The 60,195-nt window shown below is 41.8% G+C and overlaps 1 protein-coding gene across 1 annotated transcript; it reads right to left on the bottom strand.

The window, feature by feature from the left end:
• Positions 1-24,077: 24,077 nt before the first annotated feature.
• On the bottom strand, positions 24,078-58,862 carry LOC145359752 (A disintegrin and metalloproteinase with thrombospondin motifs 8-like). Its single transcript, XM_080214511.1, has 8 exons — positions 57,690-58,862; positions 52,912-53,044; positions 44,043-44,210; positions 39,756-40,048; positions 35,965-36,151; positions 33,682-33,854; positions 26,766-26,941; positions 24,078-25,666 (listed from the first exon to the last, which is right to left on the bottom strand). Exons 1-8 carry the CDS (start codon positions 58,599-58,601, stop codon positions 24,928-24,930), a joined length of 2,781 nt encoding a protein of 926 aa, XP_080070637.1. The 5' UTR covers positions 58,602-58,862; the 3' UTR covers positions 24,078-24,927.
• Between the last annotated feature and the right edge of the window lie 1,333 nt (positions 58,863-60,195).

The raw sequence follows: 60,195 nt of genomic DNA, 5'->3' as shown, positions 1-60,195 counted from the left end.
GGGCCTGAAGTTGCTCTTTCAGAGAGTCAGTACAGGCTTGATGGGCTGAATAACCTCCTTCTGCACTGTACAGATTCTATGGTTGAACAACTGTCAATCAGACATGGCTATGGTCTGATGTTTTCCAATGCCACCGGTCGACCATAAGTGATTGGGGCAAGGAACTGTCTATCAGAGTAGAGTGCACATGGGTAGAGCCTGGTTGAGCACTTAACATCTTTTTACATTTATAATGTACATACTATATATGTATGAGTACTTTCCTCTTCTTAAAGCAATTAATGCAAGATCGAAAAGAAAGATTTGGATTATTGTATTTATTTGCAGCCAATGAAATATCGCCACTGTTGTAATATTGGAAAAAGCAACCAATTTGCACACAGGAAGTTCTCACAGATAACAATGTGGTAAAGACCAAATAAATTGTTTTTCTGGTGATGCTGACTGAGGGAAAATACGACTAGGGGTAATGCTCCTGTTCTTCATAATATTGCCATTGGATCTTTCACACGCACACTAGCAGCCAAATGGAATCTCAGTCAACATCTCATTCGGTAGACCACACTTCTGCCACTGCAGTGCTCCCTTAATACTGCAGCCTTGAACCTCGTGTCTCAGGGATGAAAGTTCTACTAACTGAGCCAAGTATATGCGTGTGTGTGTATACTTTCCTTTCTAGCTAGATAAATAAACTTTGTTTTAATTTGAAGTCATTTTGAATGTTGTATGCATCTTATGAAAGTTTCCGACCTGAAGTTTAGCTCAGTTTTTGCCTCTGCAATGATGCTGACAGGTCTGTTGAATGTTGCCTGCATTTTCTGTTCTCTTTCTCTGTCTTGTTCATCCCATTTTTCTCCATTTCTATTGTGGTCTTACCTCGCATTTCAATTGACTCCACCATCTCATGCCTAACTGGCCATTTTACCTCAGTACATGACATGTTACAAGCTTCAAAAGAAGATTCTATTTTTAAATTTTGCAAGTAGTTTTGCTGTAATATATATTAAATCTTGCATTTAGCAGGCACTTGTCATCTATGTTACCCTTACTTTGAGTCTCGTGCTTTTTACTAATGTTGTATGTCAACAAGTTGACATTATAAATGTTTATGTAAGTGACAAAGCGGTTTGTACTGCTGCCTCACAGCTCCAGGAACCTGTGTTCGATTCCCAGCTTGGATCACTGTCTGTGCAGAGTTTGCACATTCCCCCCCATGTCTGCACAGGTTTCCTCTCACAGTCCAAAGATGTGCAGGCTATGTGTATTGGCCATGCTAAATTGCCCTTTAGCGTCCCGTCATACGTAGGTTAGAGGGATTAGTGGGGTGACGCGGATAGGGCCTGGGTGGGATTGTGGTTAGTGCAGACTCAATGTGCCAAATGGCCTCCTTCTGCACGATAGGATTTCTATGATTCTATGAAAATTCCAGTGATAAAAATTGAAAGATGAGACAGCAAACCATAGCTCTACACATCCCTTCAAATGGATGTAAAATATGGCATGGCATTATTCAAAGAATAGCTAGGAAGTTCTTTTGATATCCTGGCCAATATTATTTAGCGAACATCACAAATAAAAAATTACCTCAACAATAATCTCACTGCTGCATGGATTAACTGCCGCATTTCTCTACATTACAAAAGTGACTACAATTCATTGTTTATAAAAACGATTTGGGGTCTCATAAGATGCAAGTTCTTTTCTTTGTAACAATGCCCTGCAATAATCACCTGTCACGTAACAAATGCACCATCCAGCTACTGAAGCTCTGCTAGCCAGGGCCAGAATTTTTTTAAAGTTTATTCATTAGTGCCATAAGTAGGCTTACGTTAACATTGCAATGAAGTTAATGTGAAAATCCTCTACTTGCCACAGTCTGGCACCTGTTTGGGGACAGTGAGGGAGAATTTAGCATGGTCAAGAACAGCTTCTTCCCTGCTGCTATCAGACTTTTTAATGGACCTACCTTGCATTAAATTGATCTTTTTCAACACCCTAGCTATGATTGTAACACTACATTCTGCAATCTATTGTTTCCTTCTCTATGAACAGTATGCTTTTTCTTATTGCATGCAAGAAACAATACTTTTCACTGTACACTAATATATGTGACAATAATAAATCAAATCAAATTAAAAAAAAATTTAAATCCTAATTAAAAAACTCACAGACAAATTGGCTATTTCAATTCTAAAAACATTAATCTTAAAAATTATAAGTTTAAGCATTTTGTCAGTGGTGATAGGTACAATTAATAAATTCAATTCAGTGCAATTTAGGCAGGAGCCTCTGTTAATTCATAACTGATTGTTCAGCATAGTATGGAAGCATGAATTTTAAATAAATTAAAGCGCATGGAATTTGTATTACGATTGTTCCTGAGTTTTGTGGATGATAAAGAATCTTTGTGATTAATAAAAAACTATTTTCTGCTTATGAACAACAACAATTTATCCATTAGAATCACTGGACATTGTATATTTATTAAAATAATATGTAATATGTTGGCTTATTTTATGATTATACTGAAATAAATCATTTTACTTAGCCTTTAAGGAAATTTCATTCAAATTTAATATTCCTACTTAAAAGACAAAATACAATATTATGCAGAGACATTACCAATTCATGTAGATACTGGAGCGAACAATTCTGTATAATATCATTTACACTATACATGCTCCAACTTTAGTATTGCCAGAGTAATATGACACTGAAAACGAATCAGTTGTTTGTGTTTCAAAGTTAATAACTCATTGCTGTATAAAGAATTTCTGTCTCATCCCTGGGAGGACATGTAAGAAACCTTTGAGTGCGAAATAAACTCCCCTTACTCTTCTCCCATCTCAACTCCTAGATCAGCAGAGTAAAGAAATCATGGTGTGGCGCAATACAACTAAAATAACTAACCACGTGGGCCAAACCTTCTTCCCTTTTTTGTATTCTTGATAATGGACTTGAATCAAAGACTGATTATACTTGATGGAATTTTATCTTCTAGGAACATCACACATGCTAGCCAAAAGTCCCTGACACAGAAGATTAGATAATTCCCTTTGTGACAAGGTATCATTGCTGTACAGCCACAATTAGGTAACAATCCTGATCTCAGGCCAAGAGGGAAAACAACACCTCTGATAAGAGCTCTGAAAGAAAACTCGTACAAATGAATTAAGCATTCTTTAGTGAATAGTGTCAACAGTAGCTTCCAGTGCAGTGGGTCAAAATGTTTTGGAAGTTTATTTGCTGGTGTCACAAGTAGGCTTACATTAACAGTGCAATGAAGTTACTGTGAAAGTCCCCTAGTTGCCACACTCCAGTGCCTGTTTGGGTACACTGAGGGAGAATTTAGCATGGCCAATGCACCTAACCAGTACTTCTTTCGGACCGTGGGAGGAAACTAGAGCACCCAGAGGAAACCCACGCAGAATCAGGAAGAAACTGTGCAAACTCCGCGCAGTGACCCGAGCCAGGAATCCAACCTGGTCCCAGGCGCTGTAAGCGCTAACCATTGTGCCACAATGCCACCCCCATGTTACTTCAGTGCTATCAGAAAAGACATTTACCTGGTCAACACCTTTTGATTTTCTATTGTCAGATTTGTTAACACTACTTTAGGAAATGTTTATTGCATCTATGTAGGGGAATAGTTTCTGTGATACTAATGAATTAACCAGTATCATCAGTCCTCTGTCTTTCCATTCTGTCAGCTGTACAGTGTTGTGTACTTAGACTTATTTTTAGTATTTAGTGGGACGTGGGCGTTGCTGACAAGGCCAGCATTTGTTACCCATCCCTAATCACACTTGAATTGACTGTCTTGCTAGACCATTTCAGAGGACAGTAAAGAGTCAACCACATTGCTGTGTCTCTGGAGTCACATGTAGGCCAGACTGGGTGAGGATGACAGATTTCCTTCCCTAAAGGCTATTGAATGGGTTTTTACAACAATCAATGATAGTTTCATGGTCAGCATTTCTGAAACTAGCTTTCAATTCCAGATTTTATTAATTCAATTTAAATTCCACCTGCTGCCATGGTGAGATTTGAACTCATGTCCTGAGACATAGGTTTATTAATTAATATTTACTGATGGAGACCATTATCTAGATAAAATCAGTAGAAGTATTTACAGAAAATATAAGCTAGAGTACATGGATGAAGATGAACTACAGACACAGAGTTATTTTAAACAGAAATATCAATTGACTGCTTTATTCACTACAGATCTCACCTTGGACTTTGCCTTCTTAAAAACCAAGTTTTTACAACAGGAACTGGGTTGCATTTATACTTTACAGTATTTTCTTTGTTCGGAGCAGTTGTATTTTTATGTTCTGATTACAACATTGTGTACTACTTGACTTTTACATTTTTGATTTTCAGTTTGATTTCCTAATTGTTTTGCTGTTAGGGTAAAAATAGCCACAAACTCCACACATTATCACAATGACTGCGATAATGATAGTAAAACAATCATGATATGAATCATAAAACATAGCTAGGCACCAGATATACAACTAAAAATACTTCCATACTCTGACCCCCGTATCATTGAAATACCAGTAAATACCAACAGTAAAGGAAGGGGCACTGGGGCTCAGCTGTGACGAGAAGGCTATTCCGCTGCCTATTGTTGGCACACTGTCTCCTATGAGGTTTAACTCTGTCATATGGAACATTGGATGGTTGAGTAGGAGACAGCTGCTGCTGGTGTTGTTGATGCTGCTACTCTTTTCCCACGGGGAGGCAACGGCAAGACTGTTTAATCCAGAAACTCAGCTGATGTTCTGGAGGCCTGGGTTTGAATCCCGCCACGGCAGACGGTGGAATTTGAATTCAAGATAAAAAAATCCGAAATTAAGAATTTACTGATGACCAGGAAACTATTGTTGATTGTCAGAAAAACCCATCTGGTTCACTAATGTTCTTGAGGGAAAGAAATCTGCCATCTGTACCTGGTCTGGCCTACATGTCACTCCAGAGCTACAGCAATGTGGTTGACTCTAACTGCCCTCTGACAATGACCTAGAAAGCCACTCAGTGCAAGGGCAATTAGGGATGAGCAATTAGTGCTGAGCCAGTCAGTGACTCCCATGTCCTATGAATAAAGAAATCCTTCTGCTATTCCATCTGAGCCTTGACATGGAGCTGAATAAGTGGCTCCCATACTGCTAAGAAGGCTGATAGTTAGGAAATCCAGATCAAAGATTTAAAACTAAACTGAGGTCGCAAAAATAAACTCCAAAGTATTGGCTCACGTATGTCTTTTAGAGAAGGAAATCTGCTGCCCTTACCTGATCTGACCTACATGTTTAAAGATTATTAGTGTCACAAGTAGGCTTACATTAACACTGCAATGAAGTTTGTATGAAAATCCACTAGCCGCCACACTCTAATACCTGTTCAGCTACACTGAGGGAGAATTTCAGCATGGCCAATGCACCTAACCAGTACAACTTTCAGACGGTGGGAGGACACCAGAGTACCTGGAGGAAATCCATGCAGAAATGGAGAGAACATGGGGACTCTGCACAGACCGTCACCCAAGAACAAAATTGAATCTGGGTCCCTGGCACTATGAGCAGCAGTGCTAACCACTATGCCACCATGCCACCCATATGACTCCAGAGCCACAGCAATGTGGTTGACTGTCAACTGTGTGCTGAACAATGGCAACTGGGGTTGGGCAATAAATGCTGGCCATTGATACCCATGTCCCATGAATGGATTAAAGAAACAAAAAATGGAAATCATCTTCTCAGCAGAGAAAGCACATTCTCAGGACAAATCCTGTAACAGAAAGCCTTTTACTTAGATAAAGAATTAATAGTTAAAGACTTCCCAACCTGTCATTGCTATCAATTCCTTTTGTCATTTCCCCGTGTTCAACTTGACGAGTCCCATAAAACCTGGGAAGCCTATCTGGTGCCAGTTAAAGGCAGAATCCAGAGTTAAAAACACACTTAATTATCTTTTACCAAATAGTTATAGCAGACCCACTTGTCCCAAGTTCTAGTCTGGAAAGTCATTTGATGAACAAGGTGTAGCACCTTTAATGAGCTTAGGACTCACCAAATCACTGCCAAACCATATCCACTTAAGTAGTCTTGAAATACAGTAATTGTTGTAATGCACAGAACCAGGACAATCAATTTCTATGCAGCAATGTCCCACAGACAGCAAGATAAGTGGCAAGATCATTTGTTTATGACAGTATCAGTTGAGTGTTAAGTATTAGCCAGGACACAGAAAAACTCCTATGCCTTTTTGAAAATGTCATAGGTTCACCATATTCACCTGAGATATAAGGCCGAGTCTCAGTCATATTCACTCAGTCGTACACTTAAGCAGTCTCCAAATTCTGTACTCAAACCTCAAGACCGAGGCAGGAAGCTATGGTCTTCTTGTTGCAAGGAAAGATTGCTACAACCAAGTCAAGGCTGAGTCCATCATTAAAGAGGTTAGGGAGGGAACATGAAGAAACATTTACAAATAGTAGAGCAGCCAAGGATAATGTGGGAAATGATAAACAGATACAGAGAGCCTCCTTCTGTAAATTCTATAGCAACCTTTATATATAAAAAGGAAGAAAGGTGGAAGTGAGAGAAAGAGAGATTAATTTTCTCTTGAAGAAATTTCAATTTGAAGGCCTAAAATGTAGCTCCCTATTAACCAAAGTGTAACATGACACACACAAAATGTGAATTGCAGTTAGCCCAACGAGGAATGATTCCCTGGGTTTTAGAAAGCAGTGAAATAAACACTGTAACCAATCATGACTTAAATTGTAAACCGCACACAAAATAAAGATAAGCTTTTATTGATGAAAGCATCAGATAGTTGGGTTATTATAGCAGATATTTTTTGGGATTCAGCATCCCCATAAGCAGACCTCTTGTCACTTGTGAATTAAAAGGAACATTTTTTTTACCCAATATCGAGGTAGGTAATTGCGAGAACACTTATTCTGTACTTTAACTATTAGAATGTGTCAAATGATTCAAAATGATTGTCATCTCTTTGAAAGGCGTCACACAAATCACACATTCAAGAACTGCTCTCTGAAAGCCTGGGCACAGAATGGCTGAATGACTTATTTTGAAACTAAATAATTCACTAGACTTACACTCAGGCATGGAACTAACACGTTTACAGATTCAAACCTCACACCTTCTGTGCTTATTTGTTTGGTGAGGTTTGATTATTTTCTCTCTCTTTTTGGTGAATGAACAAGGTAAACAATGTGGTCAGTTTTGTGGTAGAATAAAGGTCAGACAGGTTCGCCCTACTTGCACAATAACCTCAGAGAGAGACCTGGTCAAATTTGATGGTCTAACATTACCTAACAGGCCAGTGCTAATCCTGTTATCCTGCATCTTGCCAGTTGGAGTGGGAAGGAAATCCAGCAGCAATTCCTTAAATGGGAGGGTGGGATTGTTGGGATTAAAAGGTGCAGTAGACTTCAATGGTAGGGAAATTTTATCAGCGCACATGGCACCAAAAAAGTGAATGTGTGGAAGCCTTTAAGATTTAAAATGCTGAAGAACAAAATGAATGCTAGTTCCCAATTCCAGGTGGCGTAGTGGTATTGGCACTGGGCTAGTATTCAAGAAACCCATAGTAATGCTTTGGAGACCAGGGTTCAAACCCTGCCACCAAGTTGATGGTAAAATGTGAATTCAATAAAAATCAGGAATTAAAAGTCTAATGATAACCTCAGAGCCATTGCCAATTTTTGGGGAAAACCTATCCATAATCACTGATCTCCTTTTAGGGAAGGAAAACTGCCATCCTTACCTACTTGTGTGACTCCAGACCCACAGCAATGTGATTGACTCTTAAAGCGAAATTAGGGATGGGCAAGAAGTTTTACCCAGCCAGTGCTGTCCATGTCCCATGATTGAAAAAAAGAAGATAAATAGTCACTGGCCAACAGATGGTCTATGGGAAGATTGTGGAAACAGTAGTGGCAGCATTGATTGACATGAGAAATTGACATTAGAAGATCAGTTAACCACTGACTAATTTAGTTAGGCTCCCTGTATTTTGCCAATGGGACCCCTAAAATGTGGACCTCCAGCAGTGAATTGTTTTACTCAATTTTATTTCATTATTAGACTGTTTACAGGCAAAATGAGGGTAATAACATACTAAAAATATCAGTCACGGTGAATCATAACATTTCTTGCTCCAGTAAGCAAAGCAATAAAAGTTTCAGTTTCTTTAAACATAAACTCATTTTATGTGCTGTGGAATTTAAAGGCTCACGTCTGTTCTGTTGACAGCCATATTCATAGCTTCCTACAAGAAAACCCAATCCCAAATCTTTTGGAATTACACAGAAACAAAAAGGTGAGGATAATTACAAATTCTACTCTCTCTATTCTACCCATCACCACTGCCAACTAAAAACCTCCCGTGAACACATGGAAATTTAATTCACACATCACTTTTCTGAGATTGACTGGCGTGACAAGACACGGGCACAATGCACAGCTTCAACTATCTGTTCAGTGGTGATGGACACCTCTCTTCCAAACCATGAAATGGGGTGGCACGGTGACATAGTGAAGGGCGGCATGCTGGCATATAGGTTAGCACGACTGCCTCACAGTGCAGGGACCTGGATTCGATTCCAGCCTTGGGTAACAGTCTATGCAGAGTTTGCGCATTCACCACTTGTCTGTGTGGGTTTCCTTCGGGTGCCCCGGTTCCTTCCCAAATTCCAAAGATGTGAAGGTTCGGTGGATTGGCCATGCTAAATTGCCCCTTAGTGTCCAAAACTAGGTTAGGGGAATCACTCGGGTGCATACATGGGGATTCAGTGATAAGGACACAAGTTCAATTCCCAGCTTGGGTCACTGTGTGGAGTCTGTACATTCCCTTCATGTCTGTGTGGGCTTCCTCCAGGTGCTACGGTTTCCTCCCATACTCCAAACATGTGTAGATTAGGTTGATTGGACATGCCCTGTCAGAGACTCAGTGCAGACTCAATGGGATGAATGGCCTCCTTCTGCACTGTATGGATACTATGAAGTCTTGCAAGAGTACAAAAATTTTCTGTCACCTTGAGTTTTGAATATGTGGTCTTGCAACCGCATACATAAATCCTCTGGAACAATTGCTGAAGTTTAGATAACTGACATAAACTCATTTATTCCTTCAGCCAATATTACTCATACCATATTTTTTTTAAATACTGTGCATCTCAAGAACTAATTTTTTTGCATTACAATGAGGTTCTTTGCATACCATCCTAAACTCTCCCCTAAATCTTCAGAGATTGAAAAAAAAGTAAAAATTACACAGCTCACAAAATTATAGACTGTGTGGAATTCAGCTTCTACGAAGATGCACTGGAATCCTTCCTGCAAAGTGATGGCACAAGTCTCTCTATGCAAGTGCCACCATGCATTTGTGCTGTCCGATAAAAACACTGTCTCCATTGTTCCATGTTGGAATCAGCTTGGGGCCGGAATTCTCCAAGCCCACCCGCAGCTGGGATTCTCCAGCCTTGTTGCAGTGAATGGAGATTTGGCTGAGCGCCAAATCCTCCACTCTCACTGGTAGTGGCAGCAGGATGTGTGAAACTGGAGAATTCCAGCCTAGTTTTACTAAGTCGACCATGTATCAAATCATGGATGATGCAGTGCCTCTTTCTTCTTTCACTTGAATAAATTTTTTGCAAAATATCCAGTCATTGTCATCTCTTATTTCTGATGCTTCTGCTTTTTTTTCCACCCCGTGTCTTCAAAATTCCCTCGAACATTTCTAGTACCTGAATAAAGATATTTTACACGCTGAAGTTGCTTCTCCGTCACTCTTCCTTGATCTGGTGCTGACACTGCTTTTCATCTGATTCCTTGAGTCAGTGGTGTTCTATTTTTTCCTCAACTTTTTATGCAGCCTTTCTTGCTTCGTCCTGCCTTATAATTTAACCACTTCTAATTGGCAATCCAATCTGTTCCTCATCCTGACTACTGCCGTTTAACTATAATTACTCTTAATTGAAGAGTTTTGCTTGTTTTTGGTCTGTTAGTAACATTCTAGTCATATCTGACATGAAGACAGCCTTTGATAAAATTGGTATTGCCTTATGTTGTCACTGGTAAACCATTAACTATTTGCAACTACAACCATAAAACAATTTTAGAAGCATATAAATACCTACCATCTTCCTTCATATTTCTCAAATTCATTCAATCTTATTCCATCTCTGCATTAGATCAGAGTTTCTTTACATTTTGGATCAAAAGGAAGTATTCAGAATTTTATAACTACTTTTAGGGTCTGGATCATCGCTTCAATTTTCGCTTTTTGCAAAAGATCAACAGCACCAGGAAATCCAAAGATAAAATACTTGTTATATGAGCCAGGGAGGCATTAAATGTCAAAAGTGAATCCACAGTGGCAGCTGATACTCTCCAGGATATCCCTCAGAATCCATGGGTGAACCACCATCAATGAGGCAGCTGCAACAAGCAATCAAATGGATGAAAAAACAATAAAGCCTTCAGTCCCTGTGGTATTCCAGCTAAAGAATTTAAAGGGCATTTACTCACGTCAAAATTCACTCATTCTACAAAATTGGGAGGCAAAGTAACTCCCCCTTCCTAGCCCCATCACCACCCTCCCCAGTTCAGGAATGCAGCGATTCTGATTATCTTCAAGAAGGGAGATGAATCATGCTGTGGAAAGTACCAAGGTGCTTTCTCTTCTGTCTATAGCAAGTGTTATAATTCAGGTCAGAAATTTCAAAATGTTTTATGAAGTCTGCCTGGATCATAAGTTTTGCACTTTTGATTTTGCTTACGGTAAAAATGATATGTTTCACTTCAGGTCTGATTCAAATTACCCACCAGGGAGCTTTTATCAAAGAAAGTTCATTTAAGAATATAGTTAGCATGTATAGAAAGAAAATTAGCAGTAACTTTTATCAATTACAAACAAAACAACCATGAAAATGTTTAATCCTTAACAAATATATCTAAAATGTTCTAATCAAACAAATCTTTCCATAGACAAAACCTTTTCTACAGGTCTAAAACAGTAAGGACTAATGCTCAGGTGATACTGGAACTGAGTCTTTTGGTTGGAGGGTTCAAACCCTGACTTCTCAACCTTGTAACTTCTAGCAGCCCTCTGGATGCACCCAGCACGATTTGAAGTCAGAACAGCTTCCTAGAGCACCAGGAAAACACTCTTGCCAAGCCACTGACGACAGAATTTCTTCTCCAGGAAGAGAAAAGGCCTTGCTTTCAGCTAACCAGCAGAACTTCCAAAATCAGGGTACGAGAACAAACACTTCTTCTCAGCTCGATATCCCTTTTAAAACTAAAATTGTAGCCAGCCAAACAGAAAAATGAAATCTTAAATTCAATCGGAAGAAAATAAAACAAGCAAAAACACATGGCCTGCCAACCAGCTCTCCTCCAAACAATGCAAGGTCTTAAAAAAAAACAGTAAAAATAAACAATCCTATTTAAGCCATTGAAGTCGCAATAAAAAGTACTTCTGCAGACAGCTCAGCAGCAATGAGAGCTGAAACTGTGAGAGCTGCAGAGAACATGATTTTTTAAAAAAACTCAAGGAAATTTCCTGAATTATCTATTTCCTGAGGGTGAGAAAATTCTCCCAGAGACCGTGTGGAATTAGACCTTTCAGAAAAACCTCTGACGTGGCCTTTGCTGTCAGGCAAATGCAAGCAAATTCTTGAGAAGAACGTCACAGCCTCTTTTTAATCAGCACGTCCGAAAGAATTGAGATTCTGTGGATTGTGTTCCAAAGATTTGGACGTCCAAGAAACTTCCTCACAATCCTGCAGGTGGTTCATGATGATATGATTGCAACTGTCTTGAGTGGGAAATCTGCAACAAGCACCTGCAAAATCTGAACCAGGGTCAAGTGAAGCTGTGTGATAGCCTCCAAATGACTTACAATCTCCCTGACAGTGGCTATTCACCTCACCATAGATCAACTGCCCTCTGGTGTCAGTATTAAATACCGCTGAGGTGGAAAATTCTTTAACCTTAGTTGCTTCTGTGACAAAACTACACTGACTACCATGAATGTGTACTTTCTATAGTTTGCAGATGACTGCAATATTGTTGCCCACTCTACACCAGATTTTCATGCCACTCTCCATTTCTTCAGTTCCACATACAAGATGTTGAACGTTGCCAAAATAAAAATTATATATTAACCAACAACTGGTCCACCTCCCACATCTGTTGAAGGAGAGGTGCTGGAATATGTTCCCATACATTGGCAGCCACCTCTCTCAAAAGGCCACTATTGACCGGGAGAGATCTAACACTGGAGCAGCTATGCCAGCTCAGCCCTCGACAAGCTATGGCAACAAATGATTGACAACAAAGACCTTCGCAAATGTCGTAACGTACATGTCAGTTGCCATCACTGCACTTCTCTACTGAAGGGACACCTAGATTGTGCATCAGTGATGCATAACATGCTGAGGAATCCTCAGCCACATCTCCAGATTCAATGAGAGGACTATTGAACAAGCTCCAGAAGCATTCAGGCAAAACTCATGCAAAATCAATTTTGATGAGCTGGGCACGGTGATTTGAGTGGCCGGAAAACATATCTTCACCATCAGGTCCTATTTTCTAAACTCTCAAATGGCCAACATTCCGGGAGAGGAGAAAAATATGCTTCAAAGACAGCCTGAAGCTCTCCTTGATGCATGGCAGCATTGACGTTAACGAGTGGGAGGAGCTTGCTACCAATTGTTCAAAATGGCGACAACTTATCCATTAAGTTGCATCCCTCTTCGAGTCACAACATCTTGATGATGAGGCAGAGTGGCGACAGAGAAGGAAAGGAAAGGAAACAAATCCTGGAATTCTGGATTCCACTACCTTGTGGTATATCCTTCCCCATTTGTCCAAAGACCTGTGGTTTGAGAATCGGTTCCTTAGTCACGTGAAGATCCTTAGCAGAAAATTGCGACCTGGAGCAAACATATTCAAACCAAGAGACAGCCAACGCCAATGATGATGAAATGTCAATGTTTAACTGAGGCTATGGGGCGATTTGAGCTAATGCTTGCCGTCCATGGGAATGATGGAGGGGGCTCAAAATTTGGGAAAACCTCGAACTCATGGATCTTGTGGCAAGATTGCAATTTTTCATTTTCACCGCCCCTCGCCAGTGAGATGCTCCAATATAATTAAAGTCATCCCCACCAGATATTGACCTCCTGCTGTAGCCAGCTCAGCTTACAACAGGCTCAGTCAGACGTGAACCCATTGTGCGTCTCCCCAGGGGGCATAAAAGTGAATATGGCCCCTGGGTACAGAGACATAGCCAGGCAGTGCCCTGATAATGCCCCTTGGTACTACCCTTTGACATAGGGTATGTTTCAACTGAAACATTTCTAAAATCATATATCGCTTATTAAGAAGGTATTGTGGCACAGTGGGTTAGCATGGCTACCTCACAGTGACAGGGATCTGGGTTCAACTCCTGGCTTGGGTCACTGTGTGGAGTTTGCACGTTCTCCCCATGTCTGCAGGGTTTCCTCTGGGTGCTCTGGTTTCCTCCCACAGTCCAAAAGGCAAGCTGGTTAGGTGCATTGACCATGCTAAATTTTCCCACAGTGTACCCAAACATGAGCTGGAATGTGGCGATTAGGAGCTTTTCACAGTAAATTTGTTGCGGTGTAAACATATGCCTACTTGTGACACTAATAAATAAACTTAAAAAAAAGGATAGATTAAGTGTAGGTATATATTTTGGAGAGGAGCAGGGTTCAAAATTTACAAAAATTTTCTCAATTTCACTTTTGGATGTGAATATGGTGCCTATAAAACCTTTCATTCCTTTCAATACTAGCATGAAATTTAGAACCAAAACAGATGTGAGGTAATTAAAAAATAGTACCATATGTACCAGCCTGTTTTACAATCATTTTGTTGATAACTTAGTTTTTTTAATTGAAATTAATTCAATTCCTGACCTTTTACATTTTCATAAATTCTGTGCTTATCCTTGTTTGGTTACTATAACATTATCTCACTGTGGCATTCATCTAGTGTCACATGCTCTGTTTTATATTACATACAGTGTTTTTTAACTTCTTCAAACTTTTGGATCCTTCCTTTCCCTGAGTCATAATTATTACCCTCATCCCACATTTTGGTTCCCTTAACTGCACAGTGCAACACAGAATTCCCTTACAAAGAGGATTGGCATGTATCCTGTTTCAGTTCTCTGCCAGCGGAGTTCTGTAACCAGCTGTTGAGAACAGTGAAAATGCAGCATGGATTGATTCACTCTGAAATGTCTCTTAAATTGTATGACAGATGTCTTCCATTGAGCAATGTCAGAATAGTGTGGAGTTTCCAAAGGATTAAGTAAACCTGAAACGATTGCATCAAATGTACTTCCAGAATGTCTAAAATGAACTACAAGGTTATGGTTATTGGAAGACAGATTAGAGAGCAGATTAGACTGTTCTGTTCTGGGGCAGCGTGGTGGCACTGTGGTTAGCACTGCTGCTTCACAGTGCCAGGGACCCACATTCAATTCCAGCCTTGGGTGACTGTCTTTGTGGGATTTGCATGTTCTCCCTGTGTCTAAGTGGGTCTCCTTCAGGTGCTCTTGGTTTCCTCCCACACTCCAAAGATGTGTGGGTTAGGTTAATTGGCCATGCAAAAATGCCCCTTGGTGTCAGGGGGATTAGCAGGGTGAATGTGTGGGATTATGGGCATAGGGCCTGGGTGGGATTATTATGGTGCAGGCTCAATGGGCTGAATGGCCTTATTCTGTACTGTAGGGACTCTATCACTCTGTTGTGTTGAGCTAGACACCACTTAAAGGAAAAAGTCTGACAATGAGCATGTGTAGGTAAGTGCTGCAGTAGATGAAGTGGGAGCTTCAGGTTTTTAATCCCTGTATAGGTGTCACAGACTTTGGGTTATTATAGTGTTCAGTAAAAGTCTATTAGAAGACACAGGGTTGGCGAAGGGGTGAATTTGACTACTGTCCCAAATGGGCATGGAGCATCTGATCAAAGTCAGTGTCAGGAGGCCTGAACCATTTTTGGATTCAGGTTCCATGTAGCTGTAGCCTGTGAGATGCTACAGCTTTTCATATTTCCACATAGATTTCCCACTTAACCTTTGACAAAGCATGTTGGATCCTATAATGACTCTAGGAGTCAGCTGTAAATGAGCAATGCTTTATTCCACAAAATAAAGCAAAACCACAAACCTGTTTTGAATGCAAACAGGTTCCAACTAGGACAATGGAATAATGGACTCACTCAGAGTCTTGCTGTATAAACAGCTCATTATATGAGTTCCACCTGGTAAGGTAATTACTAATCACCAGGGAGCTTGTAGTTTACAAGGATGTCAATCAGGGATTCCCCATACAAGTACTGGGGGCTATCACAGATCCTGACTGAAGTGGATGCCAACAGTGTCTGGTACGAGTGCTTTTTGTCCATTTACCAGGTTGTCTGAAAATTGCATCAAGCGAGCCTTGGATGTCCATGGGGCCTCCATTCTGATGAGATGTACCTCCAATTGAAAAACACCCTGACATTATCTGTAGTTAACTGACTGAAGGCTATGATTTTGATGTCAGCGTTGGCTCGGTAAACTATTGCTCTCACCTCAGATGACTGCAGGCTCAAGTTCCACTCCAGAGACTTAAGGACATGGGCCAAAATTTTACCGCCCCCCCCCCCCCCCCCCCGCCCCCCTCCACCAGCCCCCGCCTCAGAATCAGAACAGGAGAGAGGTGGACAATGGAAGTGTCCATTGACTTTGGGCGGGACTTTACGGTTTTGGGCAAGCCAGGCCGTAAAATCCCGCCTATGATCTAGATTGATGTTGCAGTGCAGAAATGTGGGAGTGCTGCATTGTCAGATGTGCCATCTCTATTCAGGTCTCAACAAAGATTTTAGTTTCTTTTTCACCAGGATATGTCTTTTCCAAATCAGACCATATTTAACTATGTAAGCGTTTTGGACCAAATCAAGCAAAGTTTTCTTAAGTCAAAGAAAGAACAAATTTATCAGCCACCAAACCTGGGTAAAGTAATAAAAACATTCAACCCTCATGCAGTTATTTAGGACAGACAGAAAAAAGGGGAATTAAGATTCCAATACAATAAAGGGAGAAGCATATTGGTTAAGCGTCCTTTGAGTCTCTGTGAGGTGTACATTTTAAATGTTGCAGCAAAATTGGGTTGGATTGTTTCTTGGATACAGTCAAATATAGAAGATATTGTAATTGCTACAAAATTTTGGTTTGCTGATAGGTTTCTTGTAGAATTTGCTTCTCAAACCTTTGTAAAAGAAAGAGTGGAAGAAAGAGCAACCTTTCACATATGTCCTCTGCCGAAGTCTTTCTTGACACCACCTGTGTCACTTGCGATCTCCCTCACATGTCTGGGCAACATTTCCTTGAAATACTTCACACATCATATATTGCATGAGATTTTGGGTATGTCTGTCTATGGGAGCCGTCGGCCAGGGCTTTTGGACCCCCCACTCTTGCTTCCCCCCCAAGGTAGATTTTCCTACGGTGAATATGGAGAGCCATTGGTCACTGATGGGATCTTCCAGTCCTGCCAAAGTGTATGGTATTTTTCATAGCTTGCCCGCCTCACTATTGGGAATCTGCCATGGGGTGCTCAACTCCAGCAAGACTGCAAGATCTAGGGCCAGGAAATTCCACCCATTGTTGTAATATCCAGTACTTTGCATTTTTAATGTCTTCACATAGTTGTGAGTTTCAATGAGTGTATGGAACTTAGAGAATGTCTCTCTCTTTACACTCCCCTGAGGGGATTAGTTTGTTTCTCACCTTCACCTTAGAATAAGGCCTTGCATTTTTAAGCAATTTGCTCTATTTCAGTTCAAATCATAAAATTTCCAGGCAGCTGAAAGTTGAAAAGTTAAATTTACAAAACTAAAGGGCCCTAGCCTCATGACAGGGTAAAACATTAACCTGAGACCCTGACTACCTATCAGATGGACATTAATTAAGGACGTTATGGTGGCACAGTCGTTAGCATTGCTGCCTCACAGAGCCAGGGTTCAGGGTTCAATTCCCAGCACGGGTCACTGTCTGTGTGGAGTTTGCACATTCTCCCTGAGTTTGCGTGGATTTCCTCCGGGTGCTCCAGTTTCCTCCCACGGTCTAAAGATCTGTGGGTTAGGTGGTTTGGCCATGCTGAATTGCCCCTAGTGTCAGGGAGAATAGCTAGGGTAAATGCATGGGGTTGCGGGGATCAAGGTTGGGTGGGATTGTGGTTGGTGCAGACTTGATGGGTCAAATGGCCTCCTTCTGCAGTGTAGGGATTGTACGATTAATTCTGTGAGAACGAATGGGTTTTGAGTAAGATACATCTCACCCAAAAAATCCAATAATACTGTTTCAAAGAGATCAGATGAATTGTCCTAAATGTCCTGGCCGACATTCATCCCTCAAAGAAATATCCCTAAAAAAGATTTTTTAGTGTACTGATAGTCAGAGTCACAGTGAACAGTAGGTCTTTTGGCCCATCGAGTCTGTGCTGACAATGGAAGAGGATTATTTCCATGGCATTTGTTTTTATTCATCCTTAGGATATTAGCATTGTTGGAAAGCTCAGCATTTATTGTCCAGTTCTTGAGCAGGTGGCAGTTAGCGACTTCCAACTGAGTAGCTTGTTTGGAAATTTCAGACAGAAGTCAACCTACATATTGGTGTAGGTCTGGAGTCTCATGTCGGCCAGGTGATGACAGCAGATTTCCTCCTCTGAAAGAGATTTGTGAATGAGATGGGTTTTACAAGTGTTTTATGATCACTATTGCTGACTCTATAATTTTATTCTAGACTTATTTATTGAAAATAGAAGCAGGAGTGGGCCATTCAGTCCTTTGAACATGTTCTGCCATTCATTTTGATCATGGCTGATCCTGCCTGCCCCCCATATCCCTTGATCCCATTAACTTCAAGAGCTATATTTATTTTTTTCTTTAAATCATGCAACGTTTTGGCTTCAACTACTTTCTGTTTTAGTGAATTTCACAGATTCACCACTCTCTGGGTGAAAAAGTTTTCCTCACCTCAGTCCTAAAAGGCTTATCCCTTATTCTTAAACTATGACCCCCACTTCCTACAGAGTCAAGGTGGGATTTGAACTCATGTTACTGGAATATTAGTTCTGGCCTTTGGATTACAAGTCCAATGACATTACTGTGATGTGACCTTCTCCCAGTGGTATGAAAGAAAAAAGCAAATATTATCTAATGTGACATGATATGTAAAACTGTGTGTGTCTCCTCATTAATGGCTCCATTGGTTGAGACAGTGAGTATAGTCAAAGATACCAAATAGTATTCACTTGTAGGAAACAGGCCAGGGCTCCTACTCCTGGTTGCTATTCAGTACAAAGAAGCATGGTTTTGGCAAGATTGAGATCAGTCTCAACTGAAATCCCACATGATTGACTAGTCTGGTGGTATTCACGTCTGGGGCCACCCACTTATGTTCACTTAGACCAGGTAATACAAGACAATTAACAAGAAAACATATCATAATAGGACATCAATGTTTCTAGGGGGGTGGCTAAAATGATGAAAGGAAACATTGAACAATTAAAAGTTTATTTATTAGTGTCACAAGTAGGCTGACATTAACACTGCAATGAAGTTAATTTGAAAATCCCCCAGTCGTAATACTCCAGTGTTTGGGTACACTGAGAGAGAATTTAGCATAGCCAATGCACCTAACCACCACATCTTTTGGACTTTGCAAGGAAACCTGGAAGAAACCAGGCCACAGTGTGTCGTTTCTAAGCTTAGATCTCTGGGACTATTGGATAAACCGGAAATGTGTTTGGAAATAGATTAAATTGACAGGCTGCCTTAAATGCAGGCCAAAGATTCATGGGAAAAGGTTTGTGCTGTGGCATGTACCCAGATTATTGATGTTAATTTAAATTAGTGGCAGAAAACATTCTAAAGTGGAGCTGTTGAATACTAGGGAGGAGGTCCAGCATTAGGACAAATTTTCAGGATGCAGGTTTGTAATGTAAAGAGATTCGACAGTAAATCAAAGGAGTACAACCTAATTCATTGAGGGAGGAACTTAAAAATGATCAAAGCTGCATAGAAACAAGGGTTTACTTTCTGCCAAATTCCCCCTACCCAGGGAGATTTATTATTTTGAATGTAATGTATTAGCTATTACAATGATATAAATAATCAATAAGCATTAGGCATGAATAAATAACCAATTTTTCTGCTCATGTGTGCCATTAGAATTCAGGATGCCAGCCAAATGTCTACATTTTGATTGTTATAGTAACTGTGGTACATTTATTTACAGAGGTTCTATTATTAATGTGGGCATAGATATTAATAAGAAAAGTTAACGGAACTCTTTATAGGCATAAGATTTTAATTATATCGTAGATATATGTTTTTAAAATTCATTCCTCGTTGTGAGTTATGTTATAGATTTGACTTAACGTTTCAAACATGTGTTCCCTGGGAATATTATACGGTCTTATTCTATGGCACCTTGAGTCTGGACCATTGAGAGGAATGATTTATCTTTAATAATACAGATGACATTGGCTGTGCGGAGTCTGGACGTTCTCACCATGTCTGTATGGGTTTCCTGCTGGTGCTCTGGTTTCCTCCCATAGTCCGCAAGACATGCTGGTTAGGTGCATTGGCCATGCAAAATTGTCCCTCAGTGTACCTGAACAGATGTCAGAATGTGGCGACTAGGAGATTCTCAGAATAACTTCATTGCAGTGTTAATGTAAGCCTACTTCTGACACTAATAAATAAAAGTTTAAGAAAACTTTAAAGACGTTGGAGACAAATATATTCAGAAATGTTTGAAGTAAAATGTGCTCAAAAAGGATAATGTAGATCACAAATTCATTTAGACTGAAGTACCCATGTTTCTAAGATAATATGTAATAATTTGATAACATTTGGGCCAGAATTTTATTGCCACGCCAGCCACAGGAATTGGAGCAGTCAAGGGGCAGACAATGCGAAGGTCCACTGGCCTCGGTCGGGATTTTACAGTTTCTGGACAAGCACAGCTGTAAAATTCTGCTCTTGTTCTGCTTAAACCAGAATGGAGGGTTAATTAGAATTTGTATTGCCAGATCAAAAGAGATAATTTGTAAATCCTTCTACCGCATCCACCTTAATGACTTAATGCAGTCAGTGTATCCAACTAATGGTACTTAAAACATTTCATAGAAAAATGAGCAGATGCCTAAAAGGTAATGTTTTAGGCATCTTCAAGCAATGGGCCAGGTTTATTGCGTAAAACATTGGATGCCCAACTGGTATTTTTTAAAATTTGAATCAGAATTTTTGACCAAAGGATTTCATTTGGAATGATATAGAATGGAATGGAAATTGTGGGATACAATGAAATAACAAGCTGTCCAATGTACACATTCATCTTCTGCTGTAGTTATTAGGGTGGGATTTTCTGCACAATCCACTGCATGTTTCATGGCAACGGAGGCAGACTGAGTTGGCTGGCAGTGGGATCTTCTGGTCCTTCCTTCATCAATATGATTTCTTGTCGAATGCACCCCTCACTGCAAGGGTTGCGCCATCAGTGGGACTGGAAGATCCCACTGGTTTGAATGGCCACCAAGTTCTGGACATAGTGTTCTAATGCCACTCTGATGCATCCTCAGATTTAACCATGATCTCCTCAGCATAGTATCAATAGGATCACTGGAATGTCTATTACATCGTATGACTCTTTCAAAAAGTGGAAAGTAACATACAATGAAATCAACATTTACAAGCTAAAAGTTATGAGGTTAAATTTATTCAAAGATCCAATAATACACAGAATTGGTAATTCATAGGAAGATTCTTAACCAACAAATTATTAAATTAAACGTAATGAGTCCATAAGTCTTTAAAATATCCTTTTTATATTTAATTTTATATTGTATAAATCAAAGAACTCAAATCAAATATTGTATTTATTGAAGTTTAATGGGTGACATAAGTTCTGGATGATGCAATAATGTATGATCCTAATCCAATTTTCCAGATCCAGGGCAACACAGTGGTGAGCACTGCTGCCTTAGCACCAGCCTTGGGTGACTGTATGTGAAGTCTGCACATTCTCCCCGTGTCTATATGAGTTTTCATGGCTGCTCCGGTTTCCTTCCCCAGTTCAAAGATGTGCGAGTTAGATTGATTGGCCATGTTAAAATGTCCTGTAGTATCAGGGGGACTAGCTAGGGTAAATGCATGGGGTTACAGGGATAGTGCTGGGGGGGATTGTTACCATCGCAGGCTTAATGGGTTGACTGGCCACTTTCTGTACTGTAGGGAATCAATGTCCATAGATTGTGACCCTTTTACCCAAACTAAAGCTGAACAACAAGAGACATATCTTCCAGAATATATGATATTTCCCAAATGTAAAAAACCTGCAAGTTTTCAGACCACAGAACTTGTCAGGTGGCATAGTAATGCTTTTGAGCATACGATGTTCTTAGTGGTTCACTGATCCATTAGATTAAAAACATCTCTTCCACATCCTGTCATTTTACATTCATGAAAGCTTTAGTTTTTTTCAAAAGGAAACTATTGTTTTTGAACAAAGATAGTCAGGGAAAATCCTTTCAGGATTGAAAGTTATTATTGACTATAGTACCTATGCCTGGCCAATTCAGAATATTGGTTAATTCTGGAACTTTTTGAAGTTTATTTATTAGTGTCACAAATAGGCTTACATTAACACTGCAATGAAGTTATTGCGAAAATCCCCTAGTCACCACACGTTTGGGTACACTGAGGGAGAATTCAGCGTGGCTAATGCATCTAACTAGCACATCTTTTGGACTGTGGGAGGAAACTGGAGCATCCAGAGGAAACTCATGCAGACACAGGGAGAACGTGCAGACTCCACATAGCAAGAGACCCAACATGGGAATCGAATCCAGGTCCCTGGCAGTGTGAGGTAGCAGTGCTGTCCAGCTTATCAATCCCCTTTGAAGTACAGCCCATTCCACCATGGAATTTGTATGATCTGTAAAAGGAATTGTTGCAGGCATTGAATGTCTTTCATTCCAAGCTCTATCTTATTCTTGCTGAAAAATTCAGCGAAAGGTTTGAAATATTTCATATCAGTCATGGGAAGAGTATGAATTTAGAGCTGTGTTTAAAAGCTTGACTGATGGTTGCTGCACAAAATGAACAAATCCACCTTTGATATCAAAAGCTCATCCTTCACTATTCCTGAATTGGAAATTCTCTTGGAATTCAAAACTGAAAATTTGTCTCTTTTGCTCCAGTGCTTTTTAATGTTTTCTCTTTCTTCTTGCCAAGAATACATTAAACAACATATCAGAGATATGGCAATGCTCTTCTATAATAAGATGATAAAAAGATGTGTGCCTGATATTTATGTCAGCTAGGACTCTCACCAGCTTTTACAGATGCACCATAGAAAACATTCTTTCTGGTGGTATCACAGCTTGGTATGGCTCCTACCCTGCCGAAGACTGCAAGAAACTACAAAATGTAGCCCAATCCATCACGTAAACCAGCCTCCCATCCATTGACACTGTCTACACTTCCCGCTGCCTCAGAAAAGCAGCCAGCATAATTAAGGGCCACATGTACTCTGGACATTCTCTCTTCCACTTCCTTCCGTCGGGAAAAGTCTGAGGTAATCCATCAGCCGACTCAAGAACAGCTTCTTCCTTGCTAACGTCAGACTTTGGAATGGACCTACCTTGCATTAATTTGATCTTTCTCTAAATCCCAGCTATGACTGTAGCAGTACATTCTGCACTCTCTCCTTTCCTTCTCTATGAACGGTATGCTTTCTCTGTATAGCATGCAAGAAACAATGCCAATATATATGACAATAATAAATCAGATCAAATCAGTATGGCTTCAGCTAATGACAGGGTTTGCTAGTAAGCTCTTTAAATCTTAAAGAATAAAAAGATGTATGCTGTGCCTGATATTTTTCTTAGTGGAAACCACACAGCCATTTTTGATATTAAGAGATGTAAATTTGAAAATGCCTGAATAAAATCTAAAAGGTTGAGGTTTTTGACTTGTAATCCCAGGATTTTACTACATGACAATCTCATTGCATTACTATTTATTATTATAGAGTCAGCTCGAACAATTTACTGGTTCAAAATGAACTTCAAAAAAACATATGTTTTCTTTAATTGATTTTCTGCAGTCAAACATCCTCCTCTCTTGAAACAAGAGATACATAGGAACTCCGAGTGGGAGTGGGCAATTCAACCCTTCGAGCCTGCTCTGCCTGATCTTATCCTGGTCTCAACTCCATTTTCCTGCCTGCTCCTCATAGCCCTTTAGCCAGCTTTTCATCAGAAGCATAACGATCTCTTTAATTGATTCTGCCTCTACTGCACTCTGGGGCAGTGAGTTCCACAGATTCACAAATCCTCATCGCAGTTTTAAACTCATCTCCTTTTAATCTATGGGGGAGCTATCCCATCCCACCCATAGCAGGCAGTGGGGGACAAGGGAGGGGGCAGACAATGCAAAGGTCCGTTGACCTTGGACAGGATTTTTTGGCGTGAGCACAGCTGGAAAATCCCACCTTTTATCTGTGGCCTTTTGTTGTAGACTGTCTGACAAGGGTGAACATCCATTCAATGTTCTTATTAATCCACTTTATCATTTTGTATACTTTAATCAGATCCCTCTCCTCATTCTTCTGAATTCCTGCCAAGCATCAACTGCTCCTCATACGACAGCTCTTTCATCCCTGGAATCAATCTGGTGAACCTTCCCCGAACTGCCTCCAGTGCCACCACATCCTTCCTCAAGTAAGGAGACCAAAACTAGACACAATATTCCAGGAATGTATTATTTGTAGCAGAAATTAGAGACATTCACACAGGTAGAACCAAAGATACTGAGCTATCTCTTTCAAAAATAATGAAGGTGACACAAAGAATTGTTTTAGAAGAAGGAGAAGTAGAATAAAACATGAGACAGTGAGAAAAGGAAGGAATTAGTGAGGAAATGGTTGCAAAAAATACCAGAGGATAGTAAAAACTTATAATTCATGATTTATTGTGCGAGGTTAAACAGGGCTGTTGACAGGGCAAATTCACTAAAGTGGCAAAGTTTATACATAAAAATCAAGATTTTATAAAATTGTTGTTTTATTTTAAGGCACTCTCAGTTTGACTAGAGTTTCCTTATTTGCCACATAAGAGTTAATAACCAGGTGTACAAAGTAAAGCATCTTTGTAGATAAAGGGGAGAAAAGGTCTCCTGTTTGTAACACAGCAGCAACTAGAAAAAAAACAATTTGAAGTCTTTAAGATATAACCTGTACAAAAATAAATAGCTTTAAAAGGAAGCTTAAAAATAACTACACTCCTTCATTGAAGGTATACGATACCTCAGGTATTCTATATATAGTGTTGGAATGCTACATCTGAATTAGTTTTAAAATCTTCCATAAAATATACACACATGTTGTATGGGGCTGATATGTAACAAACTATTATAGACACACCAAAGGCAGTACCTCAATCATTAAATTACAGTTACTATGATTACAGGTTTGTCGTCTTCGCAATGGCTGACTTGTCGAGCGTTAAGACTGAAACAGCAGCATATAAGAAAATTTTACAGTATATTAGCCTAACTTCTGAAAGGCAACGTTCTCTATCATCTGAGGTAGATAACTATCTGGCAAAACAACAAAAAGAAGATATACAGTGGTATTTGCTGTCGTACTACGTCAAACAGATCTACTTTGTTGACCTGTTTGGGTCAGTTAGTGCATTTTCTCCATTTTCCTATGGCTACGCAACCTTGAAGCTAAGCAAGGTTGAGTCTGGTTAGTAGGGGCTGTTGGATTGTATTTCTTCTTGCGAGTAAAGTAGCCATGTTTAGCACTCCTGAAGGAAGCACTCCTCAGTCACAGATTTGGGTTGTTTGGAAATATCGCATTTATCCTCTTCTGCAATTTTGCCAGTGTATTCGACACATAAAGCAGTCCGCTTCCTTTCCCCCTTGCCACAAGTTCTTGAGCAGGCGGACCAAGCGCCCAGCTGCCAAAGTGGGCATGGCATATCAGCACAGGGTCTGATGTCCTCTGGCTTCAATGCCCAGTTACATTCCAAGGACACTTTGCCATCATTGTCCTTGCACTCTACGTTTCTCCTTTGCCATCCTGACCCACAGCTCTGAGAACATTCTGACCACTCTCCAAGTGAATACTGAGAGGCAATGGATTGCCTGATGGCATTAGGGGACTTCTTGGTTGCTTTGACTTTCTGCTTGCTAAATAGCACATCTTTGGGGATGAAAAAACTGTACTTCACCCTGGGAGGCAAGCCATCTATACTAATAGACAGCAGCTGAATGGTCAGTGGCTCCTGTAGCTGTTTGAAACTTTGAATTCTTTCCAGGGTGGTAGAGGAGCCACTGTATTTGAGAATAGCCCCTCCAACTGGAATATCTTGTTCGACTGTTATCACTGAATAGTCTCCATTCAGAATGTATTTATCATCCAGTAACTTCACAGCCAGGTAATTGCCATCATGTTTAATCCCTCTGTGGCTCCGCTGTTTGATATCTATATTGGTTGCTCCAGCAGGGATGGTCACAATGTCATTATATCCATACCTAGGAAGACAACAAAAATAAGTTAAATCCATAAAAACAAATGTCTGATCATAAGAAATGGATTATTTGTTACGGTGTAATACAAGGTGCTGCCACAATTGAGGAATTTCGTAGCGTGAATGAAGAATGCAACCTCAGGGCCCTGAAATTATGGCTGAATTATTGGCAACAGTTTCTGAATCTTCAATGGAATCTCAGCTAAATAAATTTGGATGTGAAGAAAGTTGTTTTTCAATGTATCTGTAGCTGATAGAGGTCCAGTTTGCCTAAAATCCCTATCTCTGTCTATAAAGGGCACATCACTAATACTATTCAGAGGACTATTCAGCCCATCATATCTATATTCATGCTGGCTCCTTAGCTATAGCAGTTTCCTCTGGTCCCATTTCTCTTCTCTTCCTCTGAATGCTCTTCTTTTTCAACTTGTTACCCACATTTATTTACAAATATTGTTTTAGTTTGTGCCTCAATGGGCAATTATGGTAAGGCATGCCACGTTTGAATAAGCATCAATGTGGCGTGGCAGGGGGAGGTGGAGGTACTTTGCAAATATTGAGTGATAATTAGTTAGCAAAAGCAATAAAAGGCAATGGGATTCTGTGTTTTATACATCATGCCATTGGTGTTAAAAATTAGTTAGAATCATTAAATCTCGCAGTGCAGAAGGAGGCCATTTCGGTCACCAAGCCTGCACTGACAACAATCCTATCCAGGCTTTATCCTCATGACCACATGCATTTACCTTGCAAATCCCCCTGACACTAAGGGGCTATTTAGCATGGCCAATCCACCTAACCTGCACATCTTTGGACTGTGGGAGGAAGCCAGATATCTAAATAACAATTCAAACAAGCTATCTTATTCAGAATCCAATGTGCGAGTTTTTTTTTAACTACTGCCTACTGCAGACAATAGTTTAACCAATACTAACCCATGAATCATTTGTTAAATCTGCTAATTATTTTTTGCTCCAGATGTAAAAACCAAATCATATAAATGCTTGTAAAATACTAAGCACACATCTCCCACTGTAACTACTGGATTTGTTGGCAGCTTTTAACTTTGAACAGCGAGGAAGCTACCAGAGAAATGGACATACTTGGACTTGTTCAGAGAGCCACTTATTTTCCTGCATGTTGAGCTATCCCCACCACAGACTGCGCACTTGTCAAATTTCTTGCTGGATCCAATTACATGGTCGCAACCCGCTTTTACACATTGACCTTGAACACAAATCGATGTTGTGTCAGGACCACATGACGTTCCATCAATCACCTGCAAGACCAAGAATTGATTTAAATTAGTTTGCATTTCATCATCATAAAGATATTCTGTTAGGCAATGTTTGAAAATGTGATTGGTATGATGGAATGTTGATTTAAACCAGGGTCTAAATTTTTCGCATGGTGGGGGCCTCGTGACCCATCATCCAAAGAGTTGGCAAGGGGTAAACCAAGTGCAGTGCAGCTGCGTAGCACTCGAATGAGCATTCAGTGGCTGCAGGTGGGTCTTCAGCCCCTGACCTGCTGCCAGCCAATTCAGATTGGCTGGAAGCCCACCAGTCCCTGCAGTGACAGCGCTGCTGTGGACAGAGAGGAAATGCAGGAGGACACCCGAGACAAAATCCAGGCACTAAACGCAGGGTGAGGAGGGTAGGGAGGGCCTGGGGGGTAGGGGCAAGGGGACAATCAAGGAAGAGGCCAAGGGGGGAGGAGTTTAAAAAGGGATCCTGGCTCCTGGTGGGGGGCTTCTAATGGGAGCGTTTCCTCTACCCCCTCCCTTCCCACCAAAGATGTAACTCTGTTGATTTGCAACCTTCCTCCACACAAGTTGGGGACAGTATGGTAGCACAGTGGTTAGCACTGCTGCCTCACAGTGCCAGGGCCCACGTTTGATTCCAGTCTTGGAGAATCTGCGTGTGGAGTTTGCACATTCTCCCAATGTCTGCTTGGGTTTCCTCCGGGTGCTCCGGTTTCCTCCCATACTCCAAAGATATGCAGGTTAGGTTGATTGGCTATGTTCAATTGCCCCTTGGTATGAGGGAGATTAGCAGGGTAAATACTGGGGTATGGCGGTAGGGCTTGGATGGGATTGTTGTCAGTGCAGGCTTAATGGGCCAAATGGCCTCTTTCTGCACTGTAGGGATGCTATGATTTTAAGTTCAATCCTCCAGCCAGCCTAAAAATTAAGAGTGAGTGGGAAACAGCCCTTAAGCAGCCAATAATTGGAGAATGGCTTCCTGTCTGTGGCCTTGCACTCCCGAGAGTAAATTCGCTGTATAGTTGGACTGGGCTGGAACCTGAAGGGGATCCTGACCCTTCAATTCTTCATTTCCGCCATCCCTGCTCTCATCTAAAACCCGCCAACTGGGAGGAGAGCATAAAATTCTGGCTCAGGATAATGGAACAAGGGGAAGGAAAGGTTGATGCTATCTTATACCAATGTACACTTATCCAAAACCCCACATGAATTAAGTTATCTTATACGTTCCAATTAAAATTTATGATAATATGCAGCATATTTAGTTGCTTAGGACAGGCATCTCATCGGAGTTTGGAGTAGGCATTGGAAAGGAAAGTTGCAGTGTATTCCAATCTGTCTGAAATAACGTTATTTTCTGAAGCACAAGAGGATGGAAATATTACATCAGATTTTTAGGGCGGAGTTCTCCAGCCACGCTGATCTAAAAGCCACAAATCCCTGGCCAACCGTCAACGGCATTTCACATTCTCTGCAACCCGTCCGCTAAAATTCCGGTGTTGGGCAGGTTGGGAGAATTCCAGCCTGAGGTTTTTGACCCTTTTAGTTATGAAATTAGCTCTCAAAGTGCATTGTGGTGCCGTTAGAAAGAGATGAATTAACAAGCTTAAAGTTTATTTATTAGCTTCACAAGTAGGCTTACATTAGTTCTGCAATGAAGTTACTGTGAAAATCCCCTAGTCGCCACACTCCGGCATCTGTTTGGGTACACTGAAGGAGAATTTAGCATGGCCAACGTGCCTAACCAGCACATCTTTTGGAATGTGGGATGAAACCAGAGCACTCGGAGGAAACCCATGCAGACACGAGGAGAAAGTGCAGACTCCACACAAACAACAGCAACCCAATCTGGGAATCGAATCTGGGTCCCTGGACTGTGAGGCAGCAGTGCTAATCACTTTGCCACTGTGCCGCATAATCTTACCACACATGCTTCACACTTCTAATAGGAAGAATTTAATCAAACGGGCCAACAAAATGAGCCTTGATCTAATTGGCTAGTCTAACAAGAAATTATTCAGCATTGAAATAAAAGTGCCTGTTTGATTATAAATCTGAATTGTTTCCTTGATAAAGAAAAATTAGGACTTAAATTAGAAATTACATTAGCAGCCTGTGTTTTTGTATTCTGCCTCCATCAAGCTCACACTGCTAATTAACTACTGTAGCCAGGATTGGGTTGTGATTCGATAGAATTTTTTTCCACAGTATCATAACATTTTACAGACCAGAAGGAGGCCACTTGGTCTTTTGTATCTTTGCCAACAATCCAATTAGTCCCATATCTCAGCCTCTCCTTCTGCTGCTTTTAATGTTTTCATTTAAAAATATTTTCCTCACTTCCATTTAAAAAGCCATTTTCAACACTGCTTCCAACATGTGCAAAAATATTTCCCCTATTCTTTCCCTTTGCTATTTCGATGTTGATCTTAAACGCATGTCCTCTGACAAGAATTGACTGACTCCTCCTAGTACAGCATCTCAATTACCAGGTTCATAGCACATCATTTTTAACGCCCCCCGCCCCCCCCGCAACTGATGAATTTTGCGATGGCGGAGTCAGCCCCGGATCGCTCGGCCCCACTGCTGTCAATGGGGCTTCCCATTTTTCACACCTTCCGTCGTCACCGTCAACAGGACCGGGAGATCCTGCCAGTGGGAATGGCCAGGGCATTCCGCCTGCAATATCCAAATCTGTCTAACTACACTGTGTGCATGCACCCAATGCCTCAATTAAAATAAACGGCAAATGCCAGGAATTTCTGGTGCAGTGGATCAGGTCGTTGTAGTGGCACAGTGGTTAGCACTGCTGCCTCACAGCACCAGGGACCCACGTCCGAATCCAGCCTCAGGCGACTGTCTGTGTGGAGTTTGCATTTTCTCCCCGTGTCTGCGTGGGTTTTCTCTGAGTGTTTTGCTTTCCCCTCAAACTCCAAAGATAGGCAAGTTAGGTGGGTTGGCCATGGTTAATTACCCCTAAGTGTCCAAATTGATTAGCCATGATAACTGTATGGGGTGATAGGAATAGGGCAGGGGTGAGGGCCTGGGTAAGATATTCTGTCAGAGATCGGTGTAGGCTCAATGGGATGAATGGCCTCTTCTGCACTGTAGGTATTCTATGATCTTGATGCGGTGAGCCCACCAAAAGTCCACTGTCTTTGACAGGGCTGGAACATCTCACCAGAAGATCCCACTTAAAAAGTAATTTCATAGAATTATGCATGTTAATATTGGAAAATTTTAGGCACTAAAGCTTTTTCTGATCACTTCATGAGATACAATAAATTAATCCAGTCAATCAAAGCACCAGATTTTCAGAATTTATCATTTTAAGTTGTTACAAAGCATCAGGCGGCAATGTGGCACAGTGATTAGCATTGCAGTCTCACAGCGCCCAGGACTTGGGTTCGATTCCCGGCTTGGGTCACTTTGTGTGGAGTCTGCACGTTCTCCCCATATCTGTGTGGGTTTCCTCCGGGTGCTCCGGTTTCCTGCTATAGTCTGAAAAATGTGCTGGTTAGGTGCATTGACCCGAACAGGCACGAAAGCGTGGTGACTAGGGAAATTTCACAGTAATTTCATTGCATTGTTAATGCAAGCCTTGCTTGTGTCTAATAAATAAACTTTTAACTTTAAATGACCCAACATAGTTTGCAGATGGCCCATATGTAATTTTTGTGCTTTATTACAGAGCAGGAACTTTGCAGAATATGTTATTTACTTTTATGATGCAAAATTAGTGTCTCCAAAAATAATTAAATGCAAATGCCACAATATAGTTAAAAGTCTTAAATTGATCACATTGAAGCTTGATGGTGCCAAAACAATGATTCATAGTTATAATTCATCCACTGTAATAAACAGAACACCGAGGTGCTGACAGCATAGCTATTATCCTTGACAATCTGGGCAGCATCTAAAAATAATTAAACATAAAACGTTTCACTCTCCTTTAAAAATGCAGCGTAAAGCTGAGTTATATTGAGGACAGCCAGCAGTTTCTGATTTCGTCTCACTAGACACAAAGGAGAAAAATGCTTGTGAATGGGAGTTGCCAATCGTAGCTGGATGCTTGAAATCCCAGCAGTGGAAGGTGCCAGGATTAGAACATCGCCCTTTGCTTGTACGTACATGCTTATGCTTTTTAAATTTGTTATGGACTATAAAGAAATGATGTGATAAATAATACATTAAAAAAACTTATTAAAATGATGACCTTAAATGATTCTTGTAGCTTACTGGACAGATCCTCAGCATAACTGCTGCGATAATTAATATTTTGTAAAGTATCCATTTTTTTCATAATTAAACATGAAAAGATGGCCTGACGAAAATTGCTTCAGCAGGGCAGGATCCATCTGTACCATTATCATTTATATTTTTGTGCCATCTCATACCTTTATCTGATGGTCACCCTCCAAAACTTTGCTTTCCCCTCCACTCTACATACTCTGGTAGACATGCTGATTAGGTGCACTGGCCATGTTAAATTCTCCCTCAGTGCACTGAACTCTCGCTGCAGTGTGGCGAATGGGGGATTTTCAAAGTAACTTCATTGCAGTGTTAATACAAGCCTACTTGCGACACTAATAAATAAACCTAAAACTTACTCCCATTCTCACAACTCTTTCTTTTTTTGCAGAAGGGTGCAGAATTCCATGGAGAAGTTGAAAATAGGAGCTGGTGAGAGGTCGTTCTAGTTGCACCACCTTGATGGCCAATGGCAACCTGCACTCATGGCTCCACTGGGAAGGTGTCTTCTTCCTGGAGGCTGCAGATATCAGCCACAACTTCCCATGAAAGCCTCCTGGGATGATGATGCTACTCAGGCATGTTCAGAATGCTGATTGTCTGCCTCTAGATTTGGGCCAGAGTTCTCCAATGTCAAATGTCCATCCACCACTGCCAATGAGAATGGAGAACTAGGCACTCAGCGCAGCTGGGGTTCTCCGGTCCTGTTGCAGTGAATAGAGCTTTGGCTGAGGTCGGAGAATTCTGGCCAGGGTGTTGAGCCTTATCTCATTTGAGTTGCATCTGTTCCCATTGTCCCTGCCCTGTGGAGTGCAATGCAACTGAGGAGAAGGCAACCAGTGTTGCTGCTGCCCTTCCCAGTGCTATTTGTATTGCTGCTTCCCTTGTTCTTCTTTGGTGTACAAAGTAGAGCAGCGTAAGCTGCCCTCCTGCCACAGTGAAGGCTGAGTTAAGTCCAAGACAGACAAATTAGCTTCCAGGGAATTGGAAACCACCTGTCGAACAGTAAGAGCACTCTTTCAGGATAGTAGCCTCTCACCAAACCATGGCTGCAGCTCTTCAGTTCCCAGCCTGCCAGTTTCATTGCACAAGCACTTCCTGCTGTTTTCTCATCTTGGCTTGCTTTTGTCCTTGGCATGTTCCACACAGCTCTGGAGATCTGCGCTGTTGGCTGTTAAAGCCAGAATTCTGGTTCAAGTGCTCGGCTAATTGGCTTTTAAATATTTAAATAAAAAGGTGCTTGCAAACCCACCTGGGTCAAATTGGAGTTTCAGCAGGATCATGGTGAGAGCCCAACAAGATGTCAGACTTTTCTGAGCTCTATGCTTCATCCAACCACTCATACACAAGCCTGTCTCCTAGTGCCAGTACTAATTCTCAACCGCAGTCAGAACTCTTCAATCTTGTTTGCCCTGCCATGGCTGCCAGTGGGAATGGAGAATTTGTTGTCCACCAAAACTCCATTCACTGCAGCAGGACTGGAGAACCCCAGCTGCAGGCAAGATCAGAGAATTCTGCTGACCACTTGCTTGGGTTTCCAGAACACTAGTCCATTAATGTAACATCAGAGCCTTCAATAGAGATGACTCACACTTGCAATGAACAATTCATTTCTCTTGGCAATTAAAAATATGAATCAATCAACAGGACAACTCCAAACACAGGATGCCATGGATTATTTTTAATAATTCATGGGACATGAGTGTTGCTGACTGACCAGTATTTATTGACTATCCCTAGTTGCCCTTGGAGAGCAGTTGAGAGCCAACTGCATTGCTGTGGCTCTGGAGTCACATGTAGGCCAGACCAGGTAAGAACATAAGAACTAGGAACAGGAGTAGGCCATCTGGCCCCTCGAGCCTGCTCCGCCATTCAATATCGTGGCTGATCTTTTCGTGGATTCAGCTCCACTTACCTGCCTGTTCACCAGAGCCCTTAATTCCTTTACTGTTCAAAAGTAAGGTAAGGACAGCAGATTTCCATCCCTAAAGGACGGATGGGTTTTTCCAACAACTGACAATGGTTTCATGGTCATCAGTAGATTCTTAAATCCAGGTATTTTTTATTGAATTCAAAATCCACTAACTGCTGTGGTGGGATTTGAATTAGGGTGCCCAGGATAATGGGATTTGAACCAGGGTCCCCAGATCATAAGCTGAGTTCCTGGATTAATAGTGTAGTGATAATACCACTAGGCCATTGCCTCCAGGATAAAGTAACGTGGAAATCTGACAATATTAGTAAGATACCAGGAAATATATCAAAAATACAATGTTACTCAAACTTTAAATTATTACGCTGACAAATCTGGTGAAATCGTACCTGTAAATAACTAGAACAAAAGTAAAATAAGGCAGAAATAAAAACACAAAATGGGGGAAACATTGAGCTCGTCTGGCAGCATCTTTGGAGAAACAGATGCTGTTTGACCTGCTGAGTGTTCCCAGCATTTTCTGTTTTAAGTTATAGCGGTAAATTACTGTCTATTCTAAGGAGGTACTTACTTTGGATTCAAATACTTTAAACTCACTTATCCCTCTGGCACGGCAAAACAGTTTGCACCGATCTCTTGGGGAAACGCCAGAGTATTTAGGTATCCAGTTAACCGTGTTGCCAGTGAAGTCTTTGTAATTCCAGCTGTTGTACTTTTCACACTGCTCCTCTCTGAAGCTTTTTCCTGTTGCAAAATAAACAGAGTCTCAAAGCTATTTTCTTTGTGTCACGTTGGGATTGAGCCCTATCTTATTTTAAAATATTTACTCTGTTGTGATAGGACTCAGATCCAAAGCCGTGGGCATTTTTCAGAACAATGTAACATCTGCGCGCTAGACAAAACTATAATATGCTCACATTTCTGTAGGAAACACAGTTGACGTGGACATGTTACTTTCAAACTTTGAAAACAGCATTTTAAAAGAGAGAGCAGTACCCAAATTAGTTGTAGGATTACAAGACAGCATTAGCATCGCTTGATCCATTTAACTCCATCTTTGCGACTGCTTTCTTCTTATTCATTCGTGGTTCATGGATTCGCTGGATGGCTAATATTTATTGCCCATCCCAGTTGCCCTTGAAACTGAGTGACTTGCTAGGCCATTCTAGAGAGCAATTGAGAGTCAACCATATTGTTGTGGCTTTGGAGTCAAATGTACACCAGGCAAGGATGGCAGATTTCCTTCCCTAAAGGACATTCGCAAACCAGATGGGTTTTTCCAACAATTGACAATGGCTTTATGATCATCAGTAGATTCTTAATTCTAGATATTTTTTATTGAATTCAAATTCCACCATCTGCCATGGCGGGACTTGAACCCTAGTCCCCAGGATGTTAGCTGAATGTCTGGATTAATAACCTAGTGATAATACCACTAGGCCATCGCCTCCCCATTGGATTTGCAGAGAGCATTCAACCCAATGGATTGTGTTGCATACATTTCAGAATGGGGATAGGGGCAGATCCTCCAATTTGTCAAAGTGGTCAGGTACCAGTTATTGGAGCCATAGGCAGCAGGAAGTACTGGAGGTTTAGTTAGAGAATTAGTTCCATTTCACCTGCCACACCTGACCTGAATGCCTGATTCTGTTACTGGGTCTTACATCTGAACATCTCATAAGAATCTCTATAGTGCAAGAGGTGGCTATTCAGCCCATCAAGTCTGCACCAATTCTCTGACAGAGCATCTTAACCAAGCCCTATCCCTGTAACCCACATATTTAGCTGACTAATCCCCTAAACTTGACATCTTGGGACACAAAAGGGAAATTTAGCATAGCCAATCCTCCTAACCTGCACAATTAATGAATGAGCACAGTAAGCCAAAATATTTCAACACACATATTTGATCTATATGACATATGTGCCTTATTTTTAACGTGTTAAAGTTAAGTGTTTATTCATAACAAAGACCTTGGGTCAGATAGTAAATGTGTGTTACCATGGCCAGGATTTTTAATGGCATCAAGGCCAGGATTAGAGGCAGGCCAGCATGCAGTTTAGTGGTTCATTGTCATGAACCCAACCTAGAGTCATTTTCAGTGAGGGTGCTGGGGGACAGATTGGCTGCCTGACTATTATTGCAAATTACTGAACCCATTAAGGTGCCGTTCCTGCGCTGACTAGAATTGAGTCAGCAATATGGATAGCCCATGTTGGGGTGGACCACTTCCTGCCTAACCTGATGAGTTCAGGGCAGGTATTCAGGATCATCGAGGGAAAGTCTGAGTGACTTCTCACAACGGACCCATATTGGCCACTGGACATCTACTGGAGCAGTTGCCTCTCTGGGATTATGCCTAGGGAGAAGTGGCATTTTTAAATACATAACTCACCCGCCCTTGCTGCTCATTGCCTGCATGCTCAACTCCCAACTCAGCCAATGAGGCTGCTAACCTCCAAGTGCTGGAGGTCTTCCAATCGGAACTCAGTGCCTGCCCACTGTCACTGTTGGAAAGCCAGTCTGTTCTCTGATCTTTAATTGGCTGGAGCATTGGAGATTGTGGTGGGGTTTCTAAAGTGTGCTTTGTGGGGCCGGGACCCAGAAGTGGCTCTCACGTCTGGTTCCTGACCCGGGATTGGAAATTTCAGATCAGTAAGCGTATTTCAGACAAACCTGGCAATCAGATGGAACTGATGGGTTATGGCTTGTGAATGTGGAAGAACACGTGACCCATTTACTTTCTGTGTAGTATATATTATCTTCTTGAGGTAATTCCACTTATTCCACAGGTCATCACTCCATATTAACAATTCTACAATTATTCCCAAATCACTAAAATAATCCATTTACCATTGCTATTCAGACAATCTAGTGTATTGCAGGAATGGTATCGTGTTCGCTGTCCTTCACAATATCTTCCACCATTTTGAGGCACTGGATCATTGCATTCTCTGAACGAAAATTGCACACCTCCACCACAAGTTCTGGAACATTCTCCCCAGGGGCCCCAAGATCCCCAGCTTCCCTGGACTACAACCTGCAAAAGAGACAAAAGCTGCACTGATGATGTTGTCTCAGGAGGCCATGTGTAATTGCATTACAATGATTACCCGGCATTTATCTCCGAAAAAATAGGCTGCCCCAATCAAAGCAGTTCCAATTTACTACCAAGGCTGCCATTTTCATTTTGTTAAATGCACCAGTAGTTTTGTCTTTCATTCGATCAATACTTTTTCAAGTGATTATCCACTATAATTTATGATGTTGCAAGCTTTGAACTCTCTTACTCCCATCAAATGTTTATGACGGTATAAGAGCGTGGCTATAAAAAAAGAGATTTGTGGAAATGAGTGAAGCAGTTGGTCCTTAGATTTGAAGAGTGGCACAGTGGTACAGTGGTTAGCATTGCTGCCTCACAGCATCAGGGACCCAGGTTTGATTTCTGGCTTTGGGTCACTATCTGTGGGGAGTCTGCACGTTCCCCCTGTATCTGCATGGGTTTCCTCCCACAGTCCAATGCAGCTGGTTAGTTTCATTGGCCATGCTAAATTCTCCCTCTGTGTATCCTAGCAGGCACTGGAGAGTGGTGACTGAGGGATTTTCACAGTAACTTCATTGCAATGTTAATATATGCCTACTTATGACTAATAAATCAACTTTAAACTTACTTAAAATCTAGCCCAAACATTTTTCCACTTAGGACCATGTCAGGATCAAGAACTCCAAGGCCATGAACATACGAACAATGCAAATTAAAGTTCTCTCTGCTTTGTTCCAACGATAGGTCTTAACTTCAAATGAGCAGTTTGTTACATTGTGAACTTTTCCTATGAAACAATGACCAACTTTGGCCAAATTATGGCTAGTTTGTTCTGTGAACGTTGGATAGGTTGGTGCTATATAGCTTTTGCATAGGACACTTAAAAAACGTTTATTTATTAGTCACTAGTAAGATTTACATTAACATGGCAATGAAGTTACTGTGAAATTCCCCTAGTTGCCACACTCTGGCACCTGTTGTTCGGGTCAATGCACTAGCCAGCATGGTCTTTCAGACTGTCGGAGGAAACTGGACCACCTGGAGGAATTCCACGCAGACACAGGGAGAATGCGCAAACTCTGCACAGACTGTGACCCAAGCCGGGAATCAAACCGGCTCCCTAGCGTTGTGAGGCAGCAGTGCTAACCACTGTGCCACAGAGGAAGACACAGTAAAAAGTCTGACAACACCAGGTTTTAGTCCAACCGATTTATTTGATAATACTCACTAGCTTTCGAGGGGACTGCCTCTTCGTCAGGTGAACGGAGAGTTCTGGCCTCAGACAGAGCATATAAAGCACAGACAGTTTAGAGATTACTGATTAGAATGCGAATCCTTACACCTAACCTGCTGTTCAAGACCTGAAGTGGCTGACAATGTGAGTGGAAGGAGCACTGATCACAGGTTACAGAGATGTGTATTGTCTCCAGACAGTACAGTAAGTGAGGTTTTGCAAACCCAGGCAAGTCATGGGGGTTACAGATAGTGCAACATGAACCCAAGATCCCTGTTGAGACCGTCCTCATGTGTGCGGAACTTGGCTATCAGTCTCTGTTCAGCGACTCTGCGCTGTCGTGTGTCGTGAAGGCCGCCTTGGAGAATGCTTACCCGAAGGTCAGAGGCTGAATGCCCGTGACCACTGAAGTGTTCGCCAACAGTAAGGGAACAGTCTTGCCTGGTGATTGTCGAGCGATGTTCATTCATCCGTTGTCGTAGCGTCTGCATGGTCTCCCCAATGTACCATGCTTCTGACCTTCGGGTAAGCATTCTCCAAGGCGGCCTTCACGACACACGACAGCGCAGAGTCGCTGAACAGAGACTGATAGCCAAGTTCCGCACACATGAGGACGGTCTCAACATGGGTTCATGTTGCACTATCTGTAACCCCCATGACTTGCCTGGGTTTGCAAAACCTCACTTACTGTACTGTCTGGAGACAATACACATCTCTGTAACCTGTGATCAGTGCTCCTTCCACTCACATTGTCAGCCACTTCAGGTCTTGAACAGCAGGTTAGGTGTAAGGATTCGCATTCTAATCAGTAATCTCTAAACTGTCTGTGCTTTATATGCTCTGTCTGAGGCCAGAACTCTCCATTCACCTGACGAAGAGGCAGTCCCCTCGAAAGCTTGTGAGTATTATCAAATAAATCGGTTGGACTAAAACCTGGTGTTGTCAGACTTTTTACTGTGTTTACGCCAGTCCAACGCCGGCATTCCCACATCACCACTGAGGAAGGATAGAGAGAAGACCTTCATGCCATCAGCTTGGGCTGGATTCAAACCAAGCACCAGGACATTATGTGAATTTATTAATGCACCTAATACCTGTGGCTCCTCTGCTGATCTCCCTGTCTATCATTTTTGCTGTTCATTCTGTTTCATAATTCCAACTTTGTTATCTAATCAGGACACTAATATGAAATGAAAATTTTTACAATATCAAAGTAATATAACATTTACAATATCTGCAATCACTTAAAAATCAGTATTCACTTTTTTGTGAGACACAATAAGATTTCTCAAACTTACTATCATATTCCAAAGGTCCCTACCATTCCATCACGCCTGATAATTTTCTTGAACACGTGCTCCCTCCTTTTCCATATAACCTTTGATCACCATACCAATCAAGAACCAATCTATTTCTGTCTAAAGTAAACTCAATGATTTGCCCTCCACAACCTTCTGTGACAATGAATTTCATAGATTCACCACACTCTGGTTGAAGAAATTCCTTCTCATCTCAATTCTAAAGGGTCATTTCTCTATTCTGAGGCTGTGCTCACGGATCCTAGTCTTGCCTGCTTATGGAAACATCTTCCCTATGTTCTGGCACATGAGTTATATGAAAATAAAATATAACAGTATTGTGAGGGCAGTGGGGGGGGGTGGGGGTGGGGGTGCAATCTTCAACTTCTGGCTGCCCATTAATTGCCCAAATGAGTGGCAGACAGTTAAAAAAAAATCAGGGTGGGACAACTTGTCTATCTCTTGGGGCTCTACACCATCTATGTGATTTCTAGGCTGTCGTTCACATTTTTTTATTCATTCAAGGGACATGGGCACTGCTGGCTGACCAGCACTTATTGCTCATTCCTAGTTGCCCAAGAGCAGTTGAGAGTCAACCACATTCCTGTGGCTCTGGAGTCAGATGTAGGCCAGAATGGATAAGGACAGCAGATTTCTTTCCCTAAAGGGCATTTGTGAACTGGAATGATTTTTCTGACAATCAACAAGGGGTTTCATGGTCGTCAGTAGATCCTTAATTTCAGGCATCTTTTATTGAACACAAATTCCATCATCTGCCATGATGGGGTTAACTGGACCTCTACTTGTTTTGGACAACTCAGAAGAAACTGAAGTCCTATGCTGTTGCAATATAGCACACCTTGTGTTATGAAAGTGTCTGTGGGGCCAAGTGAACCACTGTTCGAAAGAAATTGTGATTGTGTTTTCAAGTATTTTATCTCTTCGTTATTCTTAATATGCAATTATGATCTGCCTATCTTTAAAACCATATGTATCAAAAGATCAGTTGAAACTTTTGAGATGTTAAACTCACAGTGAAAAAGAAAGCCTGCACAGTTCTACACCTTACCTTTAGGCTGGTTACCTCGTCGTTATCTACGCATACACCATCCAGACAGATTTTGTTTTGCCCACATGGAGTCCCATCTCCCCACAGGAGACTTCCATTCCTTGTGTGACATATGGGCTGATCCTCAATCCTGCACCACAGCTGAGAGCAGACGTCAGAGTCCGAAGTGTTTGGACAGTGTCGGTACTCCTCTCCGAAAATCTGTTGGCACTGTGTGTCCAAGTCATATGCCTGCCCTGGCAGCTCAGTGGGCAATGGAAATGATTTAACAGGAGCGTCGAGCAGGCAGTCACCTAAGAACACCAGATGCAATCCAGTATTATATTTTGCACGTTTAAAGAACATACATATTACCTTTAATGAGCTTTGACAATATTTTATTTTCATATAACTCATGTGTCTGGATGAAGGGAAGATGTTTCCATTAGCAGGTAAGAGTAGGATCCGTGAGCACAGCTTCAGGATAAAGGGACGACCCTTTAGAACTGAGATAAGGATGAATTTCTTCAACCAGACAGTGTGGCGAATCTATGGAATTCATTGTCACAGGGCAAGTCATTGAGTTTGCTTTACACAGAAATAGATGGGTTCTTGATTGGTATGGCGACCAAAGGTTACAGGGAAGAGGAGGGAGAATGTGGTCGAGAAACTTATTAAGCATGACTGAATGGCGGAGCAGACTCGATGGGCCAAAGGGCCTAATTTTTCTCCTATGTCTTATGGACTGATACTTTTTTTAGGCATTTATGGAGCCCATTACATTGTGCCCAAACCTTGCATCCATTTTACATCTATTTCTGTGTCGATATTTATAAGGAACATTAAAACAGCATCAATTAACTTAGCTGCAAGTAAATTTCTTAATTTTAGTATGAAATTGATCATGGCTATAGAATAACTTCAGCCCAGAAGCTCCAGGTAACTGGAGGCTGGGGGCTGATGCAGAATGATTTCTGGAGAGAGGAACATATTGGAGAGGAGAAAATCAGTTTGCGTTCAAATGATAATTTAAAAGTCAATTGCCAAGATGCATTTCATAATTAGGTAGAGCTGTGAACTCAAACCCTAGCTCTTCCTGATGCCCATGAATAGTTCTAGGTTTGTCAAGCTAATCATCCATCCAATGTTGAAGATGATTACATTATTCGATGCCAGGAACACGTTATGGGCTTATAATCAAATCAGCTGTCAGTTTCACACCACACATGATTATCTTTTCCATTGAAGTCAGCAGGCTTTTAATTTAATTCATTCTATTCTCAGACTATATGCACCCTGCAAGAGCCCAATACTGTATTCAAGAAATTCCAGTAGAGGAAAAAATAATATGGTAATAACATTGTGGCTTCATATACAGGCACGCTCAATAAATATTGGCTCAGTATTTACTGAAGCAAAAGGTGGAAACGTTGAAACATGTTAGCTCCTGAGGTGGAAGATTTATTTTAGGTCATATCCACCATAACTGAAACATTAACATATTTATCATTTTCAGATCTATATCTGTAATGTATTTCTAAAATTTAATGAAAGCAGACATATATTGAATCACACTTAAGTTTGTACAATCAAGAAATGAACAACTTTTCTGTAATGACCATAGAATGCTGATATCAGTTGAAAACTATTACTATTAAAGTTTATTTATTTGTCACAAATAGGCTTACATTACATGGGCGACACAGTAGCACAGTGGCTAGCACTGCCGCTTTACAATGCAGGGGCCTGGCTTGAGTCACTGTCTGCGTGGAGTTTGCACATTCTCCCTGTGTCTGCATGGATTTCCTCTGAGTGCTCTGGTTTCCTCCCACATTCTGAGAGACGTGCTGATTAGGTGCATTGTCCCGAACAGGCACTGGACTGTGGCGACCATGAGAATTTCACAGTAATTTCATTGCAGTGTTAATGTATGCGTTACTTGCGACCAATAGATAAGCTTTAATTTTATTAATTCTGCGGTGAAATTACTGTGAAAAATCCCCTTGTTGCCACACTCTGGCATCTGTTCCGGTACAATGAGGGAGAATTTAGCACGGCAATGTACCTAACCAGCACGTCTTTCAGAGTGCGGGAGGAAACCTGAGCACCTGAAGGAAACACATGCAGACATGGAGAGAACGTGCAGACTCTGCGCAGACAGTGACCTAAGCCGGTAATCGAACCCGTGTCCCCAGCATTCTGAGGCAGTAGAGCTAACCACTGTGCACTGCGCCACCCCAGGTCATTTCTTTTTTCAAAGAAAACTCTCAATATTCTTGTTCTGTCTTTATTGCAGTGTTGAAGATTTGGAAAACTATCCAATATATGCCAGTACAAATCCAATATCATTGGCAACTACTGAGAAAATAGAAAGTAATATAGTAATTTCAAAATTCAACATTAAATGTATTAAAATTCAAAATTTGGTGAAATTGGACTGTGGCCACAATCTTGCTACACAGAACAAATTTGGAGACAGAAGCCTTGAAATGGTGTCATAAGATCCAACAGTACAAATGCTTAATATGGTCTTCTAAAATTATGCCTCCACTAATTTTTCAGCCGAGTTCGAACCCAGTTTAAAATAAGTGAATTAATACTTCCACTAACAGCAGTGCTAATCACTCTACCACTATCACTAGGTATTTTCACCCGAGAGATCCTGTTTATCACAAGTAGCTATTAAAGGATTAACCATATTTACAGGATTGCACTGTGCTTTTAATACTAAAAGTAATGGATGAAGATGCATGTGCAGAACCCAATTTACGAACTAAACCTTCTGTAGAATGATCAGCCTATTGAAATGTATTAACTGCCAAAGAAAAGATGCCTCCATCGTAAGTGGATTCAATTTTCAAGTCCTTACTTCTTCATCCATGTGCATCGCTGTGACAACTTTATTGGCAGCCAGAAAAAACAAGCTTCATTGAAATAAATGTTTGGAATCGTGGCATGCGAGTCTTTTACTGACACATATTGCATGGTTAACCATGCATGCACTATTTGCGTTAAAAATGTTGAAACAGGTGGGGTTTTCTTTGGTTAGACATTGATCTATTTGTGTTAACTGGTTTGGTACAATTTGGGGATGAAAAAATATCTCCTACTTTTTTCAAATTCATTCTTACAGGAGGTGGGTGTCGCTGACTAGACCAGCACTTATTACCCTTCCTAACTGCCCTCCATTTCAAAGGGCATTTTGAGAGTCAACCACATTGTTGTGGCTTTGGAGTCACATGTAAGCCAGACCAGAATTCCTCCCTTAAAAAAGGACATTAGTGAACCAGACGGGTTTTTACAACAATCGACAATGGTTTCAAGGTCATCATTAGACTTTTAATTCTAGATTTTTATTGAATTCAAATTTCACCAGCTGCCGTGGTGGGACTCGAACCCTGTTCCCCAGACAATTACCCTGGGTCTCAGGATTTTGAGTCCAACGACAATACCATCATGCCACCCCCACCCCCGGCCCCCATTTCTATAAATATTTATCAAAAGTGAAAAATAAGGTTCCAACATGACTAAGATACAATTTGGTGAATTGTGCTTCTCCATGTCCACATGCTATCCTAGTCTGGGTCTAAATTTTATCACAATATCAGCATTTTTTTCCAAGCTACCATCGATATAGGCTGAGTGAGCTTGTTGATAAGCTACAAATCAGTAGATGGCTTCAGGCTGAAAATCTGGGGCATATGGAAATTGAACAAGGAAGCCCTCATTATACGTAATTCAGTTTCAGCTAACAGTGTACTGGCACCATGAGCAAACATTTACAACAGAGGTATTTTTCCTTGGTTACAAAATATGGAGGCTTTTAACAAGTGGTTAGATATCAAGACATCGTATGAAATTTACAGTAGTTTTGAACAATAATGTATCTTACAAAAGGGGGTGGCACAGAGGTTAACACTGCTGCCTCACAGTGCATGGGACCCACGTTAATTGCAACCTTGAGTGGCTTGTCTTTGTGGAGTTTGCACATTTTTTCCCCCATGTCTGCATGGGTTTCCTCTGGGTGTTCCAGTTTCCTCCCACAGTCCAAAGATGTGTGGCTTAAATTTATTGGCATAATAAATTGATCCTTAGTGTCAGGGGGATTAATAGGGTAAATGTGTGGGGTTACGGGGATAGGGCCCAGATGGGAGTTTTGTTGGTGCAGGCTGAATGGACCGAATGGCCTCCCTATGCACTGTAGAGATTCTATAGTCAACTGTTCTTCAACATTAGCTATGCAACAGGTACATACATTTCCCCAAAGTTGAGCCAACCACTCCATCACACTGCAGCTGCATCACTTACCATGACCATTGTAAAAGAATTCTGTGATATGAAAGGCACTACAAGGAGACCATGGTAGAGTTCTGTTGAGACGGATAAACACCGGAGCCATCATATGGTGTTTCCCCATCTGACCAAATAGCTGATCACATGTCTTTGAATCATCATGTGGCATGCTCAATTCATGACCTATCAGAATGAGGAAACGTGAACCTGGTCAAATCCAAATTGAAAATAGCAAGACTATACAATTCAACACAAAAACAGAAAAATGTTGGAAAATCTCAGCAGGTCTGACAGCATCTGTGGAGGAACAGTAGAGCCAACGTTGAGTCTAGATGTCAACGAAGGGTTATCTAGAATCAAAATGTTGGCTCTATTCTCTCTCCACAGATGCTGTCAGACCTGCTGAGATTTTCCAGCGTTGTTTTGTATTTATTTCAGATTCCAGCATCCACAGCATTTTACATTTATATTAAGACAATACAATTATTGTGGTATTGTTGGCTAAATACATGTAATATTCCAAAGTGATTACAGCTTCTTTTTGAGCAACTTTAGTGACTATATGGTATTGTTTTTAACCATCAATCAGCATTTCTAATGTGCATTGAAAAACTGATTCCTTGGCAATAGGTAAGAATGAACCTTTTAAGATAGATATACATTCTTTTTAAAGAGCTAGAATCATGCTGCATTCCATTATCTGGTTATTAAGATAAACGATGGAACTTTAAACGGCATACTGGCTGCTTTCAGGCTTCCTGCCGGACAAACTGAACAGCAGATGGAGTTGTTGATCGATGACTTCAGATAAAAAGATGTAACTGATCCAAGTTCAGAATTCCATTGTATCAAGTCATTTCCTATTCATCCTCATCGTATAGAATTTGTGGTCCAGAAATAATATTGAAATGTGTCATTCAAATTGAAAGATATACATACTTTCCAAATATTTATGATTAATGCTTCATCGTGTTGATTGTTGCCAATCCCACACATGGCCTGTGCACGAAACATCAATTGCAAAAGTCTACATTCAGTTGTGATAGTATTTGAACTTACATTGAAATCAGAGTGGTTTATTGAGATGAGGAACTGATATTAAAAATGAGATGACTATACACCAAACGTTCAGCAAAATCTTAGTTTAAGTTTTGAAGAGTGAGAGGGGATCTCATCAAAACATATAAAATTCTAACAGGGTTAGACAGGGTAGATTCAGAAAGAATATTTCCAATGGTGGGGGAATCCAGATTGAGGGGTCATAGTTTGAGGATAAGGGGTAAACGTTTTAGGACCAAGATGAGGAGAAATTTCTTCACCCAGAGGTGAAGTAATTGAGGCCAAAACATTGTCTGATTTCAAAAAGAAATTAAATATAGCTCTTGGGGCTAAAGAGATCAAGGGATATGGGGGCTAGGGGGGAAAGGGGGAAAGGGGGGGGAATCAGGATATTGAATTCATTGATCAGCCATGATCAAGATGAATGGCGGAGCTGGCTCGAAGGGCTGAATGGCCTACCCTTAGTTTCTATTAATGTGGATCTCTGCCTTTTAGAATACATTCTAATGATTGGGCATAGCTACAGCTGTAGTAACTAGATCTGTGCACAAGTTGTTCTTTTTCTGCAGAATAGCAGTTACAGAGGTAGCCACGAATAACACATCTTGCATCAATGGAAATAGAAATTTTAATTCAAGCATAACGGTAACTCAAATCTAAATTGTCAGAAAAGTAGCAGAATCCACTGACTTTAATATTTTGTAGGTTTAATGCTTGTTTTTCGCTCAATGTAGTGACAGGAAGAACATACTTTGACAGCAAGATTAAAATGTTCTAGGTATTTGTAATGCTAATGAGAGAACACACAAATACTTCCATTTCATGCATTTTATAGTCTACTCAAGTTGAAATAAATGTTTATTCACATTGATGCAAAATAGTGTTGTTTGTGGCTACCTCTGTAACTGCTATACAAAGAAAAAAACAACTTGTGCACAGTTCCAGTTATTTCAATCCTAGCTGCACCCAATCATTTGAATGTGTTTTAAAAGGCAGTGGTCCATATCAATTAGAAGCAGGAGTAGGCTATTCAGCCCTTCCAGCCTGCTCCGCCATTCATCTTGATCATAGCTAATCATCAAATTCAATATCCTGATTCCCCCCTTTCCCCCATATCCCTTGATCTCTTTGGCCCCAAGAGCTATATCCAATTTCTTCTTGAAATCAGACAACCTTTTGGCCTCAACTATTTTCTGTGCTTGTGAATTCCATACATTCACCTCTGGGTGAAGAAATTTCTCTTCACCTCAGTTCTAAAAGGTTTAATCCTTACCCTCAAACTATGACGCCTAGTTCCGGACTCCCCCACCATTGGGAATGTCCTTTCTGAATCTATCCTGTTTAACCCTATTAGAACTTTATAGGTTTCTATGAGATCCTCTCTCACTCTTCTAAATGCCAGTAAATATAATCCTAACCGACTTAGTCTCTTCTGATATGACAGACCTGCCATCCCAGGAATCAGCCTGATAAACCTTTGCTGTATTCCTTCTAATAGCAAGTACATCCCTCCACACATAAAGACATCAAAACTGCACACAATACTCCAGGTGTGGCCTCACCAATGTCCTATACAATTGCAGTAAAATATCCCAATTCCTTTAGTTAATTCTTAAAAATTGAGAATGAACTGACAAATGTTTTCAATCTAGACTACTGAACCATTTACAAGTGTACTAAATGTTATTTTGCATGAATCACACCAATGATGCAAGTGATATGAATCAAAAGTGTGGTCCACTGAGCATTAACGCTCCAAGCCAGTGAGTCGGCTCATTTAGAAGAATGAGAGGCAATCTAATTGAAGTGTAGAGGATGGTAAGGGAAAATCGACAAGGTAGAGGTGGAGAGGATGTTTCCTCTTCTAGGACAATCTAGAACAAGGGGTCATTGTTTCAGGATAAGGGGTTTAAAACAGAGATGAGGAGAAACTGCTTCTCTCAAAGTGTCATGTGTCTGGGGAATTCACTATCCGGGAGTATGGTGGATGCCTGGACATTTAAAGAGGTGGACAGATTTTTAATTAGTAACGGGTTTGAAGGGCTCTGATGAATGGGCAAGTGGAGTCGAGGCCAAGATGACATCAGCGATGGTCATATTAAATGGTGGAGTGGGCTCGAGGGGCTAAATTACCTCCTCCTGCTCCTAGTTCTTATGATTCTTATGATAAAGTGTTAGAAAACTATCTTCCTTGAGCTGATCGCAAACTGGCAATTTAAATTCAAATTTGCATCACTTCACACCTGAATTACATGATTCACTTTTGTTCCCCCACAAAGTCAATTTGCCTTGTGTTGCTTCAGACTGCATACTATATATGGGCTAATTGGAGACCAGGAATGTAAGTGTGCAGAACTGTTTAGTTGTAAAACAACAAAAAAAAATGATATCTAATAAAATGTTTACTGTATTCCAGATGTCTCCCGCACCTTGTGACCACAGAAGGTGGAAATGTGCCAGATTCTCTCAGGAGTACAAAACTGACACTTAGCCAAGTCTACTCTGGGCAAAGCAACAAATAATCTTTGAGGAAGTCCAATTTTCAGTGGGGAAGTATAGCTATTGTATTTTAAAATACTTCACTTTTTCAAAGTTAAGTTTTGTTTAAAATTACCATTCAAAGAAAACAGGAAACCTGGAAAAAACAAAACATTTCTGTAGAGGGGGAAATAATATTTTTGTAAGTATCTGATCCCCTGCCCCCAAACAGTTAATAGATGACTATCGCTGCCATTCCCTAACAATGGGAGCATTGTGTCTTTGTGGTCATAATCAGGTTAGTGCTTCTGTACGCCATAAATTACTCATATCTAGAGGTAAAATCTGAACATTATCTTGTTTTTCTCACATTTATCCCACTTAACCGGGTTTAATCATTAAAGGTTGGATTTTACAAGTCCCCCACCAGGTGCATTTTCTGTTGGGGCAGGTGATGAAGAGGTGGGGGTGGGAAGGCACGTTACAAATGTTGGGTAGAGTCATAGGGATTTACAGCCTGGAAACAGGCCCTTTGGCCCAACTTGTCCATGCCGCCCTTTTCTTTTTAAACCACTAAGCTAGTCCAAATAGCCCGCATTTGGCCCATATCCCCTCGATACGCATCTTACCCATGTAACTGTCTAAATGCTTCTTAAAAGACAAAATTGTACCCGCTTGTACTATTACCTCTGGCAGCTTGTTCCAGACACTCACCACCTCTTTGTGAAAAAATTGTCCCCTGGACCCTTTTGTATCTCTCCCCTCTCACCTTAAATCTATGCCCTCTAGTCTTAGACTCCCCTATCTTTGGGAAAAGATGTTGACTATTCAACAGATCAATGCCCTCATTATTTTATAGACTTCTATAAGATCACTCTTCAGCCGCCTACGCTCCAGAGAAAAAAGATCAAGTCTATCCAGCCTCTCCTAATAACTCAAACCACTAAGTCCCAGTCGCATCCTAGTAAATCTTTTTTGCACTCTTCCTAGTTTAATAATACCCTTTCTATAATAGGGTGACCAGAACTGTGCACAGTATTCCAAGTGTGGCCTTACCAATGTCTTGTACAACTTCAACAAGACACACCAACTCCTGTATTCAATACTCTGACCGATGAAACCAAGCGTACGGAATGCCTTCTTCACCACTCCGCCCAGCTGTGACCCCACTTTTAAGGAGCTGTGAACATGTATCCCTAGATCTCTTTGTTCTATTTTTTAGATCTCTCCCTAATGCCCTATCATTAACTGAGTAAGGTGGATAGCCCACTAGCTTCCCACACATGCCTGAGCTGACCCTCATAATATGATAGGTGTAAATAAACAGTTAAGGATCAATTAGGCTCGTTAGCAAGCTTATGACCAGGATAACATGCTGCCAAAGATGACATATGGTTGGCAGACTACTTCTTTGTGGCTTAGAAGAAAGAAAAGAGGGGCACTTCATTCAGGGGGTGACCTGTATGCATCTGGGGCATCCAACAAGGTGTCACCTCTCCCCTCCCCGCTTTCCTTTATTGCTGCCTGCCCTCCAAATTCCAGTCCACACTTTCGTCTTCCTTCCCCTCCCCACCCTCCCCCACCCACCCCTTCCCTGGGCTTTTACATCCCTCCCTGCCCTAAAAGTTAGAAACTTACCTGGTTCTGGTAGCCATCTATCTTGTGCATGCCCTTTTTTGCACTCTTGGCAGTGCCCACTTCTAGGCTCTGGCACTGCTTGTATGGTGAGATTGGCCAGCAACTCCACTGAAGGGAGGTAGACCCACACTTGTTTAGATTCCCTGAATGAATTAGGGATGTGGGGCGGGCTTCACTGGTTCAATGGTCAACTTAATTCCTATTGTATTCTGTTGTATTTCTCCCTTCTCGACCCCACCACTCTATTTTTGCTCTAAAAGTTTGAATGAAACCAAACAATATAATCTATAATTCTTTTCTTATCATGGGAGCAAGCTGTCTGGAAATATTTGCACACAAGAAGTGGTAAGTAAAAAGATTAACAAATTCAACTTTAAAGATGTATTAAAATTGAAAATGTGCTGGTCTTAACAATGTGTCAGTGCATTTCCTCATATCTTATCCTGCCCTTATCTTGTCATTCCACTTTCCACAGTTGCTTGTTATCTGCTGTTGTTTAAATACAATTGATATTTTTAAAAATCAGATCGTTCCTCTGCAACCACTGCTGCTTTTCAAAGATTTATACAAAACATTGGTTAAGCTACATTTGGAATACCATGTCCAATTCTGGTCACCACATTACCAGGGGGATGTGGCGGCTTTGGAGAGAATACAGAAAAGGTTTACCAGGATGTTGCCTGGTATGGAGGGCATTAGCTGTGAGGTGAGATTGAATAAACTGGGATTGTTCTCCCTGGAAAAACAGAGGCTGAGGGTGAGGGGCGACTTGAAAGAAGTTTGTAAACTTGAGGCATAAATAAGGTGAACAATTGGAAGCTTTTTCCCAGAGCAGAATGACAATCATAAGGGGGTACAAGTTCAAGGTAAGGTGGGTGGGGGAGGGGGGTGTTCCTGTGCTGTGCTGACCTCTGTTCCATTATGTCTAAAATACAAAAAGACATCTTTGTTTTCCTTCCAAATGCTTTAACTCTGGAGACCCTTCCTAGAAAATGTCTTTCATCTTTTCTCTGACCTGCACTCCAAATGATGCATCATATCAGAAAAAACAGTATTTTAAAAATGTTTAGGTTGACACTGAGAGAGTGTATAGCCTTACTGAGCCAGCTGGAGGTCTTCTGGCTCAGTAGACAACACTGTTGTCTCTGAAGAAGCTCTGGATTCACACGGAGGTGATAGTGTAGTGATATTATCACTGGATTAGTAGAAGGTTTTCAGGAAGTCCTGCCTTCTCAACCTTGGTGCGTAATGCTCAGGTTAAATCACCATCAGCCAGCTCTCCCTTCTGGAACTATGGCGACTTTACCTTTTGAAAATCTAGAAACATGAGGTGTCTCTGACAAATTCAATAAATATCTGGAATTAAAAGTCGATTGATGACCGTGAAAGCATCCTCAATTGTCGTAAAAACCCATGTGGTTCACTAATGTGCCTTTAGGAAAGGAAATCTGCTATCCTCACTTGGTCTGGCTACATGTGGCTTCAGATCCATGGCAATGTATTTAACTCAGTTAAGGGTAATTAGGGATGGGCAATAAATGCTTGCCCAGCCAGTGATGCCTACGTCAAAAAAAAGTTCCACTAGGGACCCTACTGGAAAGAGTGTTTCTGATGTTTTTCAACAGACTTCAACACTTCTCCACTATTCCCCAAAGGTGAGGAATATGTGCAGATGTGAAACAAACTGCAAGTTAGCTGGACGACTCTATAGTTATGGATGGGAAAGGCCATTCAACTCATCAAGATCCTAAAGTTTCATTCTAATGGCTTCTTAGAATGAGTCCAGGATGTCTTCCTGCATGACTCTCAATTTCATCTGTTTAGTGTCCCTTTATTGTATGACTATTGCATGTAAAGGTGCAATGACCTCAACGAGGCTCAACTGATTTCCTGCCCAGTCAGGAAGCCTCACCTGTGTATATTTTGAGGAGCATCAGTCACTCCGGATTCTGACTTTGTACCCAAAGCACTCTTAGAAGTGGAATTGAGTTTGTAAATGAAGGGACACTGAACCTCTGAGGAATTATTTCAAAAAGATTTCCTGATACTAGTTTGAAATTTGTTTCTTTTCCTCATTTGAACCTTGAACATTTTAGCTTGAAGCTGGGTTGCAGGGGCAAATTCTCCCATTCCCTCCCCATCATGAGAATCAGAACTGATGAAGAGTGGACAATAGAAAGGTCCGTTGACTTCGGGCAGGAATTTACAGTTTCAGGATGAGTGCAGCTACAAAATCCTGCATATCTTTTAAGATGCCTCTTTTCTTGTCCAGTCTCCTGTTTCCAAGGTCCCTAGACCTTTTCAAGGGTTTGAATCTCTGTGCCAAAACTTGAGAGCTACACCGCATTGCTTTTAATCATTACATGTACACTATCTTTACATAGAAGTACAAGGCACTATTATTAGCTTTGTCCTCCTGCCACCAAGAACATAGCTTTATGTGTGATGTTTGAGCTGTATCTAGTTTAGGTACTAAACCTACCACCTGCGTTGTTTTACAAGATAGCCAGTAATGTTCTCCATTTTCATAGCAAGGTGTTTTGCTCACTGGTCAATGAAGTAAATGTAACAGAAAAGTAAAAGAAAGATTACAAAAGTAATAAAGAAAATGAAAATGATTTTTCCACTCTATGCCCAACCCTCTCAAGTTAAACATAGTATTGTAAGAAGTCTCACAACAACAGGTTAAAGTCCAACAGGTTTATTTGGAATCACGAGCTTTTGGAGCACTGCTCCTTCATCAGGTGAGGAAGTTAAAGGCTTCTTGTGAAACTTCTTACTGTGTCCACCCCAACCCAACGCCAGCATTTCCACAACAGATTTAGATGTAACAAATCAAGTTCCCTGTCAGTGTATTTATTATTCATGTGCCCAGCCCTCAAATGTCAGACTAAGTGTAAGTTTAGATGTAACAAATCAAGTTCCCTGCCAACCTATTAACTATTCGTGTCAGGAAAGTTTCATTTCTAGCCTGGGCTGAGAGCAGTCAGTGTTATTTCTGGCACTACAGTCAGTCTATTTGCCTCTGGTACTGGTACACTGGAGGGTAAAGAACAACCACCAAAGAAGTGCGAAGATTGGGAGGGTCTGGTAGAAAACAGAGTGATTGGTTAGGGTGGGGAGGCCACCTAAAGAAACACATTCCTTTGAACACATAGCGCAATCCCTGACATGAGGCAGCTGCTGCAAATGATGGATTCTTCAGGATGGTACGTAACACAGATCAAATATAGGTATCTGAGTGACTGGATGAATATTGTGAAGTACTTGAAGAAACATCATCTGTCTACCTAAAGCCTTAAATGCTCATGTAAGCAAATCATACTGTTAGGGAGGGAACTTACTGAGATATATTGATGGGTAAACTTCTGTTTTATGAATATATGCATTACAGCAATGAGTTTTAGCGATATAATCGGTGGAAAGCAATCATATGGCTTCTGTATATCTATTGTTTCCTGAATATGGTTGGGCAAAAAACAAATGATTGATGGTAATTAGCTACGGTGTAAAACGGAGAGAAATATTCTGTGCAATAATAGAGAAATCCCCAGGAATAAAACAGATATTTTAAGCTCTTAAGGATTAGGAAGAAAATGGACACAATCATGGTCAAGATATATAGAATAGTTAAGATATTGATGGTAGGTGGGTTACATGCAATAAACAGATATTCATTTAAGGGCATTAACAATAGTTGTCACTGTACCCAGTTCATGCGCTACGGTGTAAGCTGCCTGAAGTCCATCATCCTCGATCACAGCACAGCTCCTACTTGTGTCACACATGGTCCCAGTGTCTGCCACTCCAAGGGTGTCACAGTTCTCTTGGCCACAGATGTCCTACGAGAAAGAAAATGAGACAACTTCTCAACTATTCTCGATTAAAAATGAAAATGGTCAAAGAGAGTCATTGGAATCAAATCGCAATTCTACATTCGATATATTTATAAACTTTACAAATGTCTCATTTATTTTATGAAGTTAAAGTCAAACCAATGCTTTAATTTATTAAAAAAAAGACATTGTGGCAGACTTAGAAAAAATGTCAGAAGATCAAAATTCATATTTTCACAAGGGAAATCCAACAGTGAGATCAAATCCATACATACAACCAGGACATGACAGGAACAAATGTTTAATTTTAAAAAAAAGGGTATTCAATTGAAAGTATATGTAACTCATTGAGAGAGTGCTAATTTAATTCATCGTACACGGAATAATCATCTGTGTTATCACACTCACTCATCCTCCCCTTCAATTCTACATTTCCCATTCGTTGGTTACCAATCACAAAATCCTAGAAAATGTTGCGTCGTTGAATGGGGGTCACAGCAAAGGAGGAAGCCATTTGGCCAGCTGGGTCTGTGTCGATTCACTGCGAGATAAATGCAGCTAGTCCCACTCCCCTGTCTTTCCCCCACCATGGTTTTCCCCCCCCAGTTCAGATAACTCGTTTGTGAAACCCATGATTGAATCTACAGCTACCACCACACACACACACTGTCTGTAGATGGCACAATATGCACATACGGCATGGTGGTATAGCGGTTAGCACTGCTGCCTCACTGCGCCAGGGAACCTGGGTTTGATTCCCAGCTGGGGTCACTGTCTGTGCAGAGTCTGCACGTTTTCCCAGTATCTGCATGGGTTTCCTCCAGGTGTTCTAGCTTCCTCCCAGTCTGAAAGACATGCTGATTAGGTGCATTGGCCATGCTAAATTCTCTCTCAGTGTACCTGAACAGGTGCCACAGTGTGGTGATTAGGGGATTTTCACAGTAACTTCATTGCAGTGTTAACGTAAGCCTACTTGTGGCACTAATAAATAAATCCTTAATAGGGCAACAACCAAAAAGCCCTCACTGGATAATTTTAACACACTGAACTTCCAAAATTGGAACTAAATTTAACATGCAGGCTTGATGAAAGTCGATCTAAAATACAAATATGTCCAATTTCTATATGAAGGGAGCTGAAATTCTTAAAATATTTTGTAGAAATGAGGATTTTCTCTGGCCTCAATTTAGTTTCTGGTTTCCTGATCAATCTTGTAGAGATTCAATGACTCTATATGCCCAGGTCTAACTGAAATATGGATCAGACCCCACATTCAATGCGTCCAGTTTAACGTCTTTATAGAATTCTCTGGTAGAGAAAACAGAAGCACGTGCTCTGAGTTGTAGCTCTGGTTTGAACTCGCCCCACGGGAGATCTTAGCTTGCTGCACCCAAGGAGAACTGTTTATACAATTCTACATGTAGCAGTTTACAAAATCTGTCATCACTTCAGAGTGATGTGATTGTAGGAATCTGTAATAAACAGTCTAAACAGCAGGTGGAGAGGTCTTTACCTGGGCAATATCCTGATCACATCTGCTAACAACGGAAATGGCATTTGACAATTTTACTGTCTACATCGGTGTGGAAATAATCCACATCTCATAGCTAACCAGTGAGATAAGATGCTTATATCCAGAAACCACGTGTTATTACAGCTAGCCCTGCTACTCCAGTTATTCACATCCCAGTGGCTGCAAGATTTTATTTATAAACATACCGTATCGTAACTTGGCTCCTAAATGTCATCATTTACTAATATATCACAGTTATGAAAAAAATCCTCCATCTAGCTAGGGCTGTGATAGTTCAAGTCTGTCATCAGCTTCCCTAAGACTGGCTGTAAAACCAAACCCCACTTGCACATGTCCTCAAGTGCTAGCTGCTGATCCACAATTCACCTGTGTGAGTTTTTCCCCTCAACCAGACTCAATGGGGGAAGGTAGGGAGCTGGAATGAATCACTGATCAGACCTCCAGCCTTCAAGATGGTGAATTGTGGACAGGACCATCTCTAGGGTCAGATACAAACGGAACTAACTGGAGCTTGCCAGACACTAACCCGGTGAACAATCATCACCTTAATTCATCATCCCACTCAACATGCATCGAGTTGAGGGTCACTCTAGCCAGGTACTCAGATTGGAGAGAATTGATTTGATCACAATGCAAGCACATACATAGTCTCGCATACATATATTGACACCCATACATAGCTAGACAAACATATACAGACACACACACACACACACACACACATACACACACAGTGAGACACAGAGAGACAATCACATACAGACAGCCTCACACAGAAACATATAGAGAGACACAGACAGACACATACACAGGCACACACAGACACACATGTCAAGACACATAGACATGCGCACACACTGAAAACCAAGACAGGCTCACACAGACACAAACATACTGAGACACACAGGCAGATATACACACACAGACACACAGACACACGCACACACACTGAGCCATACAGGGATAGGCTCACACAGAGACTAACATATAGACATGCACGCACTGAAAAAACATAGAGACAGGCTCATGCAGACACACACACACACACACACACAGACCAGACACACATACTGAGACCCACAGTCACATACAGACAGGGTCACGCACTCACATACTGACTCACAAGACACACACACACAGAGACAGGCAGTCACACATAGACATAGACACACACACGCACAGACAAACAGAGACAATCACACACAAGATACAAACAGACAAACACAGACTCACTGAGACACACACTAAGTCTGCTATGGAGGAGTTAACTCTGGACAGGTAACATTGATACAGCTGCAAATTTTTCTCCAAATTCCTATTTCATCAGCTTCCCCCCTGCTCCCCCCCCCCCCCCAAACACACACACAAACACAGACAGACAGATATGTGGATGGGTGTTACCCCTCCCCTGTTGTGGAGTTGGTGGCGGACAGACACCCGAGGCGATGGTGCCTGTGAAACAATCAGTTGAGGAGGTGGGGATGTGGGGGAGACTCGGCTTCCTGTAACACCGCAGGAAAACTCCAGAGTTCAGTCGTTCTGAGAGACCGGTCACTACTTGTAAGTGAGCTCAGTACCACTGACATATAAACCAGCATTCAGCTCCCCCAGGGCTGCGGCTCCAGTGTCAGCAATGAAACCTTTGGGGAATGCCGAATTCACAAGGGGCTTTGTAAAGGAGAAAGCAGTTTAATGACAATTTGATAATTCCAGCTCTTTCCCCCTTGCCCTCCCTGAGCCGATGTATTTCTGTCTCACTCGCATGTGTTAGGGAGCAGAGTGAGAAATCCAGTCAATGTCCCTCTGTTAATCCGAAGTCAGTGTTAATGTCACAGTGTTAATGTCAGGAGACGCTGCAATCGGTACAACTGGCAGTGAACGTGGAAAGGTGTCCAGCTACAAGTCCTGGAGTTGACGGAATAGGTTTGTCTCACTCACTGACGGTTCAGTCCCAGCGCTGGGGGCTGCAGGGAGGGGAGGGGGGGGGGCGCGGGGAGGAGGAGTGACATTTACCGAGATTTTCCGGACTGATTCGCATTGAAGATCAGTTGGCTGGGAACAGACCAAAAAAAAGCTCGATAACATCAGTAATAATGGAGCCCTGAGGTTAAATCCCAACCCGCTTTAGATTCATGGAATAGTCACATTTTGGTCACTTTGGCTCCACTTGGAATGTGTTACCTACTTACACACGCACACAAGATACACGCAGATACATACACACACGGGCAGATATACACACACACGGACGGATACACACATATATACACATAAATATATGCGCACACAGAGGCACATACACTACAGGCACACACATATACATACATGCACAGAGGCATACATTGACATAAATACACAAACAGACACATATACACACACAGATACATATACACATAGATAGACAGACACAGAGAGCGACACCCGCATAGACATAGACACACACGTCTATACAAACGCACACACAAGCGCCCCCCCCGGACACAGAAACCAGTTCAACAGTAACTCCCAATCTGGAGTGTATTCAATACCCCGTGGGGGTGTCACCAACAGCCTCTACTCCCCTCCTCCGAGTCGAATCTCTGTCACTTCGGGTTCAGAGTGCACACTATATACAATGAACATTAAATTTAAAACAAAAGAGGTGGGGAGAAACTGTAGCCACCATTCCCCCCCCCCCCACCCTCCTCAGTGGGTTCAGTTTCTCCCTGGGGGAGAGACAGAGAGGGGGTCAGTAAGTGGAGAACACAGATTGAAGATAATTGGTAAAAGAGGGAGATTTGAGGGAGGGAATTTGATCTGGAATGGCTGTGCCCAAAAGACCACAGGCTAACTTCCCCCATTTGAACCAATTCCTTTTCTACCAGCATTGGGTGAATGGGATCACTCTTTCATGAAGGCATCTTTTTGTCAAACCAAAAAAGATTTTTTTTTGGGGGGGGGGGGAAATCAAAGTAAAAGGGGCAGTCTCTGAGAAAGGGGGGACAGCACAGAACAAAATAAACCCAAGTGTAAAGCAAAATTATAACAGCAAATGATTAGAAGGGTCAATGATACACCCTCCAGTACAGACAGGCTGGGCCGAGTGGCCAAACTCTCTCTGAGAGCCTATGTATTTACCTGTCGGGTGAAGAGGACGGCGGTGTCAAAGTGCTCGGGGTGCCGGTCGCTGGCTTGGTTGTAATCCAGCTGCCAGTTGCAGAAGTTGCGCAGGGTGAGGCCGGCGTTGCTGGAGACACTCGGCCCCTCGCCCTCATCCTCGATGAGCAGCACCTTGACCACCACCACGTTGACCAGGTTCCTGATGCTGGGCTCCTTGTAGAGGCGGGACACCACGGCCATCAGGGTGAGGAGGTAATGCTGCAGCCCTGCCCCGTGGAAAGTCAGCATGGACTGGTCAGCCACCAGCATGGTCTCGATGTAACGAGCCTCCGACACGAACCTCTTGGCCCGGGACTGGGCTGGATGCCCGGGGCTCTCCGCCTGGCCGGGGGGCTGTGCCCAGCCGGGTTGCTGGGGGGCAGAGAGGGCGCACCTCTGCCCCTCTGTCTTCTCCCTCCTCCTCCTCCGGAGCAGGTGGACCCCTTTGCCCCTGGGCTGCTGGTGCCCCTGGCTAGCTGGCTGGATCACATACTCCTCTCCATCCGTGAAGAAAGCCCCCTGGACGCCCCCGCACAGGGAGACGGCCACCATGGAAGCGGGGTTGGAGTTGACCGTCCCGGAGTAGAAGCAACCCCTCAAGGGGGTGCCCTCCTCCTGCACCGGGGCAGCTGCCCTCCTCCCTCTGCCCACTCGCTGCACCCGGAAAGCCGGGGCCAGAAAACTGGAGTCGGGGGCCAGGCTCAGGTTAAACTCTCTGCCGAATGCCCTGAGCTGGTAGACGGGGAGATTGGCTTCCAGCCCCCGCTCCTCATCCAACCTCACCGGGACCACCTCAGCCACACTGGGGTCTGCAGCCCCCCGCCCCAGCGAGAGACAGGACCCCCCTCCTACACACAGGCTGCTCCAAAACAGCAGAAAGCTACACCACATCTTCAAAAAGTTTGCAACTGAATAAAACAATTAAAAAAAAACTTGCTATCTTATTTTCTTTTGCCTCTAAGTCTCACTTTCCTGACAATTCTGCCAGTTTTCTCCCTCTCTCTCTGCTTGGTGTCAAGTCCTCTCTCTTTTAGCACAAGATCTTTTTTTTTCCCAGTGGGTTCAATGTACTGAAGTGTCCGGGATCTCCCGTGGCTGCAGCACCAGTGAGTAGCTCCTAATCGCTGGCTTTATATACCTTCTCCACCTCCTCCATTGACATAAGCACTCTGATTCTCACCCAGTCCTGGCTTTCATCACTCACACAACTCCCCCCTCCTCCCCAAAACAGCTTTGCTGTAAACTTTCCACCAATCGAAGGCTGCCTCGCCACGCCTTCCCCCTTTTCTTTCCCCTTCTATCCCTCCCTCCCTCTCTCCCTTTTTAACCCTTCCCCGCTCCAGGGATCCAGAACAGAAACTGTGAACTCCCGGGTAAGGGTTAGTGCAGGCTGCAGTGTAGGTAACGTGTAAGAAAGCAGGGAACCCTCAGCAGTAACCGACAGCAGAGAGAGAGAGAGCAAAAACATAGGCCATTCGTCCCATTGTGGCCTCTACTGGCCCCCCTTGAAAAAAGTCAAGCTCTTTTCTCCCTGCCATTCGGGGGCAGAGACAAGTTGTCAGGTACAAACCCTCCTTCAGATTAGGAACTGCTTTGTGGTACATTGGGGATACAAAATATAACAAATCATTAAATTAGATCAATTGAATTTGATGATGGGAATTCAAAACAGTCCCTTTTTTTTCAGAGTCACCGAGAGATTCTGATTATAAACCTGTCAACTGAACAGAACGCCCCTTTATTCGGATCAGGTGGAGAGAGCAAACATTCCCTATTTACAGTGAAGTTTCACTCCAGATAACTTGCTGAAATCGACCAGACAATCATTCAGGCTCGCAATCCAATGTAACCCCTGTACAGTCCTAGAGAATGTTCTTCGCCAACTACCTCCCCCTCCACCTTCCCCTTAAATCTCTTCAATTCTCTTTGGAGAGAACCCCCAAGGGGGAAAAAAAACAAAAAGAAAAACAGCTCCACTGAATGGCAGACTGGTTCAGTGCACGTGTTGGTCAGTTCGCTGAATCTGTGTAGCTTCAGGCGATTGTATTGCCAGTAAATCACTCCCTGTGGCTGTTGCTGTCCCCCATCCATCAATGAATGAATGAATGAATGAATGAGTGAGCACCTGGCGGCTGATTCACAAAACAAACAACTATCTCTGGGCCGGATATTTGGGGAAGTTTGGGCTTTTCTTCACCTGCCAACTTTCTTTCTTTAAATAAAGAAATCAATTTGCGGTTTCTCTGCCTCATGTCCCTGTTTTCTACTTTTCGAGTTTTATTCTGTCTCCACTGGTCACCCTCTATCCCACACCTGTCTCAAAGTCGCCACCTTCTCACCCACTCCCACTGGAAGTTGTTCCCTAAGAAGAGTTCTGCAATTTGCCACACGGTGGCACTATTGTCTCAGGCTTATGCAACATTGCCATATAATTCTCATATTGAACTATAAAATCAGAGAATCCCTACAGCACAGAAAGAGACTC

The sequence above is a fragment of the Carcharhinus amblyrhynchos genome, chromosome 29 (genome assembly GCF_965287045.1).
Source record: "Carcharhinus amblyrhynchos chromosome 29, sCarAmb.v2.hapA, whole genome shotgun sequence".
NCBI classification, from domain to species: domain Eukaryota; kingdom Metazoa; phylum Chordata; class Chondrichthyes; order Carcharhiniformes; family Carcharhinidae; genus Carcharhinus; species Carcharhinus amblyrhynchos.
The sequence above is the reverse complement of the archived record's forward strand: the minus strand, read 5'-3'. Positions and strand labels throughout refer to the sequence as shown.

Bases quoted from the DNA above. Each gene is read 5' to 3' on its own strand.
- LOC145359752 (XM_080214511.1), bottom strand. From the start codon at position 58,601: ATGTGGTGTAGCTTTCTGCTGTTTTGGAGCAGCCTGTGTGTAGGAGGG. The intron at 44,211-52,911 runs GTACAGTGACAA...TCATTCTGATAG, and splicing joins CACCGTAGCGCATGAACTGG to GTCATGAATTGAGCATGCCA. The intron at 26,942-33,681 runs GTAAGTACCTCC...TTGGTCTTGCAG, and splicing joins TTAAAGTATTTGAATCCAAA to GTGATTGATGGAACGTCATG.